The sequence below is a fragment of the Zingiber officinale genome, chromosome 4A (assembly GCF_018446385.1).
Source record: "Zingiber officinale cultivar Zhangliang chromosome 4A, Zo_v1.1, whole genome shotgun sequence".
Lineage (NCBI taxonomy): Eukaryota > Viridiplantae > Streptophyta > Magnoliopsida > Zingiberales > Zingiberaceae > Zingiber > Zingiber officinale.
The window spans coordinates 5,577,046-5,631,131 of NC_055992.1; the positions used below are offsets into that span (position 1 = coordinate 5,577,046).

General features: G+C 36.3%; 3 protein-coding genes across 5 annotated transcripts; 2 read left to right on the forward strand and 1 right to left on the reverse strand.

The window, feature by feature from the left end:
- The first annotated feature begins 22,893 nt into the window (after positions 1–22,893).
- LOC121969375 (enhancer of mRNA-decapping protein 4-like) lies at positions 22,894–35,448 on the forward strand. Its single transcript, XM_042519451.1, has 12 exons — positions 22,894–23,811; positions 25,029–25,078; positions 25,150–25,306; positions 25,477–25,695; positions 26,555–26,683; positions 26,966–28,546; positions 29,788–30,135; positions 30,215–30,334; positions 33,932–34,102; positions 34,282–34,443; positions 34,595–34,720; positions 34,865–35,448. The coding sequence occupies exons 1-12, from the start codon at positions 23,026–23,028 to the stop codon at positions 35,171–35,173; spliced, it is 4,158 nt and encodes a 1,385-aa protein (XP_042375385.1). The 5' UTR covers positions 22,894–23,025; the 3' UTR covers positions 35,174–35,448.
- Positions 35,449–37,672: 2,224 nt separating this feature from the next.
- LOC121969132 (probable indole-3-pyruvate monooxygenase YUCCA10) lies at positions 37,673–38,981 on the forward strand. The gene is made up of 3 exons (XM_042519052.1): positions 37,673–37,802; positions 38,589–38,716; positions 38,814–38,981. The coding sequence occupies exons 1-3, from the start codon at positions 37,673–37,675 to the stop codon at positions 38,979–38,981; spliced, it is 426 nt and encodes a 141-aa protein (XP_042374986.1).
- Positions 38,982–42,908: 3,927 nt separating this feature from the next.
- Positions 42,909–49,644, reverse strand: LOC121969377. Of its 3 annotated transcripts, none has more exons than XM_042519453.1 (8): positions 49,392–49,644; positions 47,493–48,327; positions 47,121–47,418; positions 45,305–45,514; positions 45,017–45,190; positions 43,758–43,961; positions 43,546–43,659; positions 42,909–43,452 (listed from the first exon to the last, which is right to left on the reverse strand). In XM_042519453.1, the coding sequence occupies exons 2-8, from the start codon at positions 48,293–48,295 to the stop codon at positions 43,120–43,122; spliced, it is 2,136 nt and encodes a 711-aa protein (XP_042375387.1). In that variant the 5' UTR covers positions 48,296–48,327; positions 49,392–49,644; the 3' UTR covers positions 42,909–43,119. The 3 variants fall into 3 exon arrangements, with proteins under 3 accessions (XP_042375387.1, XP_042375388.1, XP_042375389.1); XM_042519454.1 differs by lacking the exon at positions 49,392–49,644 and adding an exon at positions 48,833–49,047; XM_042519455.1 differs by lacking the exon at positions 49,392–49,644 and adding an exon at positions 48,421–48,744.
- Positions 49,645–54,086: the final 4,442 nt, after the last annotated feature.

The window sequence follows — 54,086 nt, forward strand, 5'->3', positions numbered from 1 at the left end:
CAAACAGAACTTAACATTATTGATTCTAAATTCAACTTGGATCGCAAACGATGCTTAACATTATTGATCCAAATCCACCCATGTTACAAATTCAATTAAATATTAATTTCAGAGATCGACTTCCAGGTTAAACATGGCAAGGCACTAGGCCTTCTTGGATATGAGAGCAACCACCACTTCCTAGACAAAGCCTTTCAACGAAATTTAATATTTAATTTCCTTATAGTAACCCTAGGTTTAACCAAAAAAAACAATCGAATCACAAGTTCGAAAAACAAAAGAAACACAAAATCGAAAACATAAATTCGATTACCTAGATTCATTAGCCTCTTGTATTTGATATTTCAAGATCTAAATAAAAGGATGAACCAGTTATGATGCAGAAACTAATAACTAGTTATACCTTTTATAGCTTATAGATCTCACGATCTTCTATCGTATTCTTCTTCTTATCTCGGACGTCGTGTGAGCGACGATCTACCGGGATGAGAATCCACCTAAGCTTCCTTCTTCTTCTTGCAAGTTTCGACCACCAAGAGTCTTCTAGAGACGAAGAACTTTTGCCACCAACCAAGCTCCAAGGGCTGCTAGGAAATAATGCCTCCTATCTCTTCTTCTTCTCCAAGCAAAATCCGGCCAACAAGATCTCTCCAAGAAGATGATGCCGCTAGCCACTTAAGAAGAAGAATAGGGAAAGAGGAAGAAGAGAGGGTTGGCCACCACCAAGAAAGAGAGGAATACTAGAGGATATCTTGTTGTAAGGTGAGGCACCTCTACCCTCTCTTTTATATTCCTTGGTCTTGGTAAATAAGGAAAATTTTAATAAAAACTTCCTTATTTTTCTTGCCATAGAAAGAAAAATTTAATTAATTAAAAAAATTCCTTTTCTCTATCAATGTGGCTGACCACCTTAATTCCTCCAAACAAGGAAAGTTTTAAATACAAAATTAAAACTTCGTAATTTGTTTCCGAAAATTTTTAAAATAAAATTTTCTCTTTAAAAATTCCCTTCATGGTTAGTTATAAAAGGAAACTTTTATAAATTAAAACCTCTCTATTAAAATATGTGGATGATTACAATAAGGAAAGTTTTCTCTAAAATTAAAATCTTCCTTTTAACTACAAATAAGGAAATATATCAAATCTTTCTCTTAATCTTTTGAATAAAGCTATAAAAGGAAAGATTTAATTTTAAAACTCTCTTTTAAAATCATGAGAATGGTTACAAAAAAGGAAAGTTTTATCAAAAATTAAAATCTTCCTTTTAACTACAAATAAGGAAAGATATCAAACCTTTCTCTTAATCTTTTGTAGAAAACTATAAAAGGAAATATTTAAATTTTAAACTCTCCTTTAAAACCATGGCTTCCACATAAGGAAAGATTTTAAAAAATAAAATCCTTTTAATTTAATTATGGCCGACCACCTAAGCTTGGGTTCAAGCTAGGGTCGGCCACCTACTTAACCCATCTAACCTTGGTTTGGCCGACCCTAGCTTGGGCTCCAAGCTAAGCTTGGCCGGCCACCTTAAGGTGGGTATGGGTGGGTATAACACTTTATAATTAAGAGGCTACGACAAAGACCGAGAGGAGGAATTGGTTTTGGTCTCCCGATGAACTTGAGCTTCCCGTGTTCGCCCCGAACACCCAACTCGAGTTCATTAATAATAACTCATACCACTAAAGAGTTATTATTGAACTACTGCACCAATCCCATATTACTATATGAGTTTCTTCTTATCATGAGTGTGTTAGTATCCTTGTATTTAAGATATAGAATGACCACTAATTAAATGAGTTACTGACAACTCACTTAATTAATATCTAGCTCCAAGAGTAGTACCACTCAACCTTATCGTCATGTCGGACTAAGTCCACTTGCAGGGTTTACATGACAATCCTTATGAGCTCCTCTTGGGGACATTATTAACGTAGATTTCTAGGGCACGGTTTCCTTCTATAATCAACAACACACACTATAAATAATATTATTTCCCAACTTATCGGACCTATTGATTTATCGAGCTAAATCACACCCTCTGATAAATTAAAGAAATAAATACTAAATATATGCACTTGTTATTATATCAGGATTAAGAGCACATACTTCCATAATAACAAAGGTCTTGTTCTTTTATGTAGTCAGTATAAAAAGAACTTACCTTAAATGGTCTTGCTCAATACACTCAGAGTGTACTAGTGTAATTTTATAGTCAAGATAAACTAATACCAAATTACACTACGACTATTCCAATGGTTTGTTCCTATCCATCTTAGTCGTGAGCTACTATTTATAATTTATAAGGAATTGATAACATGATCTTCTGTGTGTGACAGTACACATTATGTTATCTACAATATAAATTAATTGAACAACTACACTTAGCATATAAATGTAGATATTTGACCAATGTGATTCTTTATTTCAAAATAAATGTTTACAAAAAGCTAGACTTTTAGTATACACTCTAACAGTACTCTTTCACGATATTATAGTGATTGCCCAAAGTAAACGCTCAACGAGCATGAGCCTTGGAGTAGAAGTCGCTCAAGGCTTCGAACCAAGTAAAAATACTTGGGTCCTTCTATGTGTGTGCATTTTATTTTATTCCGCTGCGTTACTCATCAAGTTTTCGATTGAAAGCCACGAGCGCTATTCACCCCCCCCCTCTCGATCACTAAGGACCTTAGTTATAAGCCTAGAAATAAAAATGTTCAAGGATTTAATGATAAACCAAAATCTAGGGATTTATGGAAAGAAAATCAAGTCTTGAGGTCAAGGCTTGACAAAATTGAAAAGACCTTAAAAAGGATGGAAGGTATCCTTAAGGGGCAAAAAGAGCATAACCTAGGTTTAGGAAACCAAAAGTCATCCAATGGTCATAGAGATTTGGGATACAAACCTAAGGCTGAAAAGGATGTAGTTTCATATCATAGGGTTCCATATACCTATGGAACTAATCCTAAGATTAGGAGTCAAGTCAAGGTTACAAGGGAAGTTATTCTTAGGAGTATCTTTGCAACAACAAATGTGACTAAGACTTTTAAGAAGTCAAAAAAAGTCACCAAGAAGATCACAAGGGAAGTTATCCCTAGAGTTGACATAGAAAAAGTGACCAAGGCTTCTAAGAAGCCTAGAAAGGTTATTAGGAAGATATTTAGGGAAGTTATCCCTAACAAGTACCTAGAATATCCTAGGAGCACCAATAGGTGTTGAGTTCCTAGGAGCATTTTCTCTACCCTTAGATGGGTTAGAGAGTGTCAATTCTAATTGGAAGGGTAGTTGATCCAACCTTGATGTAGTTAGTACTTGAAGAGTATTTTCAAGATTTTTGATAATCTTTAAAAATAAAATGGATTAATTATTTATTTTTTGAAAAAGTAAAATGTGTTAATTAATGATCAAATCAAATAATGTTCTTCTTGCTAAGCAAGAAAGCTATATTGTGTAATTAATCCATTCACACTGCCTCTAGCATTTTTCGAGAAAAATTAAAATATGAGGAGAACATTGCATCATTTTTAATTTTATTCATCAAGTAGCTCTTTCTCTAACCTTAAAGCAGGATAAACATCGGTTATACGGACACAAAAGTAAATGAACAAAACTACTACACAAAAGTTATACGGACACATGTTGACCTTACTACAAGCTCTCCATTATTTATGTATAGTATCAAGATCAGCATCATCTGTGGACACAAAAGCAGGATAAATAATTAAAATACAAAGTAAATGAAAAATAAATATAATATATACGGAGATAGTTAATTATGTGAATACATATTCAATAACATTAGAACGATGCAGGAAGAGCATTTTAGAAAATATCAGTCAATGCCAATCATTAAAACCGTCATTCTGCCTGCGTACCTATGAAGCATTTACAATTTAAAATGAACAAAGCTACTTATTCTCATTATCGAGTAATAAACAAGAAATAATAAAAAATTAAACTAACTAATTTAACCTTAAATAGTATGAAGTCGATGTAATCACTTGCATATTAGGCAGTAAAATTTTTAGAATCAACTCCTTAAAAGTTTTAAATTTAGATTCCATATTAATCATTTTCTCACGTGGTGTGACATTTTCATGATAAAATTCTTATTTTGAAACAGCAGGTCCTCTTACATCATTAGGCCTCACTCTTCTATAGACAAAAATATGATCATATTGTTGAGGTCCAAAATATTTCTCAACAAATTGAATATTTGACAATGAAGAAACTTTTCGAACAACCTCACAAATCTGATCCTTCAATAAGTTAAAAGATTTTGAAATTTACGATGAATCAAATATCATGTGAAGAAATGAATTAAAATATATATACTCACATATGTTTCCATTGCATCAAGATCAACAATATGGTCTCCTTTTTTTCTGTTTTAAAAAATATTGATGCAAAATCTGAATGTTGTCGTCTTTTCCCCCCTATTAATATTAAATAAAACATAATTTTATGTCTAAATTAATATAAAATCCTAATAATATATGTCCTACCATTTCATATGGCAATTGCCTAAAAGACTTACTTCCTCTTCCATATGGCATAGATTTCAAGGATCTGTTTTTTGCATTTGTTTTACTCATTTTTTACAATTATAGTAATATTAGTATAATTTTACAAAAAAATAGACATTTAATTTTTTTTAAAAAAATAATTTATAACATAAAAAAGATGGGATAAGAATAGTCAATCATTCCCAATCTTGTTTATCCATTCCCATAGAGAACATTTTGTAAAACTTCTTAACGTGTTTGCATGATTTTACAAATTTGAAGTTCATCTCGCATCTCTAATTTTCTCATAATTATTGCATATGTTTAAGGGTTTTCTTATGATATAGCTCAATGTTATCATTTTTGAACTTATAAAAAATTTGGTAAGTATATAATAACAAGATATTTCATATAACAAAAAAATATTGGTTAGTATTAAATATTTTTAAAACAATGTAACATAACTAGACTTATATTGGCTAATATATATGAGTCCAGCTATATTATATTGCCATATAATATAGCTGGACTCATATTGATAAATAAGAAAACATATAAAATTAAAATACATGAAAGAAATAATCTATGGCATATGAAAATGAATATCGAAACCTCAGAGATCCTCTGTTTACAAACATGAAGGATAAAAGGAAAAGTGGAGAAGTGAAGAGTGGAGAGTGAGCACACAAGTGTAAAATATAAGGTATATAATCGACGGACTAAGATGGCGATCCAACTATAACAATCTTAATTAATCGAGCAGCGTTTGAATTTTGAGTATGAAGATATTAAAACTGTGAAAGATTCGATTGGATTTTGTCTTGTTGGTTGTTTCATGAGAAGGCATCCAGGAAAGAATGACGTCTCTTTCATTGCTTCTAAATGGAGAGTACCTTATAAATTTTACATGCACAAAAGTGGTTGGGTTGTATATCATTTTGATACAATGCAAGATCGTGGCAAAGTTCTACTTGGGGGATCGTATTTTGCATATGAGATTTCTTTGTTTCCAAAGATTATGTCGCATTGCTTTTTGTTTGATGAAGATGGACGGTATATCCCCGCTTGGGTACAAATTCATGGATTGCCACCGAATTATTGGTCCCCCAAAACTCTTGGACTCATTGACTCAGAGATAGGGAGATCGATGTACACCGACAAATTGACCCGTACAAGAGAAAGATTGACATATGCTAGACTTGGTGGAGGACTCGGTTCATGATGAGAGAATAAGAGAGGTCCCAACTACATTACATACTGGTGTTCAACTTGACCTCCGGATCATCTATGAAGTCATGCTCGATTTTGCGATGATTGTCGAAGACTTGGACATTGTAAGAAGGATTGCAAGAATTCTGGCCACCATCATCCCAATCGATCACAACCTACAAGAGGAAGACAACAATTTCAATATAGGAAAAAACAATCTTTTCCTCCTCAAGGGCCTCCACAAGTCGTTGGTGATCGACACTCCACCACCAATGGATTGTGTTCCGAAACAAGATCCTGTAGTGGTTGCAACGGTTGCTGAAGAATTGGTTCCAAAGGAGATACAATCATCACCCCTCCCAAATGTGCTCGATCCTCTTTCACAACCGGTTGTGGTATCACCCCTTCCATCCGAGAACAGTGTGGCCTCATCATCAAAATCAACCGATACTCAAGTCGATGGTAAGAAGGTTACTACATTTCAAGAACAAATTGACTCAAGTGAGGCTACTTCTGTCACTTTAGGCATGGAGGACACTATCATTTCGCACAGCACCTTCTTCTCTCATTTAATTCCGGGACCTATTGTGGAAGCAGAACTACCCCCTTCACCAACTTTAACTTCAGCACATGTGGATACTTAGCAAAACAAAATGGGAGGAATTTACGGGTTAGAGCAGCCCGGCCTTCTTGTGGACGATGAAGATTACATCTTGGAACATTAGGGGCTTCCATAAGCCCCTAAAACATTTGAGGTCATTCACCTTCTCAAGCAAAAGACAATTCAAGTTATAACACTCATTGAAACTAAGCTTAATGAGGACTCCTTAGATGTTATCATGCGAAGAAAATTCTCAGGTATGGGGATGACAAATAATTTTATTTATTCTAATAGAGGTTGTATTTTGCTTCTATGGGATATGAACAGGGTCAATTTGGATGTTCTTGACACATCGGATCAATATATACATTGTTGTGCTCGTTGTTCTATTACGACCCGGTCTTCATTGGTGACATTTATATATGGATTTCATTCTATCATGACAAGGAGACCCTTATGGACTTCTCTTACCCTCCTTGGAGAAATGATTGTAGAACCTTGGCTCATTATGGGAGATTATAACTCACCATTGGCAATTCGATACAAAGAAGGTGGAGAATCGATTTCTAATTATGAGATACATGATTTGGAGTGTTTTGTTGACACTTGTGGTTTGGTTGATTTTCGTTCTATTGTGTGTCATTTGACATGGACAAATGGGTGGGTTTCTTGCAAGCTAGATGTGCTATGGTAAATTCACAATGTCTTGTTGCAGACTATGAAAGTTACGTGGAATTTACGCCCCTGGGTTGTCTATCGGACTACTCTTGCACCATAGTTTCAACTTGTGCAAGAGAGAGAGGTTCCAATAGGCCCTTCAAATTTTATAATATGTGGACTTTACATGATGGATTAAAAGATTTGGTGGCAAATACATGGGAGACACCCATATATGGCAATTCACAATTTACTCTCAAGACAAAACTTACACGGTTGAAAGGTAAACTAAGGGAACTTGATACGCTTCACTTTCAACATATCAAAGAGCAAGCATCAAGAGCAAAATTAGAGTTAGAGGTTGTTCATAGAACCCTTCTTGATGGTGGAGAGCCCTCAAGTGAATATGACACAATAAGGAAGAAGGCAATTATGCTAGCGGAGGTGGAAAGACTCTTCTATCAACAACGTGCAAAGAGTATTTACCTCAAGAATAGTGATAGATGCACCAAATTTTATCATGACTTGGTGAAGCGAAACAACAAAAGAAATGATATTATTACACTCATCAAACAATCCGGGGAATAAACAACTAGTTTGGATGAAGTCGCCGTGGAATTTGTGAAATATTTCCAAAGCCTATTGGGTGAAGTCGGTCAAAGCTCTCCAATTGATGTTTCTTCCTTGCATGGGACTAAATTATCTCAAGCCCAAGCATCATCCCTCAAAGCCACAATCACGGAGGAAGAAATCAAGAAGGCTCTATTTAGTATAGGCGTCGATAAAGCTCCCGGTCTGGATGGTTATAATGCAAAATTCTTCACGGCGGCTTGGGACAATATTGTTGGTGCGGTTAGCACTAACGGTCTAACTTAGGTTTTGATGAATGACAAATCAGGTTAAGTTAGGTTCATCGTTATCTAACACTCTGATCGAGTGTGCAGGATAAGTCCAGACAGGTCGACGGGCTGACCGGATGTCTGGCACAAAGTCCAGCTAGGTCGACGGGCTGACCGGATAGCTGGCGAGAAGTCCAAGCGGGTCGACGGGCTGACCGGACGCTTGGCGAGAAGTCCAGCTAGGTTGACGGGCTGACCGGATAGCTGGCGAGAAGTCCAAGCGGGTCGACGGGCTGACCGGACGCTTGGCAAAAAGTCCAGACGGGTCGAAGGGCTGACCGGACGTCTGGCAGGTAAGTGAGGTAAGTCACTGGAGGGGAGTGACTGCGAGGACGCGTTCCCGGGAAGGGAACATTAGGCGTCGATCCGGCTTAGAACCATTTCGGATGTCTAAGTCGAGATCATGACTAGATTCCGGTCTCGGAAAGACGGAATCTAAGTCATACTACTTGTGCTAATTCCTACTATGATAAAATGTGCTAACAATCTGTTTTGCAGGATATATATTGCCTCGGACTAACTTTGTTTTGCAAGATAAAGGAGATTTCTGGAACAAGGTGGTTCGGGCGCCCGGAAGGGATCCGGGCGCCCGGAAGGCAAATTCTATCTAGCCAAGTCGTCGCCACGTGGAGCATCTCAGTTTGAGCAGCTACGTCACATTCCAGGCGCCCGGAAGGAATCCAGGCGCCCGGAGCAGCATATAAAAGAAGCCCCAGGCAGGTCTGAGAACTCTTCTACTACTGGTCTTGCTGCTCAACGTTCAGTGCGACATCAACAACGCTCCGACAAAGTGCTCCTTCAGCTTTTATTTAATTTCCTTGTCGGTATTGCTTTATTTTCACTAGCATTTCCTGTATTCATTCTGTAATCATATTTCGACCTGTTAGTGATTACCCAACGAAAGTGTGCAAGGACCACGGGCCTTCGAGTAGGAGTCGTCACAGGCTCCGAACGAAGTAAAAAATATTTGTGTCTATTTTACTTTTCCGCTGCGTTTATACTCTAAAATTTCTAATCGATATTCACCCCCACCCTCTATCGAATCTAACGGTCCTACAAGTGGTATCAGAGCAGGTACCGCTCTGATTTGGTGCAACCACCAATCAGACTGGGGGTGAAATTTTTTTTGTTGTTTCCTTTTTTTTCAGTTTTCAGTTTTACACTTAAACTCAAAACTGGTTTATCATTTTTTTTAAATATTTTTTGTTGCAATTAAAACTAAATTGGTGCAACACCAATCTAGATTTTTTTTATTCTCTCTTCCCGCACTACTAATCCAAGACCAAGTCTTGGGATTTTTTTTTTGGTTATTTATCTGTGTACAGGATGTCCCAACAAGAAGGCTTCAGCACAATACGACCTCCACTTTTCAACGGGGACGATTTTCCGTACTAGAAGAAGCGCATGGAGGTCTACCTCAAAACAGACTTCGACCAGTGGATGAGCGTTACGAGGCCCTACAAAATTCCAACAGACACTTCCGGGAATATACTGGATCCTGAAGACTGGACAGCTGATTTGAAAAAGAAAGCATCAACAGAAAATAAAGCAATCAACACTCTATAGTGCGGATTAACAAGAGAAGAACTAAATAGAGTCGGTCCACACAAAAACGCTAAAGAGCTGTGGGACAAATTGATCGAGCTGTACGACCAAGGTAACCAAACGAGACTTGCTCTTGAATAAAATTTTTAATATAAAAATGCAGGAAGGTGAAACGGCGAATCAGCTTCACGCGAGGATCAAGGATATCCTCAACGGGCTTCATGCGATAGGCCACCAGATGGATAATAGAGACTTAATAAGGTACTCATTAAACGCCTTTCCACGTAATAGTCTGTGGGCATCAATAGTGGATGCCTACAAAATTTCTAAGAATCTTTCTAAATTAAAATTAGATGAGCTTTTCTGTGAATTAGAATTACACGAACAAACTAATGCTGGAGCCGAGAAAGGTGTAGCTTTATTTGCAGGTTCCTCCAAAGAAAAGAAAAGAAAAGCAAGCCTGAATTTGAAGAAGACTCCGACCAAGACTCCGAAGACGAAGAACACTTGGTGAACTTGGTAAGAAAAATGTTCACCAGGAGAAAGAGGAGCTTCAGCAAAAAGGATCTTCAAAAGATCAGTTCTCCCTCAGAACAAAAGAACGTGACTTGCTACGGCTGCAATAAAAAGGGACACTACAAGAACGAATGCCCCAAACTGAAGTTCGACAAACCAAAGCCAAACAGAAAGAAGGCACTCAAAGCAACGTGGGACGACTCCTCGGACGAATCAGAGGAAGAAGAGCAGAAACATCAGAGCCACCTCGCACTGATGGCCCGTGAAGACGAAACAGAAGACGAGTCGGAAGATGAAACACGAGTCCGTACTCGTTTCCGAAGGCCCGAATGAGGTATATTTTAATTTAAACAAAAAATTTTTTAGAATTATTTCCTGTTTAAATAGTAAATTAACCAAAATAGAAAATGAAAACAAATCACTTCTTGAGGAAAATCAAAACCTCAAGGAACAAATCAAAAATTCAGATCCAACTCAAGATCTAACACTTTATGAGGAGAATTTATCACTAAAAAATGAGATCAACAGTTTAAAAGGAATGTTAGAAAAATTCACAACAAGATCAAAAAATCTTGACTTAATCCTGAACAATCAAAAAGCATGTTATAATAAAACCGGACTCGGATACAAGTCAAACTCAAATAAAACTTTTAAGTCGTTAATAACTCAATACAAACCAACTAATCAAGCTTGGATTCCGAAAGCGTGCTTAACTACGCAAGTAGGACTCAATCAATATTATATACCTAAAGAAAAAATACATTATATAAAATCAAATAAACCAAACCAAAATTCAAAATACAAATCCAAATCAAATTCAAAATCTAAACACTTTAAAAATCAACAAAATTATCATCAAGTTAACCATAACTATAAAAAGAATCGACACAAACCAAAAAAATCAAAATTTAAAATAATGGCCAATAATTCAGGGGGAGGCTCCAGAATAGCTGGCACCTCCAAAACTAACTTACCCGACAGGGTAACCCAAAATAAACTAACCCGGCAGGGTAATTAGGATTAGAGACCAAGTTTAACTTGAATCATGGTACTGGTGAAATTTTTGGATGATAGTACGTTAGGGAAGCTTGGGCATCGCATGTCTAGAAAGATATGGCTTCGATCTGGTGCATTTGGCTAAGTGGAACTGACCGAAGCTACCCTTAAATGGATCATAATCAGTTAGACCAAGGTTGAGTACTAGGCTCCGTGGATAGGACTATTCGGAAAACCTCGAAATGTTGGTTACTTCTAATGACGTCCATGTGACTCACCAAGCTTAGAAGTTTATCCGAAGAATGTCTGTTTGTAGAGACCAAAACTAAACCTGAATCTAATGCTAGTTAAACCAAACTCTGTAACCAAACCAATTTCATCTCACAAAATCATAGGATTCCCTGATTGATAATATAGATCGGGTGAGATGAATAAGGCTAAAATTTTAATTTTAAATTAATTTCAAATTTTTAATTTTAAACTTAAAAATTAATTTCAAAATTTTAATTTTATACTTAAAAATTAATTTCAAAATTTTAATTTTAAAACTTAAAAATTAATTTCAAATCTTTAAAACTTAACTTAAATAAGGTCTACTTAAAAAGACTAACTTTAAATCCCACTTACTGTAGGAAACCAAGTGGATTTTGGACAGTAGTTGCTCCAAACATATGACTGGAGATCACACCAAGTTCACTCAATTCACTTACAAAAGCCTAGGAACAGTTGCCTTTGGAAACAACGGCAAACTCAAGGTAATTGGTATAGGTAATATTGAATTAAAATTAGACTTTATAATTACAAATGTCTTACTTGTTGAAAATTTTAAATATAATCTTCTGAGTATAAGCCAATTATGTGATACTAGGTATAAGGTGAAATTTCTATCCACAGAATGTTTAATCAAACATCTAGATAATCCTACCATAAGCCTAAAAGGTTTTAGAAAAGACAACATCTATGCCATCAACTTAACCATTTCTCCCATTAAATGTTATTTAACGCAAAAAGAAGAAACTTGGTTATGGCATAGGCGAATGTCTCACACCAACTTCAGAAATATAAGTAAACTAAATGGACTTGTGAAAGGCTTACCAAAATTACCTAACTTAGATTCAACCATATGTAATGCTTGTCAACAAGGCAAACAAACTAAATCCACTCACAAACAAACAAATCAGCCACAAACTAACTCAATTTTAGAACTTCTACATTTAGACTTTTTTGACTCCCATGGAGTCAAATCTATAAATGGAAACTTATATTGTTTAGTAATTATAGATGATTATTCTAGGTTTACTTGGGTAAAATTCTTAAAACATAAAGATGAAACTTTTGAAATTTTTACAAATTTTTGCAAACAAATTGAGAACGAAAAATATATTAAAATTAAAAGAATTAGGAGTGACAACGGGGGAGAATTTAAAAATCACAACTTTAACAGTTTCTGTCTTGAAAACGGTTACCACCATGAGTTCTCATGCCCTAAAACCCCCCAACAAAATGGGATTGTAGAAAGAAAAAATAGAACCTTACTTGAAGCTTCTAGAACAATGTTAAATGAGTATAACCTACCTAAATACTTTTGGGCAGAAGCCGTTAGTACAGCCTGCTATGTACAGAACAAAACAACAATAAATAAAACCCATAACAAAACAGTCTTCGAAATGTTTTATAATAAACAACCAAATATAAAATATTTTAAAGTATTTGGATGCCCAGTCTTTATTTTAAATACAAGAGAACACTTAGGAAAATTCTTCTCTAAAATTGAAAATGAAATTTTTGTAGGATATTCCCTAAATAGTAGAGGTTATAGAATTTACAATAAGGTTACCTTAAAAATTGAAGAAACAACTAATGTAAAATTTGAAGAAACTAAACAAGACTTAGAACTTACACAACCACCTGAATTTGTTCCAGAAACCAACCAGACTCTAAGTCATGAAGAAGAGGAACAACATTAAGAAAGTCAACCCACTAGAACAATAAGGGTTAACCCAAATCACCCAACTGATCAAATAATTGGTGACCCAGACTTGAGAGTTCAAACCAGATCATCTTTTAGAAACCTAAGTCAAATTTTTTTAATTTCAAAAATTGAACCCAAAACTGTGGATGAATCCTTACTAGACCCAGACTGGATTATAGCTATGCAAGAGGAACTAGCCCAATTTGAACGTAATGAAGTTTGGGACCTAGTACCACCACCTAAGAACAAGAAAATAATAGAAACAAAATGGGTATTCAGAAACAAATTAAGTGAAACTGGAGAAATTACTAGAAATAAAGCTAGACTAGTTGCCAAAGGGTTTAGTCAGGTTGAAGGACTTGACTATGATGAAACCTATGCCCCAGTAGCCAGATTAGAATCCATTAGAATGTTACTAAGTTATGCAGCCCACAAGGGATTTAAACTATACCAAATGGATGTTAAGTCTGCCTTTCTTAATGGACTATTAAAGAAGAAGTTTATGTAGGTCAGCCTCCTGGGTTTGAAAGTTTAGAACACCCTGATCATGTTTTCAAGTTAAAGAAAGCTTTATATGGCCTTAAACAAGCACCCAGGGCATGGTATGAAAGACTAACATCGTACTTAACATCTAAAGGATTCAACTAAGGTCAAATTGACCCAACCCTGTTTGTTAAATCTTTAAATACAGACATATTTATTGCACAAATATACGTAGATGATATAATATTTGGATCAACAAATTCAGAATTTTTAGAAGAATTTATTAATCTAATGGAAAAAGAATTTGAAATGAGCTTAGTAGGAAAATTAACTTATTTCTTAGGATTACAAATCAAACAAACAAATGAAGGAAATTATATTTATCAACATAAATACACTAAAGACTTACTTAAAAAATTCGGAATGGAAAATACAAAAGAAATAAAAACACCTATGGCAGTAAACACAATCTTAGACAGTGACCCAAATGGAAAACCAATTGACTTAAAACATTATAGGAGTGCAATAGGTAGCCTACTGTACTTAACTGCAAGCCGACCTGATATTTTATTTGCAGTTAGTATGTGTGCTAGATATCAAACTTGTGCTAAGGAATCCCATTTGACACAAGTTAAAAGAATTTTTAGATATCTTAAAGGAACAACAAATGTAGGAATCTGGTATCCTAGGACAAATAATTTTGAACTAATAGGGTACTCTGACTCAGATTATGCTGGATGTAAATTAGACCGCAAAAGCACAAGTGGTGGATGCCAATTACTAGGTACATCACTTGTTAGTTGGTTTAGTAGAAAGCAACATTGTGTTGCTCTATCTACAACTGAGTCAGAATACATAGCTATAGGCGAATGCGTTGCACAATTATTATGGATGATGCATACTCTAAAAGATTTCTACTTAAATATCACAAATGTAAAATTATTAATTGACAATATAAGTTCAATTAACTTAACCAAGAACCCTGTGCATCATTCAAGAACCAAACATATTGAAATTAGGCACCACTTTATCAGGGATCATGTTACTAAAGGTGATATTGAACTCAAATATATTGAGTCCAAATCAAATTTAGCAGACATTTTCACAAAACCACTCCCTGAAAGTGAGTTTAGCAACTTACGTCGGAAATTAGGGATGTGCTCAATAGACTAGAAATCTTAAATTTCAAAAATACTTTCAAAAATGGTTTTATCAAATTATAAGTTAAACTTGTTTGTTTTCAAAACTTTCCATTTTTAGACTTTCAAAAACAGTTTTTGGCCTTAGACTAGTTTTGAATCCTTAGAAAGCATGTACCCATAGGTCTAGTTTTTGAGCATCTCACCAACACCTTAGGTTTACCTTGCTTGTGTTTGACAAACATAGAAAGGGGTGAGATGCATAGGCCAATTGTCTGGACTTAAGATGCGTATTTCAGTGCATCAGCATAAGTCTGGACGTTAAATACAACTCAGATATTAATCAGACTAAGTTGATCAGTCAAGTCAACTTAATCTGACTAACCAAGTGAAAGCTACTATCTTCTGATAGTCAGTTAGTACCTAATTGGTTAGACAGCTGGTTAAATTTAAGTATCAAGTTCAGGGGGAGAAATTAACTAAAATTTTGTGTGTTTGAAAAATATTTTTTAAAACTAATTTATGTTTACAAAAAGTTAAACTTAACTAAGTGTTTGAAAAACTTGGAAGGTTAATTCCACCTAATTTTCAAACCTGATTTAAAAAGTTGACTATTAAGCTTTACAAATTTAACTTTTATCAAATTAGCCTTAAAAATTTATTTTGGCAAAATTTAATCTCACTTAATTTTTGCGTTGTTTTGAAAAAGTGAAATTGAAAATTTACCTTTTGAGAAGTAAAAGTTACTTAAACCGGAAAATTTTTTTGAAAAGTTGAAAAACCTTATTTAAAAATTTTACACGCCTGAAAGGTTAAAACTTGATTAACTTTATACTTTTCAAAATTCAACTTGTCTCCCCCAAGACAACTTGATTAACTTTATATTTTTACTTGGATTTTTTCTTGAATTTTTGAACCAAACTCAGATATTTTTCAGCTGTTTTACAGTAACTCTACACTATGTTTACTCTTGTTTTTTTTTTTTTTGATGAATGCCAAAGGGGGAGGGTTAGGTGGTTAAGTTAGAGGAATTAAATGCAAACTAAATGCAAACTTGAAAAACTAACTTAAAAACCTCGAAAATCATGCTTGATTTTTTTCATATATTTATCACTAACTTAACCAGGTTGTCATTCCATCAAAAAGGGGGAGATTGCTGGTGCGGTTAGCACTAACGGTCTAGCTCAGGTTTTGATGAATGACAAATCAGGTTAAGTTAGGTTCGTCGTTATCTAACACTCTGATCGAGTGTGCAGGATAAGTCCAGACAGGTCGACGGGCTGACCGTAGAATGACAGTCAAGGGTCCTTGGTACAGTCACGCTAAGCTCGAGAAGTCCGACAGGACAGGGAAGTTGGATAGGAATTAGCGTTGATGTGAGTGCACGACCTCCACGAGCTCGAGCACCAAAAGTCAGACTGCCCGTCAAGGTGGCCTCAGGCGGTAAGTGAGGTAAGTCAATGGAGGGCGAGGACGCGTTCCCGGGAAGGGAACATTAGGCGTCGATCCGGCTTAGAACCATTTCGGATGTCTAAGTCGAGATCGTGACTAGATTCCGGTCTCGGAAAGACGGAATCTAAGTCATACTACTTGTGCTAATTCCTACTATGATAAAATGTGCTAACAATCTGTTTTGCAGGATATATATTGCCTCGGACTAACTTTGTTTTGCAGGAAAAAGGAGATTTCTGGAACAAGGTGGTCCGGGCGCCCGGAGGTCCGGGCGCCCGGAAGGCAAATTCTATCCAGCCAAGTCGTCGCCACGTGGAGCATCTCGGTTTGAGCAGCTACGTCACATTCCAGGCGCCCGGAAGGAATCCAGGCGCCCGGAGCAGCATATAAAAGAAGCCCCAGGCAGGAGCTTCAGGATCAAGAATTAATCTGAGAACTCTTCTACTACTGGTCTTGCTGCTCGACGTTCAGTGCGACATCAACAACGCTCCGACAAAGTGCTCCTTCAGCTTTTATTTAATTTCCTTGTCGGTATTGCTTTATTTTCACTAGCATTTCCTGTATTCATTCTGTAATCATATTTCGACCTGTTAGTGATTGCCCAACGAAAGTGGTCAAGGACCACGGGCCTTCGAGTAGGAGTCGTCACAGGCTCCGAACGAAGTAAAAAACATTTGTGTCTATTTTACTTTTCCGCTGTGTTTATACTCTAAAATTTCTAATCGATATTCACCCCCCCCTCTATCGAATCTAACGGTCCTACAAATATAGGGGTTGATTTCATCGAGGCGATAAAGGAATTCTTCACTAATGGCCATCTCCTAAAACAATGAAATCACACCTTGATAGCCCTCATTCCTAAATCTGATCATGCTCCAAGAGTTACGGATTTTAGGCCCATCTCATGTTGTATGGTTTTCTACAAGGTTATCGCTAAAGTATTGGCGGCAAGATTGGCAAATATTATGGATATATTGTTGGATCCGGCTCAAATGGCTTTCATCAAAGGTCGGTCTATAGGTGACAACATTCATTTAGCCCAAGAATTATTGAGGAAGTATGCTCGTAAACGGGTTTCTCCAAGGTGTATGATCAAAGTTGATTTGCGCAAAACTTTTGATACAGTTGATTGGAGTTTTCTTATGTTCACACTTGTTGGTTTTGGTTTTTCCCAACAATTTTGTGGATGGATAAGGGAATGTATAACCACGGTCTCTTACTCCGTTAGTCTAAATGGTGGATTGCATGGTTTCTTTAGTGCAAGAAGAGGCTTGAGGTAAGGTGATCCTCTCTCTCCTTTATTATTTGGCCTATGCTTAGAAGTTTTCTCACGTTCTATGAAAGTTGTTTCAAGGTTAAGTGCTTTTCATTATCATTCAAAATGTAAATAAGTGGAACTCACACATATAGCATATGCCGATGACCTCTTGTTGTTTGCAAGAACCGATGCTTCTACTCTTAATCTTATTATGGATTGTCTAACGATTTTTGGTGATAAAGTGGGCCTCCGAGCAAATCCGTTGAAATCCAACTTATATATGGCCGGGGTTAGTGAATATGGGAGGAGCTCCTACACATAACCGATTTTCAACAAGACACATTTCCCTTCCGATATCTTGGCATTCCTTTAGCAACGGAGAAATTGAGGATTGCAAATTATGGGGCACTTCTTGACTCCATAAGGAAGAATGTTGTATCTTGGCCGAAGCACACACTTTCTCATGTCGAAAGGTTGGAACTTGTGCATGCGATCGGTACTTCAAGGGGTGTAATGTTTTTGGTTGTCTATCCTTCCAATACCAAGTGGTGTTATTGACAAGATTTATGGCATCTCTCGTTCCTTTGTATGGTCAACAAAACATCCACCAATCTCATGAGCTTCTATATGTCTACCCAAAGAAGAATGAGGATATGGTTTACGTGATTTGCAAACATGGAATATGGCTCTCTTATGTCGGATTCTATGGAATATTCAAAGTCGACGTGAGTCTCTTTGGGTTCGATGGGTTCATCATCACTATCTCCGAAATATGGACTTTTGGCAATGGAGGAGTAAGCCTTCGGACTCATCCCTTATTAAACGCTTACTTTTTATTCATGATGAACTTGTACGGCGAACTACCTCCATTGGCGCCGCAAACATGAAAATGATAGAGTGGTTTACCGGGGAAAATAAAGGATCGGCTTTGGCATATGAGTTTTTTCGTCCAAAAGCGGCTAAAGTGGATTGGTTTTCGGTGATACGGAAGCCATATATTTTGCCCAAGCATAGGTTCACATCTTGGTTGCTTGCTCATGGAAGACTAAGAACTGCGGACACCATCTCTTATGAGTTCAACAAATTATGTGTGTTGTGCCGACAACAAGATGAATCCAATAATCATATTTTCTTTGATTGTGAGATTGTCAAGCCTCTACTTGCTAAAGTCAAGACATGGATGGGTATCACATTTGACATCACAGACATGGCCTCATTTCTTGATACATTTCGACAACATTACAAAGGTAAAAGGCGACAAATGAAAGCAAGGCATCTTGCCTTATCTTCTATGATTTATCCTTGCTTTGAGAAGATATTTCACAAAGTCCAAGTTCATGTTTGGCGCTTTGTAGATATCAAGTAATTCTTTTATAATGTGTGGTAATGCTTTGTGATATGCTCGGGTATCATACAAAGTCCAAGTCATGATTAGTACTTTGTAGATACTAGTGAGGTCTTGATGTGTGATGTTATGTATGGAGTTTGTTTAATGATGTCATACAAAGTCATAAACCTCTTATGCACTTTGTAAACATCATATGATTATATTTTGTTCTTTTTGGGAGTATAATACATTTACCTTCCCCCCCCCCCCCCCCCCCCCCCCCCCCCAAAAAAAATGGACAAATTTAACTACAAATAATTTTGGACATGCAACTCTGTCATGAATGAAAAGATACGTTGAAATATTAGAGGTCTCACTTGTGTCAAAATAAATATACTAGTAGATTATATATATTATGGGGAAAAAATATAGGTTGGATGGGATATCATTAGTCTAACACAAGTACTAAAAGCATTATTATAACATCATAATTCTCAGTCAGATACAATTAAATGTTGAAATAGGAAGTACATAATACAAATGGATTCATTTAACTACTCATACAAAAATTACAAGGATGTATAGACTCATATATTTGCCAAGTGAATCATATCCCAAAAAATTCATATATTCATTTAGCTACTCGTCCACCTATATCTAAAGGACCAAAAACTTTTAACATGATACTACATATAACTGATTAAATCATCTAAGGTGGCTATTATTTTTGGAGCTTTGTTATTTATGTATATGTTCAAGTAATCAGATTCTAAGGATCCTTATAGTATAAAATGAAGAGGAAATGGAAAGGAAGTAAAATATCTCACCTGAAAAAGAAGAAGCATAAAGTTTATTCTAATTTTATGCTTTCCTCTTCGTGTATAGTTTCTTATTTCTTACAACACTCAAATGGTTCAAAAATAAATTAATGTGCAAAGTGATCAAGTAATTTAAATAACACATTCCGTTGAAATATGCAGCTGTGCAAGTTCTAGTAATTACCAGAACTTCCAAATCATTTTTCACATGAAACTTGAAAAGTACGAATGATGTAATTTTGCACTACACTAACAAAATCCTTAGTTTGTTATGTTTCCACAACCATCTGTCTCCCTGAATGATGATGAATAATTCATGAACAAATAATTCGTCTATTATAATAAATGCACCCATTTTTCTTTATAAAAAAAAGTAAATTTAATGATAAATTTGGTACTAAATTGGCCTATCAGCTTTCATTCTACAAAAAACTAATTGAGAATAGTGAATATGAGAAATTTCCAATTGTGAATCAAAATTAAGTTTCTTTTTTCAAAGCAACATCAAGATCCCATTTTCAGAGACTGAGAATTTAAGGATACTGAATTATCACATTGGATGAAAAAAATTAGATGATTATCTCAATAGGAAAGCATTATTATTTATACAATAAAGTAAACTATTGTTTACACCGAACTGGTTAACACAAGAAGAAGCAGGAGTTTTCTAGTGCAAGTATTATTTGAGAAATTGGAACAAAATTTTAAACAAGAAAATGATGGAAAGGAGAATAAACTAGACAAAAACCTAGCTTTAATTACCAGGAAGGCATCCTTTGACTTCTCTAAAAGAGCCTTAAATCAATTTCTTGATCTTCTCTGCAACGGCAGAACTGCGGAGAAGGTGAGGAGTTGTCGTTGCGTGCTCAAAGCCCTAAAGGCGGAAGGGATACGAAACTACAGGGAAGGTGTGCAAAGTCATTGCAGGGATAGGGTTTCTTTGCTGCCCGTCGGACCTGATCTCTCGGGATTAAGGGTTTGACAAATCATTTTATTTTATTTGAATCCAAAAACAGTTAGATTAAGAGATACTTTGGTGTCTTTGGTTGACCATCTCAACCGTTGATCAGGAGATAGTATTGTGTATTTGATTTAATTTAAGTTAAAAATTTTGATCATCTCAACCGGGATAAGGAGATAGTTTTATGTCTTTAAGTTTTTTATGCAAATTTGACAAAGTAATTTTTTGAGGGCGTAACTTTTGACTCAAGATTTAGAATCAGACTATCTACGCTCATGTATGCATAATTCAAAAATCTATATTTATTAAAGGAAAACTAAGTTTTGGGCTAAAAACATCATTTGGGCTCTTTTTAGAGCATTTGAATAATTTTTTATTATTTGTAGTAATTTTATATTTTTGGTATTTTTTCTTGCAAGTAGGGTATTTGATCTATTTAAGCGTCATGCTTACTATTTTATTAATACTATTTTTATGTCGCTTCTAATATTTGTGTGCGAATGAACATAGCTGATATTATCCACTGCGTCAGTTTTTATTAAAAAAATTCTTAACCTATTACAATATTGCAATAACGATAGGAGTTTCCTCCCGTCATTAAAGATATTGCAATAACGATGGGAGGAAATCTCGTCGTTAAAGGCATAACATTAACAATCAAAATAACAAACACGTTCGTTAATGACAAAGCATCAATGACATTGATAAATACAGTCATTAATGCGTATGCATCAACAAAGAACACTAAATTCCGTCATTGTTGAACTATCAATAATGACGGTATTTGATATCGTCGTTAATATTCATCGTTAAAAACAACTTTTCTAGTAGTCAACAAATTAAAAATCACTGTTGCCAATATAATATGTCAAAGTAATGTTTGAGGGATTATATTTATTAAGGAGACTTAGACAAATAGGGATAGAGACAAGGGGGGAGGCGATGGTGATAACCACCCTTCTCACCCTCAATTTTTTAGTATAAGAGGTGTAGGGATATAGAAATGAAGGGTGTATAAAGGACGAATGTGAGCAATGACATGGTCGCTCTCTTCAGCGTAAGCACATATCTTTCGCTCCTCCAATATTAAATTCCTCGCTCCGTCCCTATAAACGAGTACAAAGATCTTTGGTTTGAAGTGATTCGGCTAAGTCCATTTGTTGATTTTATTTAAAATTAGTTGATGGACCTAGAGAACTCCGAATTACTTCAAACCAAGAATGATATATTCACTTAAGTCTTCTTAATATATTTATATTCTCAAATATCAATTTGACATACTATATTGAGAGTTATAATTTTCAACTCATTTTTGATCAAGCTATATTCCACCAATTGATTATTATACTATAATAATGGATTGGTGGAATGTTACATGACCACAAAAAATTGCCAATCGATTGGGAATAATAAAGGAGTAAAAGGGTTATTGGGTACATGATTTGATAATTTTAAAAATTAGCTATGTGATTTAGGTATTCAGAAACTTTACTACGTGGTTTAGTAATTTGACATTAAAATTATGTTATAACTTTCTCTTATGTTAGAACTTTGCAATGAAAGCATTATATAACGCCTCCCGTGTTTGAACCATCAAGACTGCTTGACCATTGTGTAAATTTTCACTTGTGCTTCCGAATTTACTCTATTGGTCAGAGAAAACCTTCTATGAAATTAGACTGATCACATCCAAGATTAGTCGGATCGTCAACCATGAATACCTTGCCTATAAAAAAATTGAGGCAGCGTTTGGTTAAATGATGGGAATGACTATGGGTATAGGTTTGATAGTAAGGTGGAATGGGAATATGAATGGAAATGAAACCCACTTAGTTATATGAGTTTTGTTGATTCCCAAAAATCTAGAAATCATTCCCAAATTGACATTTCTAACCCCACAAATCAAACACTATCTTTTACTATCATTCCATTCCTTCATTCCCAAACCCATCAACTAAACACCCCCTGAAAGATGCACAACAAGAACATTTAGACTAGTAATAGATTAACCATAACTACTTGGTTTAATTAAAGTGTGGCAATTGGGAATTCTTATGTAAATGTGAGAACTATAATTGCAGCCATAAAAATGGATCAAAGTTCATAACAAATTTATTATATTCATGAATAAAATTCATAAATAATTTATGAATAAATTTATTTATTTAATCTATAAAATTTAATTATAAATTTATCTTATTTTTATTCAAATATATAAAAATATTTTTATTTATAATTTCAAATTATTCATTATATATATATATATATATATATATATATATATATATATATATATATATATATATATATATATATATATATATATATATATATATATATATATATATATATATATATATATATATATATATATATATATATATATTCATCATATTCTTTTAAAATATATATATATTTTAGCATTATTGAAGTTGCTTGTGAAGTAGAGGTGAAATTGCAATTTTATAAAAGTAAAAAAGAGATAATTCAGAAAGTATTGGGCCAAAATGAAAGTTTCTCCGTGGTACTAAAATAGAAGCCATTTACATTTTGGCCCCCCTCGGGCGGCCCCCCGGTCTAGAGCGTTTCCGCGTTTGTTGAGATCTCGATTAACCTACGCCGCTGGTCACTGCGGCGCACGATAGACCGATTCCCTTCTTCCTCCAAGTTTCCACCCTTCGCCGCCGACGATGGCGTCCCCCACCGGGAGCCCCAACACCTCCGCAAACTACGACACGCAGGCCCTCTTCAAGCCCCCTAACCCCAGCCCTAGTCCCGGCGCCATTCCACGGCAGCCGTTCCCTCCTACTTCTGCCTACCCGTCTCCGCTACCGCCGTCGACGTTTCCGGCTCCGACGCATCCCGGAGGCTTCTCGTACCCCCCGGCTACTCCGCCTTTCCACCACCATCCTTTCCTCCACTACCCCCAGGAATCCCTCCACCGTACCCCAGCCATCTACCCCCCTGTGTCTCCCCATCTTCCGAACCCCAATCCCAGCACTAACCCTAGTCCTAGCTCCAACACCAATCCCGGTGCTCGCCTTATGGCCCTCCTGAACCCTCCCGCAAGTTCCCAACTCGAATCTGCCGTCTCGATGCCGCCTCCTTCTTCCACTCAATTGGAATTCCTCACCCCTTCCGCTATCGGCGCGCTTTACCCTGTGCCTTCAGCCCCACCTGCTGCGCTGGCACAGCCAGCGCCAACGAGGATGTCGAGCAACAAGTTGCCTAGGGGTCGGCTTCTCAGCGCAGGGTCACGTGCTGTCTATGATGTTGATTCACGTCTGCCGGGAGAGAAGCAGCCGCCTCAACTTGAGGTGACACCGATCACCAAGTATACATCTGACCCAGGGCTTGTTTTGGGGCGGCAAATCGCTGTCAATCGAACCTACATATGCTATGGGCTTAAGCTTGGTGCTATTCGGGTGCTCAATATCAACACAGCTCTGAGATCGTTGCTAAAGGGGCATTCTCAGGTGGATCTTAAGAAACATTGAACTAGACTTAGCAATACTTTCTACTGCTGATCAGTCAAAAATTCCATCCTGTTTAAGTGATGGAATCATATCAACTTAGTGAATATGCATCATTGGTTTATTAAGATATCATTATAATCAGGATATTGTACTACATATAGTTTATACATGAAGATAAAGTTTGTCCTTGCAGATCTGAGCCTGGCCAACTTGAGTGTGGATTTTATTGATATTCACGAATCCTAGGTTAAATATTTTGGAGTGTTAGATAAGTCAGTTTTTGCATGCTAAATGGATTTGTTTGTGCAAGAGTTTTAATTGAAAACTTGTACTTTGTTTCTCAGCCATAGTTTATGTTCTGGACATCTTTATCCATCTTGACATCTGAATTTTTTTTGGCTGAAACAGTTAAATTTGTGCTTTGACTGTCATGTTGGTTGATGGAACATGGATTAAAATAGATGGTCATTTCCTCAATGTGGTGTTGGCTATGTAATCAATCATATGTTAATTATTCAATGTAATGTTTGTTGCTTTTCTGATGCATAGCAAAGATCTTCTATTGAAAATGTAAAATTATTCTGTATGTTGAGCATGGTAGACAAAGAAATTAAATGTTTACATTGGTTACTTGTTACCTAATTATGTTGGCAGGTCATTTGACAATAACATTATGGAGTTGTCTCTGATTTACATTGATAAACTAGTTTCTACAAATGTATATTGGCAGACTAGTGTCCCTAGGCAAGCAAGTTATGGAGTACTAAGTTTATTACTCATTAATGGTAAATTAATGAAACAGAACTGTTCACGCCAGATGGCTCATGGATTCATACCTTGTAGAACCTAACAAAATCCATTGTGTTTGCTAATACTCTCTTTCCTTGGACTCGTGTAATAACATATACCAGATTTCCCAACAATGATTTCCCATGCACGATGTTTCCCTAATTTGACTCTCACATATCATCCTTTTTTTTTTTGTGGCAGTACATGCCATTCATAAATATAGTTGCTTCCTATTCATTGTTATCTATGTACAGAATTGTTTTGACCTTCTGCTTATTTAGAAACATTCTTGCGATATCTTTTATGTGTTTTGTCTTTTTTGAAATATTACTCAATCATTTTGGAGGCACAGTCTGGAACTTCTTATGGTGCAACTTTGCTTTTATTTTATTAAGGCTTTTAGATGATGTGATGTTTGACTTTTGTAGAGAGTTACAGACATGGCTTTCTTTGCTGAAGATGTGCACCTTTTAGCCAGGTACTTGTGCGGTTTTCTGTTTTTTCCCCCTTCTCTTGCCTTAACATTCTGCTCATTTCATTTATTGCCAGTGCAAGCATTGATGGAAGGGTTTTTGTGTGGAAGATTGATGAGGGGCCCGATGAGGAAAACAAGCCACTGATTACAGGAAAAGTTATAATGGCTATTCAAATTGTTGGCGACAGAGAGTCATATCATCCCCGAATTTGTTGGCACTCGCACAAGCAAGTAAGACTATCTTTAAAGTTTGTGCGATCTTATTTGATACAACTATGGTTGTTAACAAGGTCTTCAAACTTTTCTTAAATTTACCAATGTAGGATGCATCTTTTGCTACAGCTTATTTTCCATACTTTTTATGTCTTGGTGTTCTTGTTAATCTTACATTTCCCATGCAGGAAATTCTGTATGTTGGGATAGGGGTTTTAGTGCTAAAAATTGATATAAATAAAGTTGGAAGAGGAAAAGAATTTTTGGCTGAGGAGCCACTCAAATGCTCTATTGAAAAGCTTATAGAAGGAGTGCAAATTATAGGTAAACATGATGGAGAAGTGACAGATTTGTCCATATCCCAATGGATGGTCACTCGTTTAGCGTCATCCTCAAAAGACGGCACGGTTTGTACTTATGTTGTTTGAGTGTTTGATCTTTTAATACTTTGTGTTTTTGTGGGCAATACGATGATTCATATTTGATTGATAAAATTCGCTTTGTAGAACTTGCTGTTACTTGTTTCTTGACTGCTTGCTAGTCTATTATACAAACACATTGTTTAAGGTAAATATTGCATATGGGTGCAAAATCTGCAATAATTTGTTTAATTCCAACAGAATTTCCTTTGTTAGTGTTTGCATGCCAGAAAAAGTACAAGAAAACTAGTGTCACTCCAGAAGACATGATGCACGCGCATGTAATACCAAAGATGAGAAAACTAATAATAGATGTGTCAGTTGTGGATATTGGAGATGGCAGCTCTCTTTTAGCTTGCATAATTTCTTTTAAAGGTGCCAACATAAATAGCTAGTCTCTAGTTCTATAATGTTGCTTTGTTGCTCTAAGTTAGCTTTGCATGATATTAATTCTTAGCCTAACGTTTTGTCTCAATGGGGCATGTGCCCAGCTATTATCTAATGTGATTATATAGAGATTTTATTTAAGCATTTATGCCTCTATTTTCTCTATCATCTCATCAGTAAAACGTTAAATCTCACAAGAGATGCATGTTACTAAAGATAAGGCAATTAAATGGCATATGTTTCCTTTAGAATTAAGATCCATGCTTACAGAGTTTAGACTAACAAAACCATCAATCCTTATTTTATGGACTTGATACTAATTGGTGGTTTGATGATTATAATGACTGTTTCCTTTTGGGTTCTTTGTTACTGGATTTACAGTAATGTTATTGTTTTTGGATGCCATGATTTGTTCTCATTGTTTTTCCACTGCTATTATCATTTTCGTGTCATCTCACAGGTAAAGATCTGGGATGACCGTAAAGCAGTGCCCCTTTCGGTTTTAAGGCCACATGATGGCCATCCTGTCAACTCAGTGGAGTTCATGACAGCACCTAACCACCCTGAACACATCAATCTCATCACAGCTGTATGTATCCAATTGTTGTGTATTTAAGGATGTCTATATCACCAGCTACATTTTGCCATACTTGTTTTTCTTAGTTATCATTCTTTTGCCCTAGACAATATTTTGTCCACAGTATGATGATCATTTAGATAATTTTGAGATGAATGACAAGCTTCATTCTTAAGTTTGTTATGATGCAGTTGGAGGTTGAGATGAGACAACCTTCATTCTAAAATGATATTTTTTTATTCTTTACATCTTTCTTTACAATGACATTTGTGGCTGCATAATTATCTATGGCAGGGACCTTTAAGTCGAGAAATAAAAATTTGGGCCTCTGCTAGCGAAGAGGGTTGGCTATTGCCTAGTGACTCTGAATCATGGCATTGCACTCAGATGTTGGACTTGAGAAGTTCCTCAGAACCTCGGATGGAAGAGGCTTTTTTCAATCAATTAGTAGTGCTGTCTCAAGCAAGCCTTATTATAATTGCTAATGCTAAGAAGAATGCTATTTATGCAGTGCATATTGACTATGGTCCATGTCCTGCTTCTACACACATGGACCATATAGCAGACTTCACTGTGGCAATGCCTATTTTGAGTCTTACTGTAACGCATGATATCCTGGCTGAAGGAGATAAAATTGTTCAAGTCTACTGTGTACAAACACAGGCAATTCAACAATATGCTTTGGATTTAATTCAGTGTTTACCACCACCGATTGCTAATGCTGGGTTAGCAAAAGATCCTTCATCCCATGTAATCGAGGCATCTAATTCTGAAGGATTACCTGTGCCAGAGTTGTCTAGTGAACACTACAGAACTAATACTGCTATGGAAAATGCTTCACCAGAAACCCTTCTTACTGATGGTAGTATGGATGGTGCATCTGCAGCTCCAGCTCTTGTAACCACAGATTCTTCTGAGGCCACTGGTATTAATGAATCATCGACATCAAATGTTGAAGTTAAACTCATTTCTCCACTTCTGAATGTGGATGCAGATGCAATTCATGTTGCCTCATCTTCAGGTCCCTTTAACATAGATATAACAGGAAGTTCACCTTCTCTAAAGAGCCCTGCGAAAACTTCTGAGGATGCACTGTCCTTAAGTGGTCATGAAACTGATCACTCCAGTTTTGAGCATGCAATTGACAGGGGAGTATACAGTGTTGTAACAAAAGAAAGTACAGAAAAGGATGGACTTAATACTGGACAGAATGATATATCCATGATTTTTAATCCTCCTATGATGTTTAAACTTGGTGGAAACTCAACTCACCTAATTACTCCCTCTGAAATTTTATCTGGTGCAATATCTACTTCTGAAAACAGTAATGTCAATAAAAAACTTACTGAGGAGGTGAAGGGGAAAGACTTAAACACTGGTGACAGCATTATAAATGCTGAAGTGGTTGAGGGTACGACAGTTCAACAAGAAACCAATACTCAGAAGGTGCCTCAAGATTTTTCTGCTCTGGAGCTATCTCCCCAGGTTTCTATAGCTCACTCGGAGGTAGATGATGAGGCTCCTACTGTAATAGAAACTTCCTTTCAGGTAGAAAGTCACCCAGCTGAGGACATTGCTATTGTTGAGGCAAAGAAGCACCTGTTAACTACTGCTAAGGAAGAAGGACAAGATAGAACAATAAATGCAACAGAAGATATTGCTGAACCTGGTGTTACTTCAGTTTCTGAATCTCTCCTGGTTTCCAAAGGTAAGAAACAAAAAGAAAAACAACGTCAAACATCCAGTCCTTCATCGTCTTCCTCTAGCCTTCTCCATTCCACCTATTCCTTGAATGAACCAGCAGTCACTGAGAGTGTCCCTTCAGCTGATCCTGCTTCCCTGGATATTCTTGCTTTGCAGGAAATGCTGAGCCAGGTAAAAAATCATTTCACTTAAAAATGAAATTGCTTTCAAAAATGGTCTTATTGCTCACTACATATCTATGGATTCTTTTATTAGGGATTGACTTTCTATTGCCCATAATCACACTAAAGGCAATGAATTATTGCCCTTTCCTCTTTATTCTTATTGACGTGATTTACATGGTCCATTTTCATCACCTTCAGATTGGATCAATCTGAGATTAATTCGTGGTAGCATTCAGGCTTGATTATTTTTATAAGGGTTGGTTTGGTATTTTGAGGCTGCATACATGTTTCTTCCCCTCTGATTAGATCAAGACTAGCTGATTAGTAGAATTGTTTAATAATAGGAAGTAGACTTGTGTAATTTTTTTGCATTTATATCTTCAGGAGTGAATTAATCACAAACTTCATTTCCTTGTATGAAAACCAGTGCCTGAAATGGTCGATACCTTAGATTCCCTGTAGCTAGTGAAATTCAATACTTTGATAAACTTTCACCTATATGGTGCACGAATAACAGGGTTTTCTGTGCTTTCTTTTTTTTGAGTTGCTCCGCCTTCCATTTCAGTCGTAACATCTATTGCCATTAATTGGTTGGACTTAATTATGGCTTTTAGATAACATGTTTTATTCCTGTGGCCATAATTTACAAAACCACATGACTATGTTCTGGATTAGATTAACAAATTTAACCTGAAATTTCTAATAACTCAAAAACGGTACTCAAAATGAAGAGGAGGAAAATGCTGCAACAAAGGTTTCATTATTTACAAGGGTTGGCATAATGGGATAGCATGTTAATGGCTAATGGGTTAATAATTTTTTAGGTTCCTAATTGAGATAATGGTGTTAATTTCATGAGGCTCAATGATTAAGGGGGCCGTATCCCACTGATATACTTGCTAACATGAGCCTCAAGAGAGTTTTAGTCCCTTAACAGTATTGTTTATAACTGAGATGATTGTGTGCCTATTGTCATTGTCGATTCTAGAACTAATTTCTCTTGCTAGTTTTTAATTCCTTCACGAATCTTTAGATAAAATTCAGTTTTATGATTTCTAATTCCTGTTGTTTCAAACTTACTGCACGGGAAGTTTCTTGTTCAACAAATTGTCATTGTCTACTCTTGTAAAAGCTGCCATTATCCATTCAGAGTGAACAACTCTTTGGTCTATAATTTCTGTTTTTATGTTTCACTTTTTTCTTTTGAGTTTGTCTGCATTCACATCTTAGGTTTTTGGTTCTTTGCAGGTAGTGAATATGCAAAAGGAACTGGAAAAGCAGATGGGTCTAGTTGTGGCTGCTCCTGTAGCAAAGGAAGGAAAACGGATGGAGACTGTCTTGAGCCGAAATATTGAGAAGATGATTAAAGCTAATGGAGATGCTTTATGGGCACGTGTTCAAGAAGAAAATGCAAAATATGAGAAGTTTGAGAAGGAACGGATGCAGCAGATCACCAATCTAATTACCAACTGTGTGAGTAAGGACTTGCCAACCGTTTTAGAGAGGGCAGTGAAGAAAGAACTTTCTACAATAGGGTCCACTGTAGCTCGTTCAATTGCACCTTCTATTTCTTCAGCTATAGCAGAGTCATTTCAGGTTATCTTCAGATTGTGTGCTTTTATTTGAACCAAAACTTTGTGAATTTATCTCACATTCCACATTCTCTTGTTACTAGAGGGGGGTTGGTGATAAAGCAGTGACTCAGTTGGAGAAGTCAGTCACTTCTAAACTTGAAGCTACGGTTGCAAGACAAATCCAATCACAGTTTCAAACTTCTGGGAAGCAGGTTCTTCAGGTATGATGTATGCATTGTTTCAAGCAATGATTTATGTGTATGCATCTGACTATTGAATTGAAGTGAAAAATGTATGTTAGATTAATCATACAACTTTTATTGTCATACATACACTATAAGCTAACTTTAGGTCGCTGTACGTTCACCATTCTTGTTTCAAATGAATTTGATCCCCCGATGCTGTTCAACAGCACAAATTGTGAAACTTATTTACAATATAACAAGTTGGAAATTAATTACAATATATAAATGTGCGTATCAGTGTTCCCTCATTAACATGGATCTTACATGTGTTTATGGAATAAAACACACTTGGTGGATCACTTGTTAGGAATGGTCAATGATCCTGTTTGAAAACTGAAGAGATGGTGCGCTGAGAATGGTGGCTTGGTTGTTGACTGAAAGAAGACTTTTTACTTTACTGTCCTTTGATCCTGTGCACACTCAGACGAGCCAACAAAACGTCAGTGCCCCAAAACCAGAGAGAGTCCTAGCGAAGGCCCTCTTAAGTCAGTACAATTCTAGTCGGGTGTATGAAGAACAGAAGAGCATTAAAAAATGTGCGCGCAAGAGTAAGTTTCAGAAGAACATACTTTGCCAACGGAGAGGACCCCCTTTATATACCACCTCTCATAACCTCCGCAATGATAAGGTGGCTAAGAATGTCAAAGGTTGTTGAATAATGGAAAGTATACAACCTAGGTAATGTGCAATAATTGTCCGACGAAGCTACCATTGAAGGAATATGTTGTTATAAGTGACTGGTTGATGAGAGACACAATAATCCTTAAAGAAAGTTCCAGCAGAATATTCTCTGACAATGTGATTGTCATTCTGACATGTTGTTAGGATTCTCTGCTCTTGTTGTGAGTATATCTCGGTCGACCCATAAGGCTAGCCATCTTTATGTCCGTCTTTGCATTAAGTTGCTCAGTTATGTTCTACATAATATTAGCGATCCGTTCGGAAAATAATATGATGCATTGGGTGTGCTGAAATCTGTTCAAGAAATCATATGACGAACTGTGTGCTAGAAATCCATTTGGGAATCAATATGAAGCTAAGTGTCTTAGGCCCGGCCAATCTTTTATTTGGCCAAGCATGCAAAGAGATTTATGAGTCTCGGGGAGGCTGACCCTTATTCTGGCCATACATATGGCTGGTCAATTGTGAGGTGGGTCGGACATTCCAGCCGACCTATAAGACTTGTCGTCTTTAAACTCGGTCGTCCATTGAATGACCGGACATGCTATCTTTCCATTTTAAGAGACACTAAACCCCTTATGCTCAACCAACTTAAGAGTCGATCGACTCTCTCCCGCCTGGGTTGTAATTCGGTTGCACTGGATTTGAGAGCCTTATCGTTGGGTGATCAACGAAGTTAGGTGGGGAATGCTCTCTTCCCTTGGCATTGACTGTCATGTCACTTTAACTTTGACCATCACATCACCTTACATCTTCGAGTCCGCTCGTCACAACCCATATCAGTCAATTTGGTATACCTTTCATCTATAGCACATTTGGTCCATTTAACAATAGCAGCTGGATTTGCATGGGGCACAACCTAACAGATCGATATGGAATGCATGTTTGATGGGTTACTATCACCCTAATTGCCAGACAAGAGTATAATTAAAGTAATATATCTTGCATCACTTTATTTCTACAATGGGTATGTATCGATCTGGATATTACATACATCATCACAAGTACGAGGCACATACTAGAGGTGGCTACGGGCCATGCTTGTGCCAACCTGTTAGAAGACATGCCAGGCCGTACACAGTACCAAGTGTTTATGGCCACGCATAGCATGAGCATGGCCTCGCATTGCTTATTTTTGTTAAATATTTACATTTTTTGAAATTACTTCAAAATTAATCAAAAGTATTTAAAATTAATAAAAAGTATTTTAAATTAATATAGTAATATTTAAAATAATATTTTTTATAGATATTAATAAAATATTCAATATCAATAACTATTATTAATATTATTATATAAAAATTTAGTAGGTTAAACTTGTCTAATGGGTTGTGTTGGGCTTGATTTTTGTGTCGAGCCCAGGCTTGCAAGTTGCGGTCCTCATGCTTGGCATGAAGTTGCAGCTAGTCTTGAGCTGAGCTTGGTCTTGTTTGCTATGGGCTGAGCCAGTCTTGGCTTGGACCATGCTAGGCTGGGCCATGCGACAGGCGGCCTAACCCACTTCACACCTCTACCCTTTCTTTTGATGATTTCTCAAGTTTGTTATGTATGCATGTTATGGAGACGTGGAACATATTTTTCATACTGATGCCCTTTTGCTCTTAACTTTGGGCAATTGTGTAACATACTTGCACTATTTTTTCCAAGTTTTTACATGCATGGACACACAGTAAGCGGCTTCAATAAGGCAAAGAGTTGAACGTAAATGCTATTAGTTCCTTAGTTGTCAATGGTTTAGGGATGCCATAGGTGAGGGTGCTTGAAGGTGTAAAATTCTTATCGTTCTGTATTGAATTTCATGCAACAAAGGAAAACATGAAATGTGCAAGTAATGAGGTGGGTAAAACTCATTCCATATTCAAAGTAAGTTGGTGTCAACCTGAGGTAGGGTAGATCAAGCTAAATTTAAATGATCTTATGACTCAAACACATGAAGGGGATTATTAAAGGCATTATAATGCTTCACTGAAGGTGGTGGGATGTAGGTATATAAGTAACAAATTAATTGTGGAACAAAAGGAACTATAACTATGGTGGATGGATTGAAGGCTGCAACGAGGGTGAATATTGTTAAAACAAAATCCATGACAATGAATTGTTGACTTAATACATAAAGAAAATCAAAGCTTCACCCTGGATTGCAATCAACATGTATGACATGTGGTCAACTTAGCGTTTTTGATGACATAAGAGTTTCTCGTATTTTTGATTGAATAGAGCAATGGAATGAATTGCTCATTTGCCCATTCCTCTATAGTATCAAAGCTTTTATCTTGATGTTTCTACTAACTGTAGGGGCTTTTACCTATGATATAAAAAAAAAACTATGATATAAGCAGTGATGTGCACAACCATTCTTAAAACCATTCTTGTTAAACAACGCGCCAACCATTTATCCTATCACACCATATTCTGTATGATATTCCTAATCCTAATGACTGCTTTGCTTCATATCAAACATCCTAAAATTCCTTGTGTTTTGATGTTATTTGATGTTGGGTGTCAAGTAATAATGATCCCTCTCTACCTTTTCCTTTCTGGTTTGAGATAAATATTGGTCATATTAAAGCAAGCCTTGTGTGCTTGATCTTGTTTTAGACTGGATGACTGATATTTATTTCATAGTCTCCTTGTTATTTAAGGTTGACTCATGGATCTTATCCAACTGGCCATATTATCAGCAATGATTTTTTGTGATGGTCCATCTTTGCAAGAAAACAACCATTCTTGTAAGATTTTTGGTTGTGAATACTTGACTTGGAATAGTGGCAGTTTCAAATATGAAATTTATTTATTTCATGTTATTTGTTTATTCTTTGTGGGTATGTGCGTACTTGCAATTGGAAAATGATGTAATCCAGTTTAAAACATTTTTCTATCTGAAACATGCAGGATTCTCTTAGGTCCTGTTTGGAATCATCAGTGGTTCCTTCTTTTGAGCAATCTTGTAAAGCAATGTTTGAGCATATTGAAAATGCATTCCAGAATGGAATGAGCGAACACACTGCTGCTGCTAGTCAGCAACTTGAGGCAGCAAATACACCTTTAGCAGCTACTTTGAGGGTAAGTATGCCAAATCATCATCATCATCATCATTCTTGTTGCTGTTGCTCCTGCTACTAGCCTACTAAGACATTTTTTTTACTGTCTAATGGTCTTGGTATCTTTTGTTTGGCATGCAATCTCTGTTATCTGCAAGGTAAATCCTTTTATTTTCAATGAAAATTTTATTATTCATGCAGGAAGCAATCAACTCTACTTCTTCAATCACCCAAAACCTCACTACTGAGTTAATTGATGGTCAACGCAAAATTTTGGCTCTCATTGCGGCAGGAAACACAAAGGTTCTAAACCCTCTGGTTTCTCAGCAAGCTAACGGCCCTACAGCTGGTCTTCCTGAGATGGTAAAACTTCCATTCTGGATCCCACGGATTCTCCGTAGCTTATGGGGACTTTGTCTTCTATTGCTTTAGTTGCATCACTTGGTTTCCTTGTAAGTAACAATTCAGTAATGCTTCATGCTATTCACAGGAGGCCTTTCTGTCTGTTCTGCAGGTCGGTGCACATCTGGATCCGACAAAAGAACTCTCGAGATTAATTTCAGAGCGAAAATATGAGGAAGCTTTCACAATGGCACTTCAAAGAAGTGATGTGTCAATAGTGTCTTGGCTATGCACACAGGTACTCAACTACTCCTGAGGAACCTAACTGCTGAGCCGGTTTGACATTGATGTCTTCATGTCAACCTTTACACTGATGCAAAGTTCTCTATTCCAATCCTTACTGTTCGTCCCTTCTTCGCTTATACTTAGCATCATACTGCAGGTGGATTTGCAAGCAATTTGTTCCATGGTGCCACTTCCCCTGAGTCAAGGGGTTCTTCTAGCACTTCTGCAGCAACTGGCCTGTGATATCAGCAATGAGACATCCAGAAAAGTTGGCTGGATGACTGATGTTGCTGTAGCAATCAACCCGGCTGATCCAATGATTGCATTACATGTGAGGCCAATCTTTGAGCAAGTCTACAGCATGTTGGGTCGCCAAAGATCCCTTCCAACCACTGCCGCCCCTGAGTCAGCCAGCATCCGCCTATTGATGCATGTTATAAATTCTGTGCTTACCTCCTGCAAGTGATTTACTCTCTGAGTTTACACACATGTATAGAAGGAATTGAAGATAAAAGAAGTGTTGTTGTGTATGTAGATTATAGAGGATGCAGGAATGGTTCGACATCTCCTTTTCTTTCTTCGGCTTATTTCTAGGTTTTGAATGAACATTTGTATGTCTAGGAATTCAATTTGGTCATGCATCATGGATTTTTAAGTTAAGGTTTTGATAGTGTTGGGATTGCATAATCCTTGTCTTGACTTCTTGGTGCTTATATGCAAATAAGATAAAGTCTTTATGCATGAACAATTTTTCAGCTTACTTTAGTATATACCCCTTTTAGTATAAAAGACATGCAGTGAGAATTGATCCTCAAATATTATTGTCCAAAATAACATTTATTGTACATGGGTAAATATGCATTTAATTTTTATTTGTTTAAACATTATAATGTGTAATGTTTAGTTATTGTATGTTTTTTTTTACTGAATCAGTAAATCTTATTCCATCCATTTCAAATAAGAAAAAATTAATTTTTTTTCTCTTTAATTTAAAATTGTAACTGTGGGAAAGGTAATAACCAAATTTGAAGAGTTGATTTAGCTAGTTATGAAACTTTCATTATTCTTCAATGTTAAAGAGTTTCTATGTTATATTTCCTTAAATAGTATCACATTTTTAAAAATTTAAAGAGTTCCTATGTTATATGCATTTATTTCTTAAATAATATCCTCGTAGCAAGTAGTTTTTCAATTGGATAAATTTGTTTTAAATGCACTCCATTTAGCAGTGTAGTGCTTGACATTTATGTAAGCAATGATTATTATAAAAAACTAATTTAATTTTTATATCAAATATTAAATTTATAAGAATAAATATTATATTTAATCATAGTTAAAAGTTCCAGAAAAATTTTCTTTTTAATATCACCGTCATATTTATAAAAAATAAAAAAAGTATACTATATTTAGAAAAAAAAATATCAACATAATTTTATGGGTAATGTTGCATGCACTTCCCATTGGTAAACAAAATTTTACATACAATCCCTAGTGATGAAAAACTTTATTTCCACTCCCTAGTCAAATATGTTTACCTAATTGCCCATGATATTTTTGGGTATAAAAAGTCCAAAAATCAGTATCATTTCTCTTAAATTCAGTACATTAAAATTAGAATCCAGTATATTTTCTATCAAATTGAGTACGATTTTTTTTTTCACTTCAATTAGATGGAAATTATACTAGATTTTCTTTAAATGACTCAATTGGATGAAAAATTTACTAGATTTTCTTTAAATGGTAAATGATGTTGAATTTTTGAGTAATTATATTAAGTAGGAAAAATATTGTACTCAATTTAATAGAAAATATACTCAATTCTAATTTAATGTGCTGAATTTAATAGGAATTATACTTATTTTTAAAGTATTTGTACCGAAAAATATGAGGGTTAATTTTGATAGAAAATATATTCAATTCTAGTATAAAGCACTGAATTCTAGTTATAAAGTACTGAATTTAATCAGAATGATACTCGTTTTTAAACTTTTTATACTTAAAACATCTGAGGGCAATTTGGTCATGATATTTACATGAGGGGAGTTGAAGCAAAGGAAACTTTGCATGTAGGGAGTGGAAATAAACTTTTTTAGATAGGGGGACTGCATGCAAAATTAAGAATGGAATTGAGAATTTTTCTCCACTTTACCGTAATTTTTTTATTTCAGATTTCATCAAAATTAATCATGGACAGAGATTTTTAATTTAATAGCAGATAACCGAAGACATAAAAGTGGATAAGGATTAAAGTTCAAATATAGATTGCAGATTAACACAAAACAACTGATCACATCCATTCATTATTGCAACATTTCAAAACGAACGCAAACCTTAACTCGATTCCTAAGCAAGCAGAGTTCTTTAGACTTTATCTATGCGGATTTCTTCCGCGCCGTCAGATTAGAGAATCTATGTGGCGGTCAACGGGCAGGAGTTTGTTGTCGGTCTGGTTACCTTCGTTTTTTTGGGACCGGAATCAAGCCCGCCGCCACGTGTCCGTACGTTACTATTTTTAGGTAGAAATCCACAGTGGAGGCGTGGACATATCGGAGGATTCTATTTAACGACTCCGTCCGCGCGTGCACGCCGCCACGCCGTACCTCCGTACAACGACAGCGACCTCTGCCACGGGCCGCCGCCGATCGAATTGGAGATATGAAATGGAGATGATGGAGACGTGGAAAGAGACGAAGACGGAGGTGTCGATCGTCGGCGCGGGCCCTTCTGGGCTGGCCACGTCGTCATGCCTCAACGTGCTGTCGGTCCCCAACGTCGTCCTCGAGCGCGAGGCCTGCACCGCCTCGCTGTGGAAGCTGCGAGTCTACGACCGTCGACCGCCTCAAGCTCCACCTGGCTAAGCGCTTATGCGCGCTCCCGCACATGCCCTTCCCTGCGGACGCCCCGACCTTCCTCCCGCGCCGGCAGTTCGTGGCCTACCTCGACGCCCCGATCGACCTTCACCAAGATGGGCATCGTGAGGCCCTCCAAGGGGCCCTTCGCCACCGGCAAGTCCTCCGTCATCGACGTCGGCACCGTCGCCAAGATAAAGACCAGAGAAATCAAGGCAAGATCTTTATATATGACATACAATCATAGTAATAATAATAATTATAACCATAAATATAATAAATTTAAAAATATTCTTTGATTACAATACAAAATATAAAAAATCTTTATTGATTAAAATCAATTCAAAATTATTTTTTATAATTATTTTTTTTATTATCATTATTTTTGACAAATATAACCAGAGTGTTCAAACATTAAATTTTATTAATAAGTTAAGTAAAATCTTACTATTTTATTAAAAATCTCCCCCTTTACTAACTAATTTTGGTGAAACCTAAAATGTATTTACGTTAATATCATTTTTTCTATTTACACTAAAAATAATTCCAAGATTTATTAGTAATTCAAGAAGCGAAACAATCAATGATCTAGAGTTCGAGACTCAGCTACAGCGTATTATTATGAATTTTTCTCATCATTAATTTTCTTTGGTTGTTTTATATAAAAAAAATATAGTTCTCTTTAGTCCCATATTTTAGAATTGATAACAATATGATCAAATAAGCTTCTATAAATATTTTAGACCGACGATGTTAAAAAATATACATTTCTTAGTTTTTTTTACTAAGACAAGTATAATATTAAATTAAAATATTTTTCTGAGATTCTCTAGCGTCACTATTCGGATTTTCAAAGACCCAAATAATTTGTATATTATTATATTACACACGTAACGCGTGTGCACGATCATAGTATTATATAAATAATGGTCGGGTGAATATATGCATTAGTAATTTGATTTCTATAGAAACTTAAAAAATTGAAAATTATGGATCGATTGAAATAAATTCGAGATTATTTTTTATATGAAGATGATCAAGTCCGAGACGAAGAACATATCAAGGACAACAAGCTCAAGCTCGAGAATGGGGAAACCAACTACTACGATCATATCATCTTTGCCACCGGCTTCCGGAGCACTGCCAAGAACCAGCTTAAGGTAAATTAATTTAAAATTACGTGTGTGCCTATATATATATGGATCGATCGGTCAGACTAATTTAACGATCAAATTGAATGGCAATTGGCATATGTAGGATGGCGAAGCACTGATGGACGATAAGGGAATGCTGAAAGAGAAGGCCCCGCGGCTCTGGAAGGGAAAGAACGGCCTCTACTGCGTGGGCTTCGGTCAGGCAGGCTTGGCAGGGATAGCCCTGGACGCCCAGAACGTGGCCAACGATATCAAGAACCATTACGTATAAAAAAAAAAAGATCTTTAGACTAATCAACTAACTGTTCTTTTGTGATCATTTAGTTTAGGAGAGATATAACAGTGTTAATTTTATAAATAATGATGTTTAATCTGTTTTAACTTTTTGTATATATATATTTCACACGACTGTTAAAGTATTAATTCCGGATGAGTAAGATTAGATTTAATTTGTGACTTTGTGTTTGTTGTTTATTTACTGCTACTTAATTTCAAATAAATGATTCATAGTTTTTTTATTAAAAAAAATTATCTTCCTAAAATGAAGAGGTGGGGAAAAAATTAAAGAGAGAGATTATTATGATAGATATTATTTGTTCATTTTTTAAATTTGTTTAATTTCTTTCTTTAAAAATATTAATTTCCTTTTTTATTATTACTACTTGCTTTAGTTTTCGATCGGGCACAATATTAATTGCATGGATAACTTAAAATGACTATATAACATTTTTGATTCATTTGATCACTTTTTATTGGGAAACTTTTGAGCTAAAAATAATTATATTGTTATTTTTTATTCATTTTGATGATCACTTTGAAAGCATTGCGTCAAACTTCAACTACCTCTTACAATGGATCTATCTATCTAGGTTTAAAATTTAAAGAGAAAATGACTATATATTTATTTGGAACAAAATTATTGCATAATTATTTTTGAGTCATTTGATTACAAAAATAATATTTTAGATGCAAATTATTACTATTAATTACATTAATGGTAAAAGAAAAGACAAAAACAAGTGTTCTTATTGTCCTCTTTTTGTCACTTTCAGTACTGTACTTGTTTCGCACTCCAATTAATTATCTTATCAGAAAATATATATAAACACAGTTAGTCTATTGAGTATATCTAAATGACTGATTCGGCTCCATAATTTTTTTTTCACAAATTATCAGTGTAAATTAGGAAGTCTGCGAAGAGGATAACATAAGAATCTAATATCCTTTGATAATAAAATGATAATCTCAATTAATTTTATTGACTATCATGAGATGATCGGCCCGATCCTAATATTTCTATCGACCACTAGGATAAATCGAAAAAAGTACTCGGCGAATAATCTCGACGTTCAATATCCTTTGGTTGCGCGTCCTATTTGAAAGAAAAATTCTTATAAATATATCATAACTAAGAATCGAACCGTAAATATATGAATGACAATCTGAATATCTATCGGGACACAATGCCCAGGGGACTATCTTATCAGAAACAACTAGCAAATTGCCTACCAATTTCTCAAATTAAATAAGTGATTGAAATCGATATCCAGTCTTGTTTTAATCTATTTATAAAGTTGAATTATTGTTTTTTTTTCTTACAAACAAGGGGTGAAGAAGAAGAAGAAGAAGAAAATCACAAAGAAGGCTGAGAAACTAATTAGTTTTCACTCGTAGTAAACAGGGAAAAGAGGAGGAGGGAAGCGCCTAGAGGTAGATGACGAAGCGCATGGCCTCGCCGACCACCAAATCGCCCAACTCGGCGGCGTGGCGTCGACCCGCGGCGTCCGCCTCGTCGGCGCGGCAGGCGAGGCAGGACGCCGCGGCGAGCGGCGCCGCGCGAGCCACGGCCAGCAGAACCTCGAGTCCCCCGCTCCAACTCCACCGGCGGCCCGCGGCGTTAGCGGAGGCGGCGGCCGCCGCGGCTTCCTCCTCGGGGGCACTGAGAGCGAGCGCCGCCTCGTCGAACACCCGCGCGGTAAGCCGCCTTCGCCGCCTGGGCCAGCGCGGGAGCCTCCGCCTCATGGCCGCCAGGAGATGCAGCATCGCAGTCGCAATCGCAGTCGCAGAGGAGGAAACTAACGGCGAAGAAGAGGATCCATGGCCATGCCTCTCTGCTTTGCCAGGGGGGACCTTTTAATAATACGCCTCGGTGGCCAACTTCAAATTCTCAAATATTAATTAATTAATAAATCAAATTTTAAATTTAAAAAATTAAAAATTAAAAACATCACAATTAATTAGCTAAGACGATTTGGATGGATCACTAATCCAGCTTAGGAGGCCAAATGGAATGCAAAAGATTAAATAAAGTAGGCGATTAGCCAAACGAATAAGACTATATGGATGGGACGAATAATTTTTTTTTTTTGTTCCATTTTATCCATACAAAGCACAACCTATAAATGTAGGAGCTAAATGGATGGGTCTAGTTTTTCAAATGATAAATTAACTAATTAATAGAGTAGTCATTTAAGGGATAAAATAAATGATACTTCGAGAAGTTAGAAATGACCCTACCACCTTTTTATTTTGTTTTTTTTTTTGTTTTGTAATATTAGCTCCGCATTATAATGTATGATGGTGGACTCTAATTCAATCCTCTTTAAGATGCTCAATTGTAAAATATAAAAATATATATTTATTATGAGGAAAATCATAATTGTTAATTTTTAGAACCAAATTTTACCCTTTAGACTATTTTCAAAACTCTTTTATTATTTTAATAATTTAGAGTATTTTTTTTTTAAAAAAACATTCCTAATATTTAGGGATTAAAAATTATCTATATTAACGTTCTATTTTATTAATTTCTATCTATTACAACATTTTCTTTTTTAATAAGATCTTTCCTTACAAGATTAAAATTGAGGTCTAAAATTTAATTTAATTTTTTTTTTAAATCTTAGGATCCAAGGTCTAAATAATACCTATCACTTGCACGAAGAATGTTCCCTTCTCATCTGTCTACAGGATAATCATTATCCTATTTGACGTCAAATCATCTATGTAAATTTTTTTATTTTGTCCATTAACATCTATCACTCTATCCAATCCATCTTTAATTCCTAATATCAAAATATTTTCTCGACTATGATCAACCATTTGGGGAGAATAATATCTAAGATACTTTGCTTGTACGAGTGAAGAATGAAAAGTGATGTCCTTGATGTTGTTGTTTTTTATTCTCCCTTCTACCCATATAGGATTGGTGTTGATTCACTCTCCACCATGATGGTGGGCTCATGGCTTTAAAAAATTGAAAAATCCAATTGAGGTGGACCATGAACTCCAATTAGCTAAAGGTCAAAGAGCATTTAGTAGGCAAGGTCAAGCACTAACCAGGCAGGAGGAATAATGGAATACACTGAACGTTCAGTCTGCACCACAAAAAAAAAAATGAAATGGAGTGTTACAAGTGCATCACAAATTGACAGTTCTCCAGTTATATATATATTTTTTTAAAAACTAAATTTTCATATTAACTGAGATCTCGCTCACCTTTATCTCTGATCTGATCTGATGCCTTGTAAATCTTGCATGATGCTGCTCCAGGAGATCACGAGAAGATCTTCCATCTCTGATGGCAAATGATGCTTCAATTAAATGTTCAGATTCTTCTTTTTTTTTTTTTGTTTAATTAATTTTCTTTCAGCACTTATTTCTTTTTTTCCTTTCCAGTTTCTGTGCTTGGATCATCATGCCCGGCTATTGGCACCGAGACAATGATATGCCCAGCTATTGGCCAAAAGCTTGGTATGCATCCAGCTGTGATTGGATTGGTTTTGCAAAATGGATGGATTAGTGTGGTGACAAAGGAAAGCAGCTTTCAGAGCATTCTTTTTACCTGCATTTTGTGTGATCTCGGACGCTTCTCGTCCTTTATTTTATTAAGAATGGGTTCAGGTGGGAGGTAGCAATGCTCAGCAATTTGTTTGAATGCCCATCAAAGAAACACTCTTTTCAAGCCATTAACAAAATATAATAGTTTTAAAAAAGAAGAGAGTAGTTACCTGGACGATATGATTTTTGTTACTTTTGGAAAGGGCGTGGCTATTTTGATAGTGTTGCACAAGTTCCTGAAATCAAAAAGTAGCATTTAAATAAATAATAATCCACAATTTTACCTTCTACATAATTAGCTGTAAGTATGGTTTCAGCCTGAACAAGAATAGAAGATCAGACCTGATAGTTATTCAACTGATGGAAGAAGCTAAAACTATAGTTGGACATTCCTTAAAACTGCAGAGCAACTCTCTTTTGGAGATAGAATTACAACGTAGACTATACAAAGAACCGAATGAAAACCAGTTATTTCTCATCTCATCTCATCACAGTTATATATCTTCAAGGTAAAACGCCTGTGCAACAGGACGACAAGATTTTGTGCTTTGTGGTGTTTAATTTGGCTTTCACTTGCACCATACTTCTTGGAGGAGCCTATACCTTGAATTAGCTTGTGATCTCTCTTTTTGACCACCATCTACTGTCGGAGATGGTGAAACTGGTGGCGTCTTGTCCGTGATTGCTGCAAGGGGGCTGTCTAGTTCATCCAAGTCCTCGTCGCTAGTGTATCCCTTCCTTTGTATCACGGATGCTCTCCTGTCCAGCTCACCTTTCTCACCAACATCGCCCACCTTCTCTGCCACATCTCGGAACAATGGGGGTGAGTATACCACAGGAGCAGCCGCACAAGGGAAGCCTCCAATAAGTTCCTTCTCGGACGATTTCCGATCCAGAATGCTCTGCATTCGATACCAAATTGACACATTATAGCATACCAAAAGCCATAAGTTATAGCAACCTCAAAGATACTTCTCTGCTCGCTCTTCACTTACCTCAATGTTTAATTCCTCAAGCACAACACCTGGGACAGGATCTGGACAGAACTCATCTGGCGTAAAGTTGCAGAGTATCCGAGTTATCAAGGGAAGATCAATTGAAGGACAAACCTTGAGTATTTCCAAATCAATCAAAATAGTCAAAGAACATTTGTGGGATGAGGAATTTACAAAAAACTCAAGAAACCTATGTTAAAAAAATAGCTAACCTCTTTTCTGACAGTGTTTTCAAGTAGCATATCCTTGGGGAGCATCAGAAGATCACTTAATTCATTAAGAAGTCGAAAAGACTTTGATTGAGTTCCCCACTCTCTGTCATCATTCCCATCAGTGTCTTGGTCTTGGTCTTCTCTTGATGAATCATCATCATCCATGCCAAATACATTTGATAACCATCGAGACCAATTTCCTATCTGTATAAAAGTTTATAGCTTATAATATATATTAGCAGAGAAAACTGACTGCAGATTACAACCAACATCGAAAACTACCTTATTATAACAAATCAGAAGGTATTAACGACCTATTTTTCCATGCCACTTTTTATCTTCTAAATTGAAAATGTTCAGATATATACAAAGGTTAAGCTAATCAAACTGTTATTAAGTATCTGAATCAAGGGCAAGTAGGCTTGATGTCAGTAATCAAGGTGACAATATCAAGTGGGTACAAACAGGAAGACAGTTAAGCTACTTATTAAGGCGACAATGAGTTTCATGTTTAGCAGTCAACTTGTCACTTCATACAGTACCAGTGCAGGGAGGAAAGATGAAAAAAAAAGAACTGATACTATAACCGAGTAGTTTATAATGGAAGATGAATAAATACTGGCAAACAATCAATACCATTTTTTGAGAGAAACTAATATTACAATACAAACAAACACCTAATGGTATTGCTCAATAGGAAATGACTGATCACTCAAAACTGAAGGAATATGATCAAAGCATTAGCAGCATGTGATTCTTTTCTGAAAAAGATGTGTGAACAAAACGTTCACGTGGAGGTAGCAGTTTGCCATCCTGACATTTAGTTCAGCAATATGGCCATCATACTCGACAACACAAAGATTAATACAGGATGAACAAAAGTATACAGAGAAACAAATTTTGTCCAAGCAGAAGTAAATACTGGTGACCTTCAATTAACAATGGAACTAATACAATATTTTATTATTAGTCAGATAAAGAATACTGGTATTCATGAATGGAAAATGTATTCAAAGTGCAACTATTTTTAATATAAAACTCAAAGTCAGCTATGCCATTTGTTTAAATGGGATTATTAGTTTGCCTTTTCCAGCCAAGTGTCATGATTATTGTTCAACAATTGATGAATCAGAAAACAGAAAAAATTTTAAATCTTACTGATTATACCAATAAGAAACAGCTTAGGCAATCAGTCATTTTAGAATTAGCAAATTCCCTCTATCTAGATATGAAGATAAAATGGATACAGTGGTTCTTACAGAATTTTTTAGTTGTGCACCAGATCCGAAACTTAAATCCCCAGCGGGAATTGGCAAGACTTTTGGATCAACAATTGGATCTGAGACAGGATCAGTAGGAATCTGATGAGCTGACTCACGCAGAATAGCATTGAACATAGCAACATCTAATCTGGATACACACTGCTCCATCACCTAATCATATGAATGCAAATGATCAATCATCCAATAATTTGTTCACGGAAAACTTCATATCAGAATCAATCAAGGAAAATACAAAAGACATAAGAGAGTAATGTCCAAACATACCTTTCTCGCCAATACAGGTAAGCAGCCGCACTCATGGCCACCAGCACGGACTGGACAAATTCTAGTGAAGGCATCACGAAAAGCACTTTTCCATAAGTTGATAGAAAAAAATCCTTGGTGTTGATCGCCCAATGCCGGTCCTAATAATTTCCCTGAGCTTCTTGGAGTGCACAAGTTATCTTCCGGTGGTTGCATGTGTGGCGTCAATGTCTGAAATATGAAATGACATATTAAAAACGAAAATGAAGTTGTTAAACAAGTTCCCATGAAGACAACAGATAAAGCCACAAAATCTCATAACATAATGAACATCTAAATAAAATGACAAAATGTGCTCAAACTTAAAATAACCAGCACCAAAACAGTACACATAATGAAATGGTCAGAGCAGTCCTCTCATTTTCATTGCTACCACAACCGCGATCACTTGCATGATGACAATCCAAGGATATATTGATAGGCATGGTACTGGTAGTGTACGAATAGTCAACATGTCCAGCACAATGGCAAGGAAAATCATACAAAGAAGATAAAAGTGATCTCTCTCTCTATTTAATGAGTGATTCATTGTCTTGATCAATAGGGCCCCTTGATAAATTTTTGGTTACCAAAATTGAAATGGCTAATGGTTGAACTTAGGATGTGGATGAGGGACATATGTTCGCTGTGTTCAGTTATTATTGATCATGAAGGGTGTTAACATAAACATCTTACAATTGGATGACAAACAAGATGATCAGTTGGCTTCTCTGCTAGTTCACACCAGAAAAACAGTGATTATGAATTTATTATAACAGCTTGCACCATCTGCCTCCACAAAGCAGTGCTGACTACAAATTGATGTAGGCAGTATTTCACCTGGTGCATGATATATACAAGGTTGTACACAGTACGTACTGTATGTAACTCCTGATATGCGTTGTTACTGACAAAGGCCAGAAATTAGGCAATTGGCGTACCAGTAAACTTCAACCATACCAGGAAATATTGCAATAAATTGGAAACCTTGAACATTGATAACCCACTCCTTTGGACATGGTATTGACTAAAAGATGAACAAACAAACGTTCAGTGTAACACCAAGCTAATACGCCATTAAACCTCAAAGAAAGTGAAGCCAGAAACTAGAGATTTGACACAGAATACCATTACAACAGCAATGTTTGAATTAGAATAATCACAAATGTTCATCTCAAACAATGAGGACCAAAATGCAAGTGCATGTGCATAGTTGGGTTAAAGGAGCACCATCTGATATACCTTGCTGCTCCAGATAATCCAAACAAAAAAGTTTCAACAAATTAAATTAACACCAACCAAATACACTCTGAGTTGAATTGTTATTTTCCCAAACTATAAATTTTATTATGGAATGACAGAATTTTTTTATCACAAATTACAATGTGGTTAAGGTCCAGGATAAACAATAATGAAACTCATGAAGAATTATCATTTAGAGAATAGGTATCCTAGCATTCCAGATCCTGTGGTTCTATATACTTGCTAACTAGCTATCCAAATAGTCAAGACGACCTCCCTGAATTCAATCAAATGACTGAGAGGCATTCTCATCTCAAAGCACTTTGCTTATAATCAATAATGTACCCCCACGGGTTAGCCCAATATGCAAGAAATGGAACCATTAACAAGTTCAAGCAGAATACTAAATTGCACAGACAACCAAAGGATACTACACTTCTCATCAAGAAAACTGCGCCCCAGTTTACTTGTGCATCAATGCATCATTAGTTACAACAAACAGCAACATCCTCACATTATCTCAAATGAGGTGAGGGCATGAAAACAAAAAAATTACCTGCCACCATAGTGATTCAACAACCCGGGAGAATATCCATGACTCGATCTTCTGCAGTGCCGACACATATGTGTTTGTATCCTGCCAGTCATTTGTCTGCTGGACAATACCAAGTATTTTTCCCTGTTTGTTGTTGAAATTGTTTTTCCATTTCATCAGTATATGTTGCTCGTCAATTTTCCTTCCACCACCATTCGATGCAACTGTCTTCCTTGTTGTATTGAAATTGGACAAGTTGCTAAAAGTTTGAGAAATAATTGCCCTAAGGACAACTGTGTTTGACAACCAGAATGTCAACCTAATAAAGGAACCAAATTATTAGTTAATTGATAAAAACATGAGTTTTGGCTCTTATGTACGCAACTTAGGTACCTTGGAACATCATTACCACATGACTTTGCAACGAGTACCAGCCCTGACACCGTATTCTTCGCAATTGTAGCCTTCTTGTCCTGAGTCCAATATTTACAAGCATGAATATATAGCCTAGAAAGACGCCGAGCTGGTGTGTGAACCTTATGTGACGAACTACCATGCTCTGGTATAACAGAATATAGAGAAATTTCAAGTGCAGCAACTTCTCTGAGCTCTTCCTCAAGTTTTTCAATTCTAGTCTCCATCTCTTCAATCTTCTGATATACTTTTGCCTTGTCGTCATCAAGGGCATCCTCGTCTGCCTCAATTGTTTCATCATCTGTCCCATTGCTCCGATCACATATTGGAGCCTCGTCCATCACATCAATTTCCTTAACCTCCTCATTGGTTTTGTCACTAGATTCTTCAGACATCTCTGATGAACCTCTAGAAGAAACATTTGAATTCTCTATCTTTTTGTTCATAGGACTTTTAGTTGATACTGCTGCTCGCATAGGCTTTTGAGCTTTAGTTTGACTACTATTTGATGCTTTGAATTGCAGTCTGCCATGTTCTTGATGCTTGATACTTCCTCGTGATGTACGAGGACTACTCTCTAATTGTTCCTTTTTGGCAAGCTTCTTTGGAACCCTTGATGCTCTTTTAACTTTGTTATCATCATTAAATGGTGTCTCCCCTTGAGATGAAAGTGAATCCCTTGCTGGTTCATAATCTGATTCACCTTCTTTGCCATGCTTTATATCTTTTTCCAAATCGTTTGTCCGATCATCTCTTTCTTCACCATTCTCTTTGGCACCCATTTAGCAGCTTGAATAACAGCAGCTTTTCAAACCTGTACATTGACTAAAATTGTCTTAAACTGATTTACACTTCCACAAGTAATCTTTAGAATAATGTAAACGGCAATTAGTTTCATTTATGTTACCTGATGAAAGTTCTTAACCTTTAAGCCTTAAGGACTGTAAATTAGTTTGAATAATAGATGCTCACACAGTTTCATACACAGTCACCTACCTCATAACTAGCAGTAAGAATTTCCACTAATCCTCTATGAAGGTTAAAAACGGATACCACACATTTATCTTATGGTTAAAAGGCGAGTATCACTCTACTTGGTCAGTAAAATCATATTTTGCTATCCATATATAACCTAATAAACCGCTAACACATTTCAAATGCCAAGGCTACTATCATCACATTTGATATGCCCTGGAGACATCAAGTTTCGTAAGTTTCTTCAAGAGCAAAGAATTATGGCAAGCGAGGTATGAATTATGGTAGGGGTTTAGGATGCAGTGAAACACAACAAACAACAACAGCAACAAAAAGAGGCATACTAGTAAGATCCTCAGTAATAGCTTCATAGACAATCCATTATCCATGCCATCTAGAAAACCAATACAGCCGACACTTTCCCCGTCGATCTGGCATAATTGGTTGAAATCCACGAAGTCTAGATCCGTATCGATAAGCAAAATCAAAACAGAAAATTGATTTTGTCCAAAAGCACAACCGACATTGGATCACAGAAAATTCAATCCGCCAAAAGACAAACGAATAATAACCCAAGCAATCGAACACAAAGAGAATGCACAGAACACTAAAAAAAAAAAAAAAAAAACTAGCTTCATTAGGATGCTGACCTTTCCATCACCTACTTCACTAAACTAAGAAGACTACATCTAGATCTCGACAAAACAACAAACCGACCAAAGGAATGCGCTTTCCGCCCGACGATCGCCCGCCAAACAAGATCCGGCCCAACTCCCACTACCAAGAAGACGAAAACGAAATGCAAATGTGCGCACTCAAGTGGACATTTTCCAGAAAGGAGAAAAAAAAAACACATCGGACCACACGATAAGCGACGGAAAGAAGGAGAAAGAGATTACTCACCGGAAAGGGTCCGCCCCTCCTCTCGCCGTCGAAGAGGAAGAAAGAATGAGGCAAGAGAACACCGCCCTTCCACCCAATTAACTGCGCACGAATCCCAATGGAGACTCCGCCGGGGATCGCCGAACTCAATCTGATACGGGAAATGCGATCCTACCGCACCGTCCCTCTCCCTCCCTCTTCCCCGCACCTTCCTTCTCCGACTCCCCTTGATCTACGTCCGCTGTGAGTAGTTTAAAGCCCGCAGCAGTGGACTGGTGGCGATAGCGGTGGGAGATGCTTCAAAATCACGGCGGTGAAACCACCGACTGGTGAGATTACCGAACGCGTCTGGGTTCTAGAAAAAATGATTAATCATTATTAAGGGAGTTCGGTCTGCGCGTGGCGTGGGATCGTAGTCAAGGTGGAAGGTCCCACGCCACGTGTTCCCTCTTAGTGGGGCCCTCGACCGCATAGAAGCATCGGTACACGTACGACACATTGAATTCTAAATATAGTTGTATAATAATAAATGAGTTAGGATTCTCTAATATTAACATCAATTTTACCATAAATCATTTTGGATCAATTTTTTTTTTATTTATCAAAAATTTTAATTTCTTCTCAAACTTTTTAATTTTATATTAAAAATTATTTTTAAACAAAATTGAACTCCCAAACGCACAGCGTGTGATGAATTTATTTGTCGGATTGCCAGCGTCGGCAAACCATTATTTTGATGTCTCCGATCTGCGCGTCATCCGCTATTATGTTCGTGGCTCCCGTCCCCCGCACAGCTAACCCACCATTATGCACGACCCCAGAGGCCAGGGGCCAGGGGCCAGGGCCCACAATCAAGTCACTCAATTGGACCACATTGCGGGACCCTCGAGTAGGTTGACGAAGGTGGAACACGGAGTAGGTTCTCTAATTTTTAGTATTACGTTAAAATATATTAAAAGATGTTTTTTTAATAAAAAAATAAATCAAAATATTTTTTAGTAGATAAATAAAGCATTGCTAATAATTTTATTCAAAATTATTTTAATATTAATTAAAACTCCTTTTACCAGGATTGAAACTAATCAAACTTAAAAATATTTCAACATTATTATAATATTTTTTTGTCATTTTCAAGGATACCAAACAGCATTCTTTTATTTTTACACAATTAATTCTGTTACTGATTCGATTAATCTAATAAATCAATATTTAACAACATCTAAAGTCCTCTCACAAACTGCAAAATATTTTTTAGTGCCTTATTTGTGTGCAAGTAGCAAGGACATCTCTAATAATTAAAATTTTACATAAGCTTTTTATATAATCCCAATATACCACATCAATAATATAAAAATTTATTAAAACATCTCTAATAAGAACTTTAAATAAACTTTTTTTATGATTCAATTCATAGCATAAATTACATGAAGAGCATGACTGAATTTTCACTATATTTCAAGACTTTTTATTTAACTTTTTAAATTTTACAAACCTTTTATAAATCTTACATTAGAGATGCACTTAAGTCATTGCCCCAAGTTGCAAAGCAGCCTCTGCCAAGCAATTTAATTCTGTAAAGTCCAACTTCAGAAAATCATATGCAACTTTCATATCACAATCTTATATCTGATATGAATCCTATTCATCTATAAATAAATTATCTTGGACAAACTCAACATAACAAAAGAAATTGGATGATTCAGGTGCCACACATATTGCTTTCATTACATAACTGAATCATGATTCAAGAAATTAATGCTTTGTGAGTATGCGTAAAGAACAAAGTGGATAAAGAACAAACCCAAGATTTAGATTCACCACTTCTCCCACCAGGCAAAGATAGACAGGGATGTACACGCAAGCAAAGAGTAAAGAGTGGATCAGACCAAATATACACTTGCCTTGAATCAAAAGACATGCTTTTAGGAAAGTTAGTTCTACATTGACTGATACAATCAAATTGAAAGGAAGAAGATTGGAACTTGGTGGGTGATGAGGCAATTCATTGATGGGGTTAGGATAGGGGCCCAGAAATCATAATTTGTAAGGAAAGGAAAAAAAAAACATCAAGCAGGTAGCTGTCTGTCACTGCAGGCTACAGCTGTTAGACCTTAATAGTCATCATCATACACAGCCATTGGGTACTAATATTGCTTGTAAATTAGATAACATCATAGCACTTGAGATGCACTGCAAGAAAGTGCCAAGCTAGTTGACAGTGATCAATTTGAATGTTTATGGATACAAATATATATATGCAGGTCTCTTGGTAAGCAAACTAAGTCTTCTAATCGAATTAGTCTTCAGCCGTTTCTTTCAGTATCTTTTGCTAGTTTGTTCTGTAGTGAAGGAAAGACCTTTAGTTGTTTACAGGCTTCTAAACAAACAATTAATATGTAGAAATGATGTTATCGAGCACCTTCTCCCACTAGATTTGTCCAGGCATGCAGGCCGAACGTAAACTATTGTTAGTTACTCTGCTACGGAGTTATACGATTAGCTTCGACACTAAACACATGTTGTCGACATGGCATAAACATAAGCTGGATGAAGAATCCAAGGTGGTTGTAGAGGCAACAATACCTGAGTAGCAATCTCATTCAGAAATGATCATCTCATCTCACATCGTATGCAGTTGCTTTGAGGCTAAGGCTAGTGTAGTGCTCGGTGTTCTGATGCGGCACTTGACAACGATGCACTGATGGAATCCTGGGCTGGATTAATATTATATAAACTACTAACATGTGAGCTAGATACTATCAAATACTATCAATACTAGTAAGCCATCCATGTTGCTTTGATGGTAAATTTAGATATTGTGTAAGATATCAAGATGAATTCATTTTTCTTTTTTCTAAAGCCAACAAAAAAGAGGATAGCTTAGGCCTTCACTATAGATCACTATGAAGATGTACAACTTCCATTGATAAATTTTCAATCTCCTTAGTTCATCGATCATCTCGATTAATTAGAGAATGAGGTTAAGGTAACAAGCTCGGAAACTAAAAGGTCAGACTAAATACTAGCCAAGGGACTATTCAATAGCAGAACTGCAAAAAGTCCATTTAACACATTGCACACATAAACTACACAAGAAGACTGACTCACAAACTCCTAACTCATTATATGAGCATAAAAGCAAGACGTTAGACAATATAATGCCCATCAGCAAAATAAGCAGCAATGCTGAAGAACAAATTAATAAGGATGAGGGGGAAAAAATGCAAACCTACGAACAAATCATAAAATACAAACATAGTTGTGTTCAGTAAAAACGAGAGAGAATTTCATGTTGACATGGAGTATATGTTTCGTTGGTCGGGGCTGTCCAACAGAAATGGGAGATACCTAAAACAACTACAGACTAATAGTACAAATTAAATTAATCAATTTCAACAAAGACTAATCCACTTCCTTGACCTACAACTAGTCATCAGTTCCAACAAAAGGCACAAAGTTCACTGAGTTGCTGGGAAAGCTGGAGATGCAGTATGGAAACCTATTCCGTCCATCGAATGGACAAGAGAATGAGTAAAAATTGTTCTGTGGATAGATTTAGACTCTATCCGCACAAAATTTTTACATTAAGTAAACAAGGAAAGTTGTATCAACTGTCATGCAATTTATCCTTCCCCTCGTCCATTTTTGAGGTAAACAGAGCATATGTGCCTGCATTTGATATAGTTAGCAGGCACTTATGCTTTATGCCAACATTTGGCTAAACTAGTAGTTATCAGTAGCTTCTCTGAAAACAGCTACATCCATCCTTTATTCTGAATCTCCTTTGTCTTCCAAGGAAAAACCATCAGGCAAATCCCAAACAATCACGTATTAATTAAATCTCAGTTTTTTCAGTTCAAATACAGAGTTCTAAAACCAACCAATTGAAAATCCAACTCAACAGAAACAAATTGATCCCTTCTTCTAAGGTTACCCATTAGACTACCTTTCACATTTTGTTTTTCGAAACATTGATCACGAGGAAGATGCCATTAGTTTTCTGTTTGGACTGTCAAATGTGTAAGGAATATCATCTCGTTATCAGCAGCTTGTGCTGAGATGGAGTTGAGTAGGATGTGATGCAATCGGTTCTCAGACTCAGGCATGTGGAAATCCAAGCAATCTACTTCACTTTATTCCACAAAACTAAGCTGCTGATCTAAAAAAGAGTTTTTCTTTTATTTGGGCTCCTTTATGTAAGTAGACTGCCCTTATCGAAACCGAAGGTACTAATGTCAAAACGGGTCTATCAGGCCCAGCATTGCCTGCACCCGGTCAACCTGTTCTGTACCATGTGGTGGTTTCAACTTTCAACCTATCTTCCTTGTCTATCTATCTTTTATCAAACAATTAATCATATTATTCCAACTGTTTACTCCACTCACCGCTGGAAAATTCAAAAGAAAAATAAATTAAATCCAGGGAAAAAATTGACATTGGAGTGAAGCATCTGATTCCGACATGAACAATTTTAACTTCAAGAGCAAGTTTAGAAAAAGGCTTTGATGAAGCCAGTGAAAGGAAGAATTACAAAACAAAAAGTTATGGTGGCCAAGACAAAGAAAACTGAAATAATGGGTGAAAGATATTCTAGATGCAAAAGAGGAGCATAAGTTCAAACTCCATTAGTAGGGCAGCGTAAAAATTCAACAGCATCTAACATATATTCCAACATAAAGGAAGAAGCCCAACCACAGCATATTCCTATTTTCATTG

Excerpts from the sequence above, each read along its gene's own strand:
- LOC121969132 (XM_042519052.1), top strand. The coding sequence starts at position 37,673 with ATGGGCATCGTGAGGCCCTCCAAGGGGCCCTTCGCCACCGGCAAGTCC. Across the intron at positions 37,803-38,588 it reads ATATATGACATACAATCATA|ATGATCAAGTCCGAGACGAA; the intron begins GTAATAATAATA and ends TTTTATATGAAG. Across the intron at positions 38,717-38,813 it reads CTGCCAAGAACCAGCTTAAG|GATGGCGAAGCACTGATGGA; the intron begins GTAAATTAATTT and ends TGGCATATGTAG.
- LOC121969377 (XM_042519453.1), bottom strand. The coding sequence starts at position 48,295 with ATGGGTGCCAAAGAGAATGGTGAAGAAAGAGATGATCGGACAAACGAT. Across the intron at positions 45,191-45,304 it reads TACCTGTATTGGCGAGAAAG|GTGATGGAGCAGTGTGTATC; the intron begins GTATGTTTGGAC and ends TCATATGATTAG. Across the intron at positions 43,962-45,016 it reads GTGCACAACTAAAAAATTCT|ATAGGAAATTGGTCTCGATG; the intron begins GTAAGAACCACT and ends ACTTTTATACAG.
- LOC121969375 (XM_042519451.1), top strand. The coding sequence starts at position 23,026 with ATGGCGTCCCCCACCGGGAGCCCCAACACCTCCGCAAACTACGACACG. Across the intron at positions 25,307-25,476 it reads GTTGGCACTCGCACAAGCAA|GAAATTCTGTATGTTGGGAT; the intron begins GTAAGACTATCT and ends TTTCCCATGCAG. Across the intron at positions 34,721-34,864 it reads TGTCTTGGCTATGCACACAG|GTGGATTTGCAAGCAATTTG; the intron begins GTACTCAACTAC and ends ATCATACTGCAG.